At 39.8% G+C, this 67,449-nt stretch overlaps 3 protein-coding genes across 7 annotated transcripts; 1 reads left to right on the top strand and 2 right to left on the bottom strand.

Annotated features, from left to right (window-relative positions):
• On the bottom strand, positions 9,989-12,284 carry LOC109226926 (protein BASIC PENTACYSTEINE2-like). 2 transcript variants are annotated; one of them, XM_019391862.1, is made up of 2 exons: positions 12,185-12,284; positions 9,989-11,777 (listed from the first exon to the last, which is right to left on the bottom strand). In XM_019391862.1, exon 2 carries the CDS (start codon positions 11,642-11,644, stop codon positions 10,703-10,705), a length of 942 nt encoding a protein of 313 aa, XP_019247407.1. In that variant the 5' UTR covers positions 11,645-11,777; positions 12,185-12,284; the 3' UTR covers positions 9,989-10,702. The 2 variants fall into 2 exon arrangements, with proteins under 2 accessions (XP_019247407.1, XP_019247406.1); XM_019391861.1 differs by having other exon boundaries at positions 12,085-12,250.
• Positions 26,216-38,689, bottom strand: LOC109227809 (putative 3,4-dihydroxy-2-butanone kinase). The gene is made up of 21 exons (XM_019393003.1): positions 38,685-38,689; positions 38,415-38,500; positions 36,078-36,151; positions 35,903-35,966; positions 35,070-35,182; positions 34,934-34,981; positions 34,632-34,703; positions 34,383-34,472; positions 33,232-33,405; positions 32,764-32,847; positions 32,031-32,086; positions 30,127-30,257; positions 29,965-30,057; positions 29,588-29,652; positions 29,079-29,222; positions 28,949-28,992; positions 28,136-28,219; positions 27,966-28,039; positions 27,769-27,881; positions 27,588-27,683; positions 26,216-26,656 (listed from the first exon to the last, which is right to left on the bottom strand). The coding sequence occupies exons 1-21, from the start codon at positions 38,687-38,689 to the stop codon at positions 26,531-26,533; spliced, it is 1,836 nt and encodes a 611-aa protein (XP_019248548.1). The 3' UTR covers positions 26,216-26,530.
• LOC109226925 (E4 SUMO-protein ligase PIAL2-like) lies at positions 37,589-45,972 on the top strand. Of its 4 annotated transcripts, none has more exons than XM_019391860.1 (15): positions 37,589-37,685; positions 38,675-38,740; positions 39,792-39,857; positions 39,963-40,045; positions 40,643-40,694; positions 40,785-40,856; positions 41,099-41,166; positions 41,280-41,328; positions 41,424-41,508; positions 41,588-41,689; positions 41,906-41,957; positions 43,087-43,138; positions 43,489-43,605; positions 43,675-44,562; positions 45,119-45,972. In XM_019391860.1, exons 2-15 carry the CDS (start codon positions 38,702-38,704, stop codon positions 45,728-45,730), a joined length of 2,337 nt encoding a protein of 778 aa, XP_019247405.1. In that variant the 5' UTR covers positions 37,589-37,685; positions 38,675-38,701; the 3' UTR covers positions 45,731-45,972. The 4 variants fall into 4 exon arrangements, with proteins under 4 accessions (XP_019247405.1, XP_019247402.1, XP_019247404.1 ...); XM_019391857.1 differs by having other exon boundaries at positions 45,086-45,972; XM_019391859.1 differs by having other exon boundaries at positions 43,675-44,574.

Genomic DNA, 67,449 nt, shown 5'->3' with positions numbered 1-67,449 from the left:
AACCTAATCATTTCCCGCCCTTCCCCGCCGTCATCCGTTCCCTGACCCCTCCAAATGCTCTCTAACTCTAACCCTAATTCACCCTTGCCGTCACTCATCCACTGCCGTCCAGGGTAGTTTCTCACCACCCCAGGCCTCTAATGGCCTCTCCTATGTCGGGTACTTCCATATCTAAGGTCCTCAAGGGACCAGGGTTAGTCCGCTTACGCCTTTGGTTCTTTCTCGCCTATTTCAGGCCATTCTGGTTCGATTTCGAGTAAGGATTTCTTATTTTTCATCTTGAACCTATGCATTTCTAAGTCTATATTCTCATTTCAGAGTTACTTCTGAAAACCCTAATCTTTATTTGATCTTCTCGGATCTGTACAGATCTGAGATGAATCGAACCTATCTCACATGTTTCCTCGAAAGATTTCTAGTTTTTCATCTGATTTTCTATTTTTCTAAAGTTAGGGTTTACTGAAAGTCATCTTCTCAAAGGTTTCCTAATTTTTGAATGTTTAATCGTCTGTTCTTATGTGCTTTTAACCGATTCATGTTAAGTTTGCCTAAACCATAGTCGATTTATGCTAAAACCCTAATTTTCTTATATTTTTGCTTCAATTCTGGGGTTTTTCCGTGTTACTTGTTGCATTGTTTCGTTCTGTGCTTTGACTTTCATGATTTCCCCTTAGTCTAATTCAGTGCCTTGTGATTTTTACCCTAGTTCATCTCTATTAGATATTCTGAGCCAATTTTTTTGGTTAATTTCTGTGTGTTTATGAAATTTTATTTAGCCTATTTGTCTATTTGTGGAAACTGATATCTTCCTCCCCGTAAATCAGTACTACTTTGAATTGTGATTTACTGATCTGTTCTATTAAAACTTATGTGCATAATCCTTTGATTTATTCCCTTATTTGTGACTTTAATTGGTCTTCTTACCTTATTCTATCACATGTGATATTTACTGATTCTTCACGATTGTTTCCTTAATTAGACTCCTACTTATTTACCTCTTTACTTACATCTGGTTTGATTTTCTTTCTTTAAATATCCCATGTCCTTTACCATTGGGTAATTACCCTTAATTAAGGGAAGACTATGCTGATTTTGCGTGTAAATTGATTCTGTGATTTCCTTAATTGCTGAGTGTTGATTTCTTTTACCTTTATCTGCTCTGCTCCTAAACTACTATATAAACTCTCCTTTATTTCACTTCTAAGACAAAAAACATCAGTTCACAAACACACTTACACTCTAAAACTCTCTTTTCTTCTCTGCTACTTGTGATATTCACTGGTCTAGCCAGCTGTAAGCCAAGGCTAGATATTAAACTGCACCTGCTTTACATTCTTTGTTCTCTTTCTCACCTGGTATGTCGCAGTTTAATTTTTGAAATCTAAAACTTTGTGTGTTCCATTACTGTTTTAGTTCATCATTTATGAGTTCCATTCTTGTTCCTGTTTATTGTCTTGTTTAGCATGCCTAATTCTGACTTGCTCAATATGTAACTAGCATGTCTAAATGATAACTGCTTGTTTACTGCTTCATCTAGCATGTTTAAATCTTGTTTGTTCAATATGTAGTCAGCATGTCTAAACTATGAATGCTTATGTGATGCTTGTATAGCATGTTTAAATTCCTGTTTGCTCTTCTTTACTGATGAGATTATACCTGATCTCTTGGGGCTTCGTATTGATCCTAATTATGTGTATGATTCTGTCCAATACCCTCTGCTTTCAACATGGTTTTGCTATACCCCTGCTATGTGCCTCAACTACCTACTGTCATGACTAACCTATTAATTCTATAAAGCTCTGGAGAATTCTGTGCATTTTGCTGTTTATATGCTTCCCCATACACTGATGTGTATTCTATGTATCCCCAACCCCTTTATCCCTGTGTGGAATCTGTTTGCCAAGTGTTCCTGAATCTGGTTGTTCTGTGATTTGTGTTCTGATTTCAAAAGTGTTTTAATACTTTTCTCAAACTGTTTTACCACCAAACTAGTTCCTATTTCAGAAAACCTTTTCACTCCTCGAGTCATCTCTATACTATTTTTCCAAAACCCTTTCAAAACTACGTCAAGCACTCTCACTTCACTCTTAAGTCAATAGGTTCTGCCCCTCCAGTGTATGTACTGCCTTGGGGTCCTCTTGAGATTCCTTTAAACTCTGGCACACTGGGGCTGGCCCTTCTACACTGCACATATTTAGTCCCTATTGTAAAAAGTCTGGGTGTGAGCACTGCCCGGGATCCTTAAGGTCCTTAGGGAACTCTGACACACCTGGAAATAAATTGGCAATGAGAACTCTTGGCATTTGAGACTACTGAAGGCCTGGTACACCAGGATTATTTCAGGCTCCCTATAGCTTAATTTCTATTCTATTTATGTAATTTTTATTCAATTGGTCTGTAATAATTATTTGTAAACAGATAATGGGGTGACTAGTGAAAAGGGAGGGTAGTTATGTATACTGTGGGTTAAAAAATTGGGTAGATAACATGCCTATAGGATTACTTTGGTTCAAATGTGTTTTGTTAGATAACATGCCTATAGAGTTTTGTTTTGGTCCAAATAAGTTCTGCCTGCTTTACTTTACATGATTAGACACCATGCCTATAGGAAATAAAATAACTAAGGTTCAGCCCTCATTACGGTATATATTTAAATCTGTCTCTTTAGAGATCATGCCTATAGGATCTAAAATCAGTTTTAAATCATGCCTATAGGATCTAAAATCAGTTTTAATTAGAAATCATGCCTATAGGTGCTGAATCCGTTTAATTAATTGTCGTACTCGTTTCTTTAATAGTCTTCAACTTGTGTTAATTAATATCACTAGAAAGCATGCCTATAGGATAAAGGACTCAAAAATGTTTTTTCCAGAATCGTGACTGCATATACACACTTAGGCAAACCTTAGGCGTTAAAATTGTAACCAGTTCTGTTTATGTGTGAAATTACCCGGGCTTAACAGGCTATAAAACCAGTAGGCAAACTGGTTAGGAATTCTGCCGCTTTCCTTACATCCTGAATCTGTAACATTCATCTAGATACCATGTTTTCTTAGGATTTCTGAACTTTCTTCAAAACTTGTATTTTAGACGTACTGTTTGTTTGCCTATATACATGCGGAGGTAAATATGAGCCTTCTAAATGCTTGTCTTTATCTGCTTGTCCTATGTGTTATTTGTCTGTCGCCTAGATTTTTACCTTTTTATAAACCTTAGGCCGTCTAGAACTGTCCAGATTTAGAGGTCCCAAATTCCTCCGGGACAATAAGGAATGGACGGGTAGCAGCACGCTTAGAGGTTGTTAATTAAACTCGCTCATAACCACTAAGGGAAGGGTAATGGGTAGAAAAAGGATATGATGATTGCGCGCTAATGTCACGTGTAGCCCCTCATTGAGAAGTGATTACCGGGCATTGCATGGGTATGATCCTGTAGGCTAATCAACTTAGGACTTCCCTTTCCCAATTCCCGTATGTGTTTAAATTCTCTAAATTTCCTTTCTTTACTTATACATGCATAAGTTGTCCAAATCTCTTTACCCTCATTATTTGAACTTCTTTGATTATATATGCATTTAAATGGGGAAAGCTACTTTATTTGCAAATACTTGCTTACTTGTTATTTGACTAATTCGCATAGTGTATGTTCGGGCGGTACCCACCGTTGTGGACCGTGAGGGGTGCCTAACACCTTCCCCTCAAAGTTATTTCGAGCCCTTACCCTAATCTCTGGTAATGCAAACTAGTTACATGAGTTAATTACTCTAGGTGCCCTAGCGCACCGTAATCCGTTAGGTGGCGACTCTTCAAACACCCAATTCCCAAAAAGGAAACGAGTTTTTCCCCATGAATGTCGAAACCCGGACTTTCTCCGCGATGAGGAAAAAAGGGGGCGCGACAAGTACAATTCCTTCTCGTACCATAAAATGGCACTTCTCCCAGTTCAGCCCTAAGTTCGTCTCTTCACACCTAGCAAGCACCCTACTCAAATTCATTAAGCATTTATCAAAAGATTGCCCGAAGACCGAAAAATCATCCATAAATACTTCAACAAATTTATTTACCATATCAGTGAAGATTGCCATCATTCACCTTTGAAAAGTCATAGGTGCGTTGCACAATCCAAATGGCATTCGCTTAAAAGCATAAGTGCCATAAGGACAAGTGAATGTGGTCTTCTCTTGGTCCTCTAGTGCAATTGATATCTAGTTATAGCCGGAATATCCATCAAAGAAACAATAATAGTCTTGCCGGGGTAACCTATCTTACATCTGATCAATAAAGGAAAGGGGGAAGTGATCTTTTCTAGTAGTCTTATTCAGTTTCCGGTAGTCAATGCAAATTCTCCAACCGGTGATAGTCCTAGTTGGAATTAATTCATTATTATCAACTTTTTTTATCTACACACTGGACTGGACTTATCCACTTGCTATAAGAGATGGGAAAGACAATACCTGCATCGAGCCACTTTATGACTTCCTTTCTCACCACTTCCTTCATGACTGGATTCAAGCGGCGTTACTATTCCATACTCAGTTTGTGTCCATCCTCCATGAGAATGTTATGCATACAAAATGCTGGGATAATACCACGAATGTCATCCATGGTCTAACCAATCACCTGCTTGTGCTCTCCGGAAAGTTGCTTTTCTTCCTTCAAAGCAGATAACTCACAAGATACGACAACATGTAAAGTTTCATCAATACCCAAATATGCATAATGAAGATGAGAGGGTAAGGGCTTGAGTTCCAATTTAGGAGCTTCTTCGATATATGGTTTGGGAGTGGCCCAGTTGGTCTATCTAGAGGCTCGAAATCGATCATTCCTTTGATGTAAGCACATGCATCCAGATGATGCACCATCTCCTTCACCTCGTCATCCAAGTCAATGCTATCAAACAACATAAGTGCTTTCTCCAGAGTGTCATCCAGATATGCACCCACATCATTTTTTTCTTCTTCTTTCACTGATATCATAGCTAGATCCTCCGAGTGACTTGGCAGCTGAATTGCCTTGTACACATTAAAAATTGCTTCCACATTATCAACCCGGAGGATCATTTTTCCTTCACAAGCTTTTATCACAGCGTCAGCGGTGGCTAAGAGAGATCGTCTCAAGATGATGGGGACGTGTTCATTAGCTTTATAATCCAGTATAATAAAATCTTCTAGTAGAATAAATTGCCCAAATTGTAGTAGCACATCTTCTATCACCCCCACGGGATGGACAATAGATCTATCAGTAAGCTGCTACATGACTGTGGTTGGCCTTGGAGCCCCCAACCCCAATTGACTGAAAACTGGGAGGGGCATCAAATTTATGCTAGCCCCCAAATCACGAAGTGCTCATCCCACATCTACCTCACCAATTCGAACAGGTATGGTGAAGCTCCCCGAATCCTTCATCTTTTGTGGCAATCTTCTTTGAATTCTTGAGGTGCACTCTTCAGTAAGTGCCACTGTCTCAAACTCTGTCAACCTTCTTTGTTAGCCACAATATCTTTGATGTACTTAGAATATTTTAGGATTAGGTTAAATATATTTTAGCAAACTATTATTGATTTAAGAAGCATTAAAAATAAATTCGGGGAAATGAGGGTCAAAATTGATCATCAACATAAAAGTATATGATTTCATTGAGTGGTTGTTCCTTGAGCTAGTACTTGCAGGATTGAGCTTTCTAGAATAATTTGTTAGGAGGATTATGAGTTGTGTTATGACAGTATCTTGTTCCATCATTATAAATAGTAGTCCTACACCTCCTTTTGTTGCAAAGAGAGGGGTGAGACAACGTGATCTCATGTCCCATATTTGTTTGTCTTGACAATAGAATATTTAACAAGATTGTTGAGGATTCTAAAATACAAGCCTGACTTTAATTTTCATTCTAGATGTGAAAAGTTGAGCAACACCCAACTAGCATTACTGATGATCTACTACTATTTTGTAGAGGGGATGCAGTATCTATTCAGATGCTCTTTAACTGCTTCCAACAGTTTTTCAAAGCTTCAGGGTTGATTGCAAATCAAAGCAGAAGTTACACCTATTTTGGAGGGGTTCCAATAAGTATTCAAGAGGAAGTTATTCAGCAACTTGTTTTCTTAGTAGGAGTCCTAGCATTTAGATATCTCGGAGTACCTTTGAGCACAAAGAGATTATTAATTGGACAGTGACAACCTCTCCTTGATAAATTGATGAGAAGGGTGGCTAGCTGGACTGCCAAATTCTTATCATATGCAGGGAGGATACAATTAATCAAGAGTACTGATTATTGTGCAATCCTTCTGGTCACATATTTTTCCTCTTCCAAAAGAAGGTTATTCAAAAATTGAAATTCCCTTGACAGGTGCAACTGAAGCCAAAAAGAGGCTTTGGTGGCATGGAAAAAACTAGCTGGCTAAGCAGATGGTCTCAATATAACTGATAAATACACATGGAACAAAGCTGCAATCTTAAAGCACCTTTGACATATATGCAAAAAGAAGAACAAGCTATGAATCCAATAGTGCATTGTCTGCTACATAAAAGATAAAGAGCCATGGAGTGTAATCAGTAAGCAAGCTTCATGATTAATTCAGAAGGTTCTACAAGCTGCAAAGTATTTAACTGAATATGGTTTGAGGAGAAAGGACGTTCTGAACTCAGAAAGCTATTCTATAAGGGCTATATCTAATCAATTAAGAGGAAATTTCCCAAACTAGATTGGAGAAGGATCATATGCAACAATTAAGGGAGCCCTAAATGGTTATTCATACTTCATTTAGCAGTCCATGAAAGGTTATATAGAGGGGATAGACTAACCAAATGGGGTGTTTCAACTAGTCTAATATGCCCACTATGTGAAGTTTATCATTAATTGCCGGAGAGAAACTATTAAAAATTTCAACACAAGAAGAGGAGTTATGTAGACATATTTAGACTAATTGTTCAGGAAACGAATTACATGGGAAGCTTGAGGCCAAGATAAGAAGTAGCAGTTGTTTTACATTTGCAGTGCTGACATTTGGGGTCATATGACCAACTTCAGGGGTGATAGTTATACATGTAAATACTTTTCCTTGGTAACAAAAGTTTGTTAATTACCAAAAACAATCACGTGGACAGTTTGGGGCACAAATAAAAAGCTTTCGATTGCCAAATGTCTTTGGAAAATAAAAATCTGATGGTGGCCACCCGATCTACCTCTTTTTTTTTTTTTGGTTAATAATTGTGTTATGCGAAAGCTAGCAAAGCAAACCTTGAACGACGATAAATCAGATAACATAAAAGAGGTACAAATATTTAATATGATTCAGTCAATTGACATATGTTCACAGGCGGAGATGAGCAATCCACCATGTAAAAGAGAGTACAAAATATAGAAAGAACAACCTCACAAAGAGGCAAAAACACGTGGCAGACTAACACTTGTCTCGGAATTCTTCCCCTAAACAAGACTCTCAAACTTCTTAGGGACTACATTGCGGATGCTACTGGATGAGAAGGAATGATCCTCAATTTATAGAAGTCCAAACAATTTCCTCCAAATAAAAGGGGCTACCCAAATATGAGAGATTTATAATTTCCTTCTAAGAAAAGGAAAACTCATTTATGGAAAATAAATTGCCCTTTCTTTCAAGAGACAAGAAAACCAAATATGGTAAGAAAATTAGGACAAATACTTAACACCTTCCATCAGAGATACTGGGTAACCCTATTGACTAAGCTTGGATAGATGGGGAGAAATAACCTAATATTTTATACCTCTGCTGGGATTTGAACCTGAGACCTCATGATTCTCATCCACTTCATTGATCGCTAGCCCCTTGGGTGCTTTCCTCTTTAATCTTCTTGTTCTCATCTTTTCACCAGCCTCTACATATAGTTAGAGGTGTTCTTAAAAATCCGAAAAATCGAACCAAACCGACCAAAAAAACCGATACTTTTTAGGTTTGGTTTAGTTTTGGTTTTGAATTTTAAAAACCGATCAAATTTGGTTTGGTTTTGGTTTTAATCGGAAAATAACCGGAAAAAAAAACGAGCCAAATATATTATAAAAGTAGCTATTTAAATTTATTATTACACCTATATATATGTATATTTTTATATAAAGTTTCTAAAATTTTATAGTACATATTAGTCATTTGTATTTTTAGTCTAGTTCTTTGCTATTATAATATCTAATTCTTTGCCTTTACATTCTAGTTTGATTGGTAGTTTTCTTTTGCTAAATACAAGAATTTATTTCATGTTAAAAATAATCGATCTTTAATTGAGTACTTAAATTATTCGTCGCTATTTGATTCAATTATCATCAATATATTTTGGTAAATGATAGATTTCTCAAAGAGCAATTGATTTGATAGTCTTACGTTGAAAATGTAGTCGCCGGAATATGTGTTTGGTAGTATATGTCTCATATTTAAGAAAAAACTCAATAAATAACCGAAAAAACCGAAAAACCGACAAAAACTGACAAAAACCGAATCGATAAAAAACTGACTTAATTGGCTTGGTTTGGTTCCAATATTTGAAAAACCGACTTACTTGGTTTGGTTTCTTTTTAGAGAAAAACCGACCCAAACCGAACCATGAACACCCCTACGTATAGTGATTGAATAAATTAAAAAAATATATAAAGAAAGTTGTCGAGTCCCCTGATTTTCCTTTCTCAGTCCATACTTTTTAATGCTAAAATTGTGGGAATCGTCTTCACATTTTTTGGTTAGTTTTATATTAAATATTCAAAATCTTGTAAAATCTCAAAAACGCTTCTTATCCAACATTTAGGGACATGGTTGGCTCAGTGGCCCAAGAAACAGAGGGTTCACCTAAAAATAGTGGCTTCTACCAATTTCGACTCCATCTCCTAATTGCCAAAATACTTAGTTGAGCTCATGAGACTGAATACAACCATAATACTGTCATGTTGCTCTTCTTTTTCACGCTTGCCGTAAGCGTGTAATCTACACTACCAATTGTTGGAAACAGACAATCAACCCATTTAACAAAAGATAAAGAAAAAGAAGACATGGATAAGAGGAAATGAGAAGAGCACGAAACAATATAATCTTTGATTTATCCACTGGGTCAGTCTAGTCGGTTCTTTGCACCTTATTTTAGTCTAGAACCTATATTTTGATTCATCGTCTTTTCTCAAGGATTGCAGTACGGTTTCTTTCATGGGGAAATCTGTCAATCCTATTAAAAAGAGTGATAAAGAAATTCAAAATTTGATCGAGAGAGTAATGGAATTCTGCAATATGTATGCCAGCAAGGAGGAGCGAAGAAGCTCTTCATTTACCAGAAAGCAGCAAACTAGTTTTGCTCACGGGACATAAGCTGAGGTTGTCTAGAATCAGTGGGATCATCATATGTACATATTTTTAATTTGTTTTTCATATATATGCCTAGTTTGAGCCGAAAGCAATGCGTTAAGTGAACCAACAGAACTCACGTTAAATCTAGCTGACCTGCACGTTTTTATGATTCATGAAATTAAATTTATCTACATGATAAGAGGAATTCTCTAATTGAAAAGCCAAGGTTATGGTGGACAATTCAGTAACAATTCAACTGAAGAGCTGATTATGAGATCTCGCTTTTTTCATTTGTGGCAATAAGAACGTTAGAACATATATATCAATGTTCAAGGAAGAAACATTTATTGAGCATTGTGACTGCAAAGAGAGTTAAAGACTAGAGCTATTTCATTTACCATCTGGATATGCATATAAAAAGCACTTCTTCGAAGGAATTATAACTTTCATATAAGACGTACTTCTCGGAATTCGTATGTGCATCTTCTTACAATAGAGAGGCACCTAGGCTGAAGAAAACTTGTTGTTCAGACCATGTCATCGTTTCATAATATATCGTAAAATCCAATAACTGCTGGAAATAGGTCATGTATGTGATGAAAGGCCTTGAAAGAAGGTTAGGGCAAGTCTTTTATACCGGCAATACAGATGGTTATGAAATAATAAAACTGATATGGAAAGGCTTTGTAGGTGACTCAAAGTGCTAAACTTTATACCATTAAGACAGATTCATTCTTACAATAACAACTGCACCTCAATCCCAACCAAGTTAGGGTTGGTTAAGACAGATTCATTCTTACAATAACAACTGCACCTCAATCCCAAGCAAGCTATGGAATTTCCCATTTGGCTGTAATATTCAGTCCATTGATACATGATGTCGAATGGAATTTCCCATTTGGAAAGAAAATCACCCAATTAAGACAAAAATCCTAAAAATGACAGGTCAGAAACATGTTTTAATAAGTGTAGTGCAGGACATAGCCATTAGTTGATCAAATATAAGGAATCCCTCATAGGAAGACAAAAAAGATCTAACATGAAGCAACTGCTAGAAAGCCAATATCTGAACAAAAACAAATAAAAGAATGCAAAACTTCCTAATCAAAGATCATTAGTACTGAATAAATTAAGAAACCACCAATTGCATAACAAATGTACCTCCTTTGCAACTTCCATAACCTGCCACTACGGCTAGCCTGATATCTCCGTGAACTACAAAGGTAAACTGAAAGTAAAACCTTAGCCAAGAGGCCACAGGACAAAATCTGAACGGTTGCAACACCTGAATTTCACTGGTTAGAAACTACCTGACATGCCTCAGTCCCAACCATAGTCAACTATGTACACCAGAAACGCACCATGTCCCATTTTAGGGAAAACTGCTAGCATAACCACCATAAATCTATCTGATAGTGACAAACTTGTTTGTACCATGCTTTGCCCAGTAAGGCTTCAGATCAATTGCGTTAGAAAAGTTATATCCTTCCGAAGCAAGTTTCTCTAGTACCTTTGTAAACGCTCCCAAACTCATCTTCCGTCCTGCTATCCTTGAACCACGCCTTTTGGTATTCATAGGCAAGGGATATGAAGATAAATTAGTGGTACAGCAAGCCGATTGCCAACCACCACAGCCCCACCTATAACACTGCTGAGCAGCCCCAGTGCATGAGCAAACTGGTATGGGAATTACCGAAATATCCATAGTAATACCATTAATGACAACTTCTGCACTTTTTCTGGGAGCTCTTGCCCGTGGAACAGATGGGGTAGGCTCGACTTTAGGGACCCTAGTAGCTTTCTTTGCCTTCTTACTTTTAGGGGACTTCAGCAGTTGTGATTTACCAGCTCCCCTCTTCTTTGCAAGCCCACCAATATCCCTTTCTAGACAAACCTCTTCCAGCTGAGAATCAGGTTCAACTTTCACCAAGTTTGGCTGCTCGTGAATCTGCATGGACTGAGCAGAAGACGTCTCAGGCAAAAAACCATAACCCGTAAGATAGTGGTGGTTTCCGGATAGCACATTGAGATACTTATCTCTATAGTCTTTATGATTAACCCAAGAATCCCTCATGTACTCAATGGGCATGGGGGTCTCCGAGATCCCACAAACCCGATGGTGATGAAACGCACCACCATTAGTTGACTCCATAACTGTAGGATGGTGAGGCTGGTGGGTTTGGTGGTTGTGATGATGGTGATGGTGATGGTGATGGTCGCGAATGTTGCCAAAAAGGGGCTTCTCATCCATAGAGGACATGAGTTGCAGGCCTAAATGGCCCTTCAGGACTGTTGCAGCTGGCTCGAAAAAACCCCAATTTCGTATATTCATACCGTTTCCATCCATGGCTGCGTGAAACCAATATCAAGAGGGCTTAAACTTTCAACAAAGATCGTAGTTTGACAAACTCCAGCTGTAAATATTGCTTATATCAGTAAAAAATCAATGCCACAGCATGTAAGCATCATCCTTTTCAACCCTACAGAAGCCACAAAGGATATAATTCACTAAATCAAACCGTAAAAACCACAAGTAACAAAACTACAATCATCATGCTGAATTAACAAAAAAAAATGCAATACGTTCAATCAATAGCCACAAGGCACATAAACATGCATAAATATTAACCAAATCAAACCCTAGAAACAAGCAATAATACCACAAGTGCAGAGTGGAATTGAAAATGAGTCAATACATTCAATCAATTGCCACAAAATGCACAGAGGCACACAACGCTGACAACAAAAGTTTAAGATATATGTAAAATGAGTTATGTTTAAGCTTACTGATTTAGATCTTGGCATAAATAGAGAATGTAATAGCTCAAATATAGAAATGCGGAGTGAAATATCCGTAAATGTACTCAGAAAAGGAGAGAGTACTGACTGGAGGGAAGAGTCGGCTGGGTAGGGTTTGACACTGTAATCCCCTCTATTCGAAGGGACTCCCTTATTTACCTCTAAAGAATAGAAAATATGATCCGGTATGAATTAATAATTGTAGAAAAATAAAAGAAGATTAAATGAAATAATACTACAAAACAAAACAATAACATACCCACTATAATCCCACATAATGGAGGTAGAGAGGTTATTTCCAATAAACCTTATGCTCAAGCAAGCATAGGTACCACAATAATAACAAGAAAACAAGACGGGACAACACCGAAAAACCATATAAAAGCAGCATACACCACAAGATAGTAAGATGATCAAAATGTAAAAAAAAACGACAGGTATTCAAACAAGCCTACTACCAACCAAATGCGAGAGTACGTACTAACACTACCTGTATGAATAATCTAGACTACCTAACCTACTATCCTAATCGTCGACCTCTACACCTTCCTATCACGGGTCATGGCCCCGGTCAGCTGTAGCTACGCCATGTCATGCCTAATCACCTCAGCTCAACACCTTTTCGGCCTACCTCTACCTCTCATAAGGCCCTGCAATGTCAACCTCTCACACCTCCTTACCGGAGCGCCTATGCTTCTCCTCGTCACTTATCCAAACCATCTAAGCCGTACTTCCCGCGTCTTGTCCTCAATAGGGGCCACACCCACCTTGTCCCGAATAACTTCATTCTGAATCCTATCTAATCTGGTGTGCCCGCACATCCATCTCTGCTACCTTCATCTTCTGGACGTGGGAGCTCTTGACTGGACAATACTCAACCCCATACAACATAGCCGGTTTGACCACCGCTCTATAAAACATACCTTTAAGTTTTGGCGGTACCTTCTTGTCACACAAAACACCGGAAGCAAATCTCCATTCCATCCATCCCGCTCCAATACGATATGTGACATCTTGATCAATTTCCCCATCCCTCTGTATAATAGACCCAAGGTACTTAAAACTTCCCCTCTTAGGGATGGCTTGTGAATCCAGCCTCACCTCCCCTTCCACTCCCTGGGTATCACCACTAAACTTAGACTCTAAGTATTCTGTCTTGGTTCTGCTCAACTTGAAATTTTAGACTCCAGGGTTTGTCTCCACACCTCTAACCCCGTGTTAACTCTTGCATCTCGTCAATCAAAACGAGGTCGTCTGCAAATAACATACACCACGGCATCTCCCCTTGGATGTGGCGAGTCAGTACGTCCATCGCCAGGGCAAACAAAAAAAAGGGCTGAGTGTCGACCTCTGATGCAACCCCATCATGACCCAAAAATGGTCTGAGACCCCTCCCACTATCCTCACACAAGTCTTCGCTCCCTCATACATGTTTTTAATCACCCTAATGTAGGCCACAAGTATCACCCTCTAGCCTCCAAACATCTCCACACAACCTCCCCAGGACATTATCGTAAGTCTTTTCTAAATCGATGAACACCATATGAAAGTTCCTCTTCCTCTCCCTGTATTGTTCCATCAATTTCCTAACAAGGTGAATGGCTTCCGTAGTTGAACGCCCCGGCATAAACCCAAACTGGTTCTTGAAATAGACACCCTTCTCCCACCCTTAGCCCCACCACCCACTCTCACACCTTCATAGTATGACTAAGCAGCTTAATACCCCGATAGTTGTTACAATTTTGGATATCTCCCTTATTCTTGTACAAAGGAACCATCGTGCTCCATCTTCACTTTTTAGGCATCTTTTTCGTCCTAAAAATGATATTAAATAACCTAGTAAGCTACTCCAAGCCTGCCCTGTCACAATCTTCCAAAACTCCACTGGGATTTCATCTGGCCCGGTCACTCTGCCCCTGCTCATCTTACGCATAGCCCCCACAAGCTCCTCAACTCAAATTCGCCTGCAATACCCAAAGTCGCAACGACTCTGGAAGGATCCCAAATCACCCAGAACAATGTCTCTATTCCCATACTCGTTCAAGAGACTATGGATGTAAGACTGCCATCTCCGACAAATATGCGCCTCATCCAACAAAACTCTACCTTCTTCGTCATGGATGCACTTCACTTGGTCACGAGCCTTTCTCTCTCTCACCTTGGCTAGCCTAAGCAGCCTCTTATCCCCGCCTTTACCCTCAAGTTCTTCATATAAACGACTAAATATTGTAGTCCTAGTCGCCGTAACTGCTAACTTCGCCTCCTTCCTAGCCAACTTATACCGCTCCCTATTCGACCTCTTCTCCTCCTCTTCAATGCTTTCCACTAGCTTCAAATACGCCGCTTTCTTAGTATTCACCTTTCTTTGGACCTCTCCATTCCGCCACTACAAATATAATAATAATAATAATAATAATAATAATAATAATAATAATAATAATAATAATAATAATAATATCCTACATGGAAAATAGGAATAGCCCCGCCTAGATAGTTGGAGAAGTAGAGATTTGATTTTGGTAGAATTAAGGGGTGTGATTATATTTTTGATAGAAATTATTTTAATCCATCTCCCATTTTATCATCATGGCATAATTCATGCTAAACGCAGCAGGGCTTGGCTAGGTAGGTGGGTAGGGTAAAATTTTATTAAAAAAAAAAAATAAACTGACATGTCAGGGGAGGTTAAGACTCCCTCCCCCCCCCCCCCTCAAAATTACATCCCTAAGGTGATTCAAGGTTTATAATTACTTGTTCTTTCAAAGTCTAATGTCCTTTTTATTTGTTGTATGGAAAAATAAGTAATTTATATAGTATTATTGTCATCCGTTCGGTTAGATAGTTATATGTATATATATAATTAGTCTTAGTCCTGTATGTAATAGGAGTAGGTCATTATGTATACTTATAGGTAGGGCTCATTGTAACATAGTTAATTCATCAATAATAGATTTTCTCCCGTGTATTCTCACATGGCATCAGAGCAATCATGAGATATTTTATTGTTATGCATAAATTCCAACGACTCCGGGAATAACAAAAAAGAAAAAGAAAAAAATTAGTCAACCAGTCATTTTTTTTCCTGCAAATCAGGGCTATTCGTAGGAAAGTTCATATATGTCGGTGTTGTGCAAAAACCAATGCCACCATGAGGTAGATCAGCTTTCGACGACCAACCCGTAAAATTTCTTCGGCAGACCCCCTCCCACTCACCCTCACACGCCGCTGGAAGAATATTTTCCAGCGAAACTCCTACATCATGCGCCGACGCGTGAGGCTTCTTCCGGCCATTTTTTGGCGACGACTCTTTAGGACAGTTTGCTCCCCTTGCAATTCCGAGCCTACCCATCCAATTTAAGCTAAATTCCGACCACTTTTTATATTTTTGCGGTGTGAACAGTGACTTTCTCGGCGTGAACAGTAATTTTCAGGAAATTTTCTGATTTTTCTGACGTTAATATTATAATGTCATTCATATCAGAAGCCTTTGCTCACAATCTGTTGGATCAGATGTATTGAATCCAATCCAAATGGTTTTCTTGTCGGAATATATAGAGTTCCTTCAGTACAAAGCATGTTAACAAATATCTTCTGAGATTGCTATTGTTGTTCAAACATGTAATGGCGTTACTTGTGTCTCGAAGTCTTGTTCTCCCAGTAATTGGGTTATTGATTCAGGAGCGACTGATCATATTTTTGGTAATAAATCTACTTTCACTACTATTTTCTATTTTCAATCCTTCCCAACGGTCATAATGGCCAATGGGTCTCAAACCGTGGCAACTAAAGTAGGTCAAATTCCACATCCTTTTTTACCTTTGAATTTAGTTCTTTATGTTTTCGGTAGTCCTTTAATCTTATAGTCGTTGGTCGCTTACCCAAATCACTTAAATGTTCTGTTTTATTTCTTGATGACCTTGTTTTTATACAGTAACGCAGTATAGGATGGATTATTGGTACCGGACGTGAATCAGATGAACTTTATTACCTTATCCTTACTAAATCACATGAACCCACATCAACAGCTTGTTGAGTTACTGATTCACTAGATTTATTACATAAACGATTGGGACATCCCAATTTATTAAAACTTCATAAAATGGTACCTAGTTTGTCTCACTTGTCCACTCTAGAGTGTGAGTCATGTCAGCTTGGTAAGCATACTCGCTCTTATTTCCCTCGGCGTCCTGATAATTGAGTAATGTCACCTTTCACTTTAATCCATTCAGATGTTTGGGGTCCTAGTCGGGTCAGTTCTACCTCGGGATTCCACTACTTTTTTAGTTTCATTGATGATTATTCCAGATGTACTTGGATATTCTTGATGAAAAATCGATCTGAGTTGTTTTCTAATTTTCAGACTTGCCACGCTGAAATTCCAAATTAATTTGGGGTTTATATCCGCACATTTCATAGTGATAATGCCTCAGAGTATTTGTCTTCTCCATTTCAACAGATTATGAACTCTCATAGGATCATTCATCAGACATCTTATCCATACGCATCTCAACAAAATAGGGTAGCGGAAAGGAAGAATAGGCATCTCATTGAGACTACTTGTACCCTACTCATACAATCTCATGTTCCCTTACGTTTTTGGGGGATGTAGTTCTCACATCTTGTTATCTTATTAATCGTATGCCATCATCAGCTATCCAGAATCAAGTTCCATTATTTGTGCTATTTCCTTACTCACCCTTGTTCTCTCTTCCACCGCGTGTCTTTGGGAGCACATGTTTTGTTCATAGCCTTACTCCAGAAAAAGATTAGCTCTCCCTGCTCTTAAATGTGTATTTATAGGTTACTCGAGAACGCAAATGGGGTATCGATGCTACTCACTTCACCTCAAGCGGTGCCTTATTCTCAACTCTAGATCCAACTCCAGCACCCATAGCTTCTCCTACATTCTCAACCACTGAAGTCTTACCCATACCAACCATTGAGGAATATAGTGATGCTCCTCGTAGATCCCCAGCCACAGGAACACCACTCTTGACTTATCATCGTCGTCCACACCCAGCATCAGGCCCAACTGATTTACGTCTTGCTCCTACTACGGACTTGTCTCGTCTTAGTCAGCCGATTGCACTTCGGAAAGGTATACAAACCACACTAAATTGCAATCCCCACTATGTCAGTTTAAGTTATCATCGTCTATCTTCATCCCATTATGCTTTTGTATCTTCTTTGTCCTCTGTTTCCATCCCTAAGTCTATAGGTGAAGCACTATCTCATATAGGATGGCGATAGGCTATGATTGACGAGATGTCTGCTTTACATACGAGTGGTACTTGGGAGCTTGTTCCTCTTCCTTCAGGTAAATCTACTGTTGGTTATCATTGGGTATAGGCACTCAAAGTTAGTTCGGATGGCGAGGTTGATAGACTTAATTTTTGTCTTGTTACCAAAGGAAATACTCATGTATTTAGGCTCCACTACAGTGATACTTTCTCTTTCGTGGCTAAAATATCATCAGTCCGCATTTTCCTATCCATGGCTGTTGTTCGCCACTTGCCTCTCTATCAATTGGATATTAAGAATGTTTTTCTTCACAGTGACCTTGAGGATGAAGTTTATATAGAGAAACCACATGGTTTGTTACTCAGGGGAAGTCCAATGTCTTTGTATGTCGCTTGTGCCGGTCACTTTATGGTCTAAAGCAGTCTCTTCGAGCCTGGTTTGATAAGTTCGGCACAGTTATCCAGGAGTTTGTCATGACTCGTAGTGAAGTTGATCACTTTGTATTTTATCAGCATTCTGCTTCAAATCTCTGTATTTATCTGGTTCGTTTATGTTGACAATATTATTATTACCAGCAATGATTACGATGTTATTACTAAGCTGAAGCAACATCTCTTTCCACACTTTCAGTCTAAGGACCTGGGCAGATTAAAGTATTTTCTGGGTATTGAAGTTGCTCAGTCTAGCTCAGGTATTATGATCTCAGAACGAAAGTATGCATTAGACATTCTTGAAGAGACAGGAATGACAGGTTGTAGACCTATTGACACTCCGATGGATCCGAATTCTAAACTTCTGCCAAGACAGGGGAGCCATTCAGCGATCCCGCAAGATATAGACGGCTGGTTGGTGAATTAAATTAACTCACAATGACTAGACCTAACATTTTCTTTCCTATGAGTTTTGTGAGTCAGTTTATGGATTCTCCTTGTGATAGTCATTGGTACGCATTCTTCGGTACATAAATCATCTCCAGACAAAGGATTATTGTTTGAGGATCGAGGCTATGAGCAGATCATTGGATACTCAGATGCTGATTGGGCAGGATTACCTTTTGATAGACATTTTACGTCTGGATAATGTGTAGTAATGGCTATGGCAACATGTGAACTAATTTGGATCAAACAGTTGCTCAAGGAGTTAAATTTTGGTGAAATCAGCTAAATGGAACTTGTGTGTGATAATCAAGTTGTTATTCATATTGCATCGAATCTTGTGTTCCATGAGAGAACTAAACACATTGAGATTGACTGTCACTTTGTCAAAGAAAAGATACTCTCCGGAGATATTGCTACAATGTTTATGAAATTGAATGATCAGCTTGCAGACATTTTCACCAAATCCATCACTGGTCCTCGTATTAGTTACATATGTAACAAGCTTGGTACATATGATTTATATGCACCAGCTTGAGGGGGAGTGTTAGATAGTTGTATAAATATATATAATTAGTCTTAGTGCCGTATATATGTTACATCCCGCATTTTCGTATGTTAAAGTTTTATCGTAAATTAATCGACGTAAGTTTGGGAATGAGATTATTTTAAAATTATAAGTACTATGCTATTTCAAGCAAGTGATAAGTAAATTCGTGAAGGTGAGAGGGTAAGCAAATCAATGAGAATGAATTTCGTCGAAGTTTGGCATTTTGAGATAAAATACGGTCCGGACTATAAATACCCGGTATTTATGGACTAGTGTCATACAAGGTACCACATGACCATGATAGTAAGGTGTATAAGGTGTGTTAAAAGTGAGTAGTATTCTAAATAATTTGAGATAATTTTTAACTATGTGGGTAATTGATTAATTATTGGTTAGTGGGAGATTAACAAGTTAATCAAGAGATTAGTGGATAATTAATTAGAATTATGGATAAGGCTTCAACCTAAACATGGTAACTCGAAGGAGAAAAAAATGGTCATGTAAAAATAGTCTCACTACAACATTATATGCACGCTATAAAAAAGTGGTATCAGAGCAGTTCTGTCCTAGGGAGTTTACAAGCCGTGTCTAGTAGAGTCTTGTTTGTGGGTGTGTCGTGCACCACACTTATAAGCAGGAAGATACGGGGCATTTAGGACTGTCACTCTTTCTTCTTACTCTAGATCGTGTGGTAGAGCTCAGTTGTAAGAACTCAATTTCCTAAACTCTATCTTATTCATAATACGACGATGCCTACTTCCAGAAAGACAGGTGGTAAGAGATATAGTTGTGGAAGAGTTAAGTTAGAAGAACTCGATTTTTGCATCATGCTTATGATGGATAAATATGAAGTATTCAGCAGACCATGTGTATATTAAGATGTGTAAGTTTCTTGATAAGGATCCCTAAGGCAAGAATCCTTATCCACTTTTACGATAGGAAAAAAAAGGAAAAAAGAGAATTGAAAAATAGACATAAGTTCCAGCAAGTAACAGAAGCAAGGTGAAAAAGGGTATGAGGTACCCAGTTAATGAAGATTATCGGTATTTACAAATCAGGCAGAGAAATATAAGCATTTTGAGTTACCTTCAGTAAAGACAGAGGTATGTACAATTGGTCACATCCATTCCGCATATGCCATATAGGGGTTAACAGAAGTAGTATAAGAGGAGGACGGGATATCAGGATCTAGCTAGGGTTAGAGTAACCCAAAATGGTGAATGGAATGGTTGTGTTAGTTGACATTTTCGAAGGATATTGCAAATGTGCTAAAAGATCTCCTTGTGAGACATCTAGATGGTGTACTCTAGAATAGTACAGCTAGATATGAATACTAGGATGTTCAAAGACAGGCACTGGAATCCTGGAAGGAATAAATATTACCTTAGTATGGCTCCCGTCCCTAGTAGAGCGAGGATGCTAGGCAACCCGACGAGCCAATGGATGAAGCAAGGGGAGCTAAAAGCAAAAGAATATCTTGTTGAAGTTTTCAAAAGAAAGTGAGAGGCAGAAATATTAGCGGGAAGATAAGAAGAGAGTTAATAAAGCATTATGAGTAATATGTGATACATGGATGGCAATGATAGATAAAAAAAATGAATGAAAAAAAAAATAACAGTATTACAGAGTCTATCGACAAGGGAAGGAAAAGACAAGAGGAGACAGGCCTCGAGACAACAAAAGAGTATAGGCCATAAAGTCATATCCTCATTTCGAAAATAAGTTCGTGACTCTACCGTGATTAATAGAAGGAAAAGTTAGACCCCAGAGTAATAGAAATCAGTATGGACTTGTGAACAAGATAAACCAAACATGAATTAGGGACTGAGTAATTTGATATTAGTCGGCATCATGAGAACTTCAGATTTTGTTCTGGAAATAATAGAAGGCAATGGACAACAGAAGAAGATTCACGAGAAATTCGGAGAATGGTCATTCAGGCAGACGCTTCCCTAAAGCAAGCAATGTGAGTAAAGTTAAACTTAAAGGACTGTCTGTGCCAGTTATACTAAGTGTCACCCTCGCGAGTAAGGAATTTTGTTATCCTTGGTACAGAAGGATTACCACAAGGCAAGTAAGGGCCATCGATGATGTGAAAAGACGCCAAAGATGAAGAGGTAAAACATATATAGGTAGATCGTCGTAGCTCCAACTCTTAGCACTCCCCTAAAAGGGGGAATATGGAGTGATGTGGCGTGAAGTCAGAATTTAGTGGTTCTAGCAATCATGGAATGGTAAAGAAAAAATGCGAAAAAAAAATGAAAAAAAAATGAGATTGCTCTCATTCAAAGCTTACAGATATGCTGCGATTCCAGAATATTATATAAGCACGACGTCAAGAAAAGGAAGTAAGGGTTCCTACCCAGGATGTTATTGATAGATAAGGAGCCAGTGCCTGAGGTAAGTTAAGACAAAGGAATAACCCAATAAAGATTACACGGAATATGGATATGAGGATGGGCCAACGAGTAGTTAGTAGTTGATTCAGGAAGAGCCTATTCATGACTAGACAAGAGGTTACAGACAAATCAGCAGATCACGCAAGATAAATATAGTGAACCCTAACATGGAGAATTCAACCCGCAGTAATGTCATTATAATACTTGACATATATTCAGATAGGAGTCGGGGTAGTTAAAGGTACTGTATGAATGTTATAGGAATAAAAGAGAGTGCCACTGGGAAGACAGTCAAAATATCAGTTCAGAAGCAACCCTACAAGCACAAGGGCGTGGAGGTAAGAACTACGGATAATAATAGGCGAGTACGAACATCAAAAATTCCATCGGGTATGCGATGTAATAAGCTCGCGGCTTTACAAGAGTCAGAAGGTCTTCCCTAAGTACTACAACGAAAGACTAACTGAGGAAATAAGGAAGAAGGCCCGGTACAATCTTTCTCAAGAATATCATACGGATTTTTCTCTACTACTCCAGATATGTTAAGGCTATTCCTTCTTTCTTTTTGGCATGATCCATACGATACAAACAAAACGAGCAAATGCACAACTTCCATAAATGACTCTATTCATAGAAATACTAGAGATGCTTATGTTCTTGATTCCCCATGTGTCATATTATTCTATCATCTGTTCATGGGTCTCAAAAATATGTAAGTTGTAAAGTTTATTTCATAAAATTAATCAGAGGTATAATGGTCTTATGACGTACCGAGATATTTTATTTCATATGAATTTTATGCATTTATACATGCACATTGACCTATGACCAGATGGCATTATATACGCGCATATATTTGTATATGGGATATGGGAAAGGTTATGGCGTTATATACGCACCACCACCTGATCAGCTAGTATACGTTGATGATTTTGCCCACAGTGGCCGAGATGATATGATGGGATGCCCTCAGAGACCTGATGATGTTATGAAACATGTACCTATGCACGACATGACATTCATATGAATATGCATGACACTATAATTATTTCATGAATTACAGAATTATCCAGACTTACTGGTTGAGTCATTTATTCTACATTTCTTCTATGTCTGTTATGTACTTATTTATGTGCCATACATACTCGGTACATTATTTGTACTGATGTTCCTATTGCCTGGGGACGCTGCATTTCATGCCCGCAGGTCCCGATAAACAGGTCGAGAGCCCTCCGAGTAGGCTATCAGCTCAGCGGAAGATGTTGGTGCGCTCCATTTGCTTCGGAGTTGCTTGTTTGGTTAGTATGATTTAGACGTGTATTGTTTGGTATGGCGGGACTCTGTTCCGACCTTTATAAAAATTATGTATTCTTAGAGGCTTGTAGACAGATGTCATGTACGTAAAAGATTGTATGGCCTTGTCGGCCTATGTTCAGTATACGAGTGGTTATTTTGGCCTTATAGGCCCGTATGTCTTATGTATAAGTTGGTATCGCATGTTGTATTCTACTTATCTCACGGCAGCCTTCTGGCTCATTTATCTATGATAGTATGACATGAAAGGATACGTTATATTGGTACTCGGTTGAGTAAGGTACCGGGTGCCCGTCACGGCCCATCGGTTCGGGTCGTGACAATATAATAGGAGTAGGTCATTTATTATGTGTACTTATAAATAGGGCTCATTGAAACATAGTCAATTCATCAATAATGGATTTTTCTCCGTGCATTCTCACACGTTCATTACAACAACAACAACAACAACAACAAGTATAGTTTCACAAGTGGGGTTTTGGGATAGTAGATAGTACGAGGAAAAATGAGAAAAGAGCAGTAGCAACAAGCAATAACGAGAACAAGATAAAAGAAAACAAAGCGAAAGGAACAATAGAAGATAGAAATCTACAATATTAGAATACAAGACCGCCACTAATAACGCTGGAAATGTCGGGAAACCCGCATAACTACCTATTAACCTACAACATTAATCCTCAACTTCCACACCTTCCTATTAAGAGTCATGCCCTAGGTCAGCTGAAGCAAAGCTATATCTCGCCTAATCACCTTTCCCCAATACTTTTTTGGCCTACCTCTACCTCTTTTAAGACCCACTAAGGACAACCTCTAATAGCTCCTTACCGGCGCAAGCGCTTCTCCTCTTCACATGCCCAAATTATCTAAGTCTCACTTACCGCATTTTTTCCTCCATGGGGGCCACTCCTACCTTGGCCGGAATATCTTTATTTTTAATCTTATCAATCCCGGTATGCCCGCACATCCTGCTACTTTTATTTTCTAGACATGAGGATTTTTGACTACCCAACACTCTGCCCCATACAACATAGTCGGTCTAACTACTACTCTGTAAGAATTACCTTTAAGTTTAGGAGGTACATTCTTATCTCATATAACACCGTATACGAGCCTCCATTTTACCCACTCCACACCAATATGATGTGTAACATCCTCGTCAATCCCTCTATTACCTTGGATTATAGACCCTAGGTACTTGAAACTATCTTTCTTGGGGATGAGTTGTGTATCAAGCCTCACGTCCACATCCGCTTCACTTGTCCTGTCACCGAAGTTACACTCTAAATATTATGTCTAGGTCCTACTCAACTTGAAACCTTTAGACTCTAGGGTCTGTCTCCAAACTTCCAATCTCGCGTTAACACCACTTCTCATCTCGTTAATCAGTACAATATCATCCGCAAATAACATACACCAGGGCACCTCCTTTTGAATGGACGCGTTAGTGTATCCAATGGCAAAGCAAATAAAAATGGACAAAGAGCTGACATGTGGTGTAACCCCATCACAACTGAAAAGTGGTCTGGTTCCCTTCCCACTTTCCTCACCCGAGTTTTAACTCCTTTATACATGTGTGTAAACACCCTAGTATACGCTACAGGAACACCTCTAGCCTCCAAACATCTCCATAGAACCTCCATTGGGACTTTGTCATATATTTTCTCTAGATCAATGAACATGTGCAGGTCCCTCTTATATATTGTTCCACCAACCTCCTTACAAGATGAATGGCTTCCGTAATCGAATGACCCAGCATTAATCCAAACTGGTTTTCACAAATAGACATACTCTTCCTCACCCTTGCTTCCATCACCATCTCCCAAACTTTTATACTGTGGCTCAACAACTTGATACCCCTATAGTTGTTGCAATTTTGGATATCACCTTCGTTCTTGTATAACAGAATCATCGTACTCCACCTCCTTTTTTCGGGCATCTTCGTCGTCCTAAAAATGATGTTAAACAACCCAGTGAGCCGTTCCAATCCTGCCCATGCTCACAATCTTCCAAAATTCCACTGGAATTTTGTCTGGCCCGGTCACTCTCCTCCTGCTCATCTTATGCATAGTCCCCTCGGCATCCTCACTTTTAATACACCTACAATAACCAAAATCTCGACGACTTTCGAAGTGCTCCAAATCACCCAAAGTGATGCCCATGTCTCCCTTTTAATTTAGGAGTTTATGGAGGTAAGTCATGTGCCTCTCCCATCAATACTCTCATCTTCGTCTTTAATACACTTCACTTGGTCTAGGTCATGAGCCTTCCTTTCTATCACCTTGGCTAGCCTATACAGCTTCTTTTCCCCGCCTTTGTCCCTAAGTTCCTCATACAAACGTCCAAACACCGCAGTCTTAGCTGCCGTAACAGCTAACTTGCCTCCTTCTTGGTCTTCTTGTACCACTCCCTATTCGTCCTCTTCTCCTCCCCGTCCTTGCTCTTCACCAACTTCAGATACACCGCTTTCTTAACTTCTACTCTTTCTTGGACCTCTTTATTCCACCACCAGTCCCCCTTGTGCCCATCAGAGTAGTCCTTCGAGATCCCTAGCACCTCTCTAGCCGCTTCCCTGATAAAATTCGCTGTCGAGGTCCATATACTAATCGCGTCCCCTCTACTCCTCCAAGTCCCCATAGCCACCAATTTCTCGCCTAACTTCAAAGCTTTGTCCTTAGTCAAGACTCCCACTTGATCTCAGGTTGACCATGCACAGCTCTCCTCTTTCTCTTCCTCATAATCTCCAAGTCCATCACAAAGAACCTATGCTGCGTCGAGAGATTCTCACTCGGAATAACCTTGCAATCCGAGCAAAGACTTCTATCACACTTCCTAAGGAGCACGTAATAAATCTGTGTCTTGGCCACCGCACTCTAAAAGGTGACCACGTGTTCTTCTCTCTTCTTAAAACTGTCATCCGTTCATTGTGTCGGTTAAAGTTCGACATTGCGACTGTTTAATCAACAAACATTAAGTAACCTCTTTTCTCAATCTTAAATGCCAGGTTTTGATTATTATCCTAAGAACAAAAAGAGATATAACGTTCAATATTTAATACTGCGTCTATCCAACCTTTAATTGGTCTAAATTGATTTCAATGATTAAGCTGTACAATCACTATCGACTGATCTAATTTTCAGTTCCGCTTAACTATAAATTAAAAACATTCATTTGATAGCTAAACATTATTTTTAACCTCCATATTGGACTTACTGCAATTGATGAATTTTTAAGTTACTTGATAAGATTGTATCGGTTCCCCAAAATACAAACCGTGTTTGTTGGCTAACAATTCTACGAGACTGATGAATGGCATAATCATAACTAGGTCCATCACTTGAAGAAAAGTAGAATATATTCCATCAAACTGAGATGCTCCAGCACTCCTAGGGGAACGCTAAAAAAGGAAATCCAAGACCAACTACAAAAAGATTATATACAAATAGCCTTCCGACACCTTCAATGACAGATGACTAACACAGTAGTTCAAATTACACTCCAACTTGTTTCTGGACTTTTAGACAAGTTGAAAAAAACTTTCGACTCCACCAGATTAACAAATAGCCTTCCGACACCTTCAATGACAGATGACTAACACAGTAGTTCAAATTACACTCCAACTTGTTTCTGGACTTTTAGACAAGTTGAAAAAAACTTTCGACTCCACCAGATTATAATGCCGCAGGAATACGAAATTCGACAAGAGCAGAGACAAAAGGGAAGGGTAGCATACAAGCAAAAAGAGAATCAAAATAAGTTGTAAAATGAAAAGTTCATGGTGCTTAGTTGAAAAGTTCATTGTTAAAATGAAGATTACAATCACGTGCACCGATTTGAGTATGGCATTCTACATGGCATTGTATTTTCCTCACTGAGAACACTGTATACAAAGGACTGTAACATACATTTCTACACTCTCTCGGCTTTATGCAGCACTGCATAAGCGGAAAGCTAATTCGTCAAATTTTACGAGCAAAAAATTGTTGGATTAGTTTCTTCCTCGAGAAAAAGAAAAACCAATTCCTGCAGGAAGTATAGGTATGGCCAATTAAATGTGCTTATGATGTATTATACTTCTCCTTTATAGCTAAAGCAGCAGCTCTGTACCACGCAGCTGCAGCCATGGCACCAGGGTCAGGAATTGAAGCAAGAACATCTCCAGGTATGTAGGTTGAACGGCCAGCCTAGAAAACCAACTGATTAGGACCCTCACTGAACTAAGAAATTGACAGCCAAGTAACAGAAAGTAAGACAGAACATTACAAATAGACAATCTTTTCTATTATCAGTTTCCTCTTTCCTCTAAAATTTCAACGACCATTATCTCCATTCAGAGGAAGACAGGTAAAAAGAAAATTAATAATCAAAATTTTCAGTTAAGGATTCCAATAAAATAACGTTCTTTGAAATTTTCTTGACACAGCCTAGTCCAGATCTCCATCAAAATCTTCAATCTATTTGACATTAGATATGTTAGAAGTCTGGTAGTAATCAAATTATCTTTCAAGAAAGCACCAAATCATATGAATTTTCACCGATAAGAACAAAGACTTCAAACTTTAGTTCTGAATACCTAAAACAGTAAATGGCATCCCGAACTTACTTTAAACCCTTTAGAGGTATCATTTGAAAGCCCTTTGGACAAGTCATATTCTAAGAGTTTGGGTTTATCAGGCAAAGCAGGTTTTAATATGGAAATATAGAAAATGACTAAATTTCTTTATGGATCTGGAATTAGAAATCCAAGTAAACTTTAAATATCTTTGTAATATCTTTGTTTATGTCAGACCTATAAAGCCAGATTAAGTTTTTGAATAGATACGTTAATCATTTCCTCAAGTCTAATTCCATGTGGATTTGAGCCAATTAGAGAAGGATATTAACACATTTTTGTAGGGATGTGAAGGTGTTTAAGGTGTATAGTCATTAAAGAAGAAAAACGTGTATAAAGAACTTTACAGTCACTCCATTTCTAAAATATGTTTAAGCTTCACACATTTTTGTGCTGTTGTGTCTAACCACCATCACTGTGTAAAATATTTGGGAATTTAAACCACTGAAGCACCGTGTATGCAATTTCTTTCAACATATTTGAAGTAAATACAGTGATAATACCTGCGCTTGCATGTGCTTGGTTGACTCGGCTCCAGCGACTGCTGCCTCAGCAGAAATAATGAAAGCATCCACAGGGTTGTCCCCAGCACTCAACCTCTGTTCCCAATGCATAAAAATCTCTATGAATAAGGTTTGCAGGAAAAAACTGTAAACGACGTATCATCAAAGATATTATATTGACCTCTTTAAGAGCTGACAATGCTGGAATAAGAGCATCTAAAAGTGTGCGATAACCAGCACGAGCTCCTCCATATTTACTAACAGCAGCGATAGCAGCTTCAAGTGCATCAGCCCCTGAAAAAAAAAGAGCTGTTTGATACAGAAAGAAAGAGTTGAAGCAACAAACATCAAGTCTTCACAGTCTAGGAGTCAACTAACAGTGCAGAGCTGTGATAACCAACTCGGAATCTGCTTTCAACTTTGCATATGCTGCCTTGCAGAATATATCATATCTGTTATAAAGATAGATCTTTAGTGACGCTGTTAATATGAAAGAAAAACTAGGCTGAAAGAAAGAAGAGTATAGTTATCAAGAGAAAATGCATTACAAGATACCGCTTGTTCCCCCCATTACTCTTCTAATAGAAGATCCAATTTCATTGACTGTTTCTGCAGGGTCATTCAGCGGATAGCTGCACAAAAAATAGTTCAGAAAGGACAAGAGGAAAATCTTCTATACACCTCAATTACAGAGTTGTTATGCAACTATCTCAAATTTGAACAGCAAACTTGCTAAAACCAATTGGAAGGTCTTTTATCACCTTTTACAGTGAAAAGAGAGGGCAATGACCATATAAGACACAAAGATAATATAGAAGGTAATAACACAGAAGAAAAGATAAAAATAAAAATAACCAAAGGAAAAGCACATAAAAGCAGCTAATTTGTCATATCATATCAAAACAATTGACTATTAAGCAAATTGAACAGAACTTCAGTTGGCATATCAAGCCGTCTCTCACAAATCTAACGTGTTTTAGCTCATACAGAAATTTCTACCTCCCTGTTTCAAAAATGAAATCTATTTATACCCAACGATTAACTATAAGGATATCCTAGGAGCAGCAGAACTAAGATTCTAAAAATGCTGCAAGTAGATATGTGCAAGCTGAAACTAATAACCACCCACAGCTGGTGCAAGCAGGAAAACATGGAAAAACAATTGGAAAAGTAACTAAACTTTGCTTTTAAGCAATCTTTCAAGAGATTTTAAAAACCTAGAAAAAGGGGGAGGCAGATGCCTTGCTTTTTTGCTCTAGGAGTGAGGGTATGTGGCAATAATCTCGGGAAGAAGAATCTGCCCCCTTTTTTACTTTCTTGGAGACACTACACGAGGAAATAATCTAGGGAAGAAGACTCACTACTTCTTCATGTCTTCAAGTATAGCCACTGCACCTCTGAACATCTGCAGTTTCACAACGAAGGAGCTTATTAAATGCAGATAACCGTGAAACAAATTGAGGGAAACAAATATGCTATCCAAAAACCTACAGTTGAACCACAATCACCATCACCAACTTTGCTATCCCACTCATTCAAATTATCCCTGAGATTTACAAGTTCAGTTGCTGCAGCTTCAATAGCTGCCTCAAGGATATGACCCAGAGAGCTCAGTTTTTCAGGCCGACTCAATGTCTGATAAAAGAAAAAAAAAGACATAAGAATAATTTTATGAATATGTAAAACAGTTAATAGTACTTAAAAAGTAACAGTTAGAAGAGTTGGAATTATAGCGTTATTTATAAACAGTATTGATCTGCAACAGTACATAAAATATGCTATTCTGTCTCTCCCATCCTCAAAATCTGTAGAAGATTTGCAAGTGGGAGTTACACTTGACATTTGGGACAGGGACTGTTCAATCGCATACTTACTATCAGTGACACTAGGCCCTTATTTGGAGGTATGTGCTTAGATCAGTGCCTTCAAAGCAAATAATATGTAGATATAAAGTACATATAGTATAAGAAATGCAATTACCTTCCATATATTTGGCATACCTTGTCACTCTGGATAGAATGTGGTGGAGGAAGCGGAACAGGTATCTTTGCAGGAGGTCGGTTACCTGGAAAACAAAAATTAACTTCCAGTAAGTAAAGCAGATTTATTAGCTTAGACAGGTAAATCTACAAAAGGTGCAGGCATTATAAGGTAGTTAGATCGCCCACAGATACAAGAGGATACTAGCGAAAAATCCAATATGAATTTTTCTCTCTGTTACTCTAGTTCTTTTTCCAAGACAAATACAAGTGAGGGAGTATTCAACCAGGGAACACCAGGTTCATTCTTTCCTTGTATAGAGATAAAAATACTGTAAAGGGAAACCACGAGCCACCCATACATAGTGAAGAGCAATAATAGACATATAGAAACTGACCGGCAGCACCAACAGGCCAATTTGGAGCTTTAGTGGGAGCATCTAAACGGTCTAAAATTGCTTGATCAGCCTTCATTACAGAAATTGAAAATCCTGCATATAACTGAAGTAAGAACATGAATGTTGTTCGGCAAATAAAAAGGACTTATAAACCTGACATACCTGCCATATCAAGTGAAGTCATAAGTGATCCTGTATAGACTCTATCAACAGCTAGACCATGTTCAAGCTGCAATCCTGGGACAGCCTTGCCAGCTATAATCATCAATTCCATCAATGGTGTTGCTCCTAATCTGCAGTAGATAAGTGTGAAAAAAAACAAAAACAAAAATGAGAAACTCGAAGTTTCTTGCCTTCTATAATAAGTAATTCCAAGAGAAGGTGATTAAATAATTAGAAAAATGGATTAGATGACATAGTGATAGTCGCCAACATCCTTTTCCCAAAACATATATGAAAATCTATCATTTAATCAATGAGTACAGTGAATTCTCCCAAATAAAAAAGAACTGAAATAAATCAATCTTCAAAAGCTTCAAGCACAAAGCCTAGCTCCAGTACTGCTTTTAAATTGGTTATCATCCAAAGCAAAGTTCAAGTCTCCATGAATGCAACGATATCCATTTGAACATTTTCAGCTTTATGAAACTTTTCAGATTCAAACATATTTCTGCTTGCATTGATTTGAAAAATAAGTCAAGCAATAAATGAACCCGATCAACCCAGAGACTAATGTAAAGCTTATGAAGCATAGTTCATTATTTCAAGAGACATTTGGATGATAATGGCAGAGCAGAGGAAGTAATGGCCAGAGAGACTAATATAAAGCTTGTGAAGCATAGTTCATTATTTCAAGAAACATTTGGATGATAATGGCAGAGCAGCGGAAGTAATGGCCAGAGTACATGAACATCCTGTTGTGCAATTCACGAACACCAAATGGTCATAGCAAGTCAATGATGCGCCATAATGCAAAGTCAATCCATCCATTTACTATTTCTAGAGTATATATAGATTTCACATACTCATATTCATAAAACATTTAGGCATTGATGGTCAACAATTCAGAGTTTCCAGTACTTTCCAATGCTTTACAAGAATTGTTGGATTGATATAGATCCAAATCGAACTCAGCGAAACTAGACAAAGAAAGACCTTAATCAACCTTCATTTCATAGTAATAATTCCGGGAACAATTAACTAGAATTCGCAGAGGAACGATAGTATGTCAATAACATGTTACACCTCTCTCAGCCTTTAGACTAAAACCAAGTAAAATACCTGCTGTGATTGTCATAACAAACATGTTTAACAGTATGAATCGAGCAAAATAGTGATATAAAAAAAAGATGCCAGTTTCATGCAACTTGAATAAATGTTTCTATGTAAACTTTCACAAAAAAGACCAACTAAAATATTTAACAAAACAGTTTTGAAACATTAATTTAATATTACATTGTTATTAGCTTAAGTTTCTCCGTCTTCTCAAAGACCTAGACAGTAAGGCTGGAATTTTGGCTTAAATGTGAGGTAAACCCTGAGTATTTTGTCTATGATATTAAGGTACCATCAGTGGTAGAAAACCTGCTGCTTTTATCACGAAAAGAATTAAACAGAAAGTTTAAGCAAAAATCTTGAAACTTGCCAGCATTTCTAGATCACTGCAGCAGATTAAAGAATACACTTCAAAAAGATATAGCATAAAATGACTGATTTAAAAAAGAAGATATGTTGTAAAATGATTTCACTTCTCAATTTCATGAGGTTAACTGAGTATTCCAAAAATACCAAATGGAGCATTCAAGGGAAAAATATAGAAACACAAGGGACAAAATACATGGAAATAATGAAGTTCCTGCAACAATCCCTGAATAAGCATGCTACCATAATATACTTCTAAACACTATACCACCAAGTCTGCCTCGTCAACCAAAAATGTTAAGAGACGGAAAGGATGAGCAGGGCAAAACAAAACAGAAACAGAAAGGAATAACTAACCAGCTCCAAATACTTGGAGGATGGTGTTGACAGAGGCATGTATAGACAGGAATAAGGCTCAAACTTACCCATTAATGAGGAGCACAACTCTACTCCCACGTGTGATTGGAACGTAGTTGGTCTCCTACAAAGAGTGTGACAGTGAAACTTCCTTCTGCATAATTAGTGTCATTAACTAAGCTAAATGACACCAGGTTGTTAGGAGGAAGGGGGTGCATTAAAGAAATTGCCATATAATATCACCCCACTACCTCCACTGAAAGAATGCAAACATGAAAAAAGATAGACTGATCGCATAAAAGCTCCCGAACTAAAACCGGTGTTCTTTTTTCTTTGTTCCTTCCTTTCACTACTTCTTTTGATTGGATTCTTTTTATTTTTCACTAATAATCGATCTAACTGCAGAATGATTCTTTTTAATGTGTTTCATAACAATATAACTTCAAACATTGTTTCTACTTCCGTCTTCATTATTACAAGAATCTTCATCATTTAATCAAAATTTTATCCAACCTAACTTATTTCAAGAAAATGTAAGGAAAAACATATTACGAACCTTCATCATTTGATCCATGGGGTTTTATAGTGTACATTAATGTGCAAAGATCATAACCCTACATGGTTGTAGCTTTTTACACTCACTTTTAGAGTTTGTCTTAGCACAAAAATTTATCTCATCAAAATTAAAACTGATTTCACTTCATCCTTTCCAGTCCAGGGTGATGATTCAAGCAATCAGAAAACTTTTACTGCATCAAGTACTAGTGTATATCAAGTCAAAATTTCACACTCGTCACATACCGATGACAAAATCTCCTTCAAAACATGTGAAACCACCACATCTACTGGTTGTAGGTCAGCTACAGCAGCTCCTGGTTCCCCGTGCTGGAAAAGAGAAAACAGTGCACACAATTTGATAATGCAGAAGTAAAGATCACTGAATTCTAATAGTCTGTCAGCACTTAACCGCTCCCGCACAAAAGATCTTGGAAGCTTCAACCGTAGCACAGAGGTTGCAAATTTTGACACACATTTCAAAAGACCCAACTGCTCTTACCATTGAAAAAAGCAACACCGAATAACCAAGTGTTATAGACAGAGAAGATATGAACGACATGCATGGCATCCAAGGTAATTCACATGATTATCACGTCTCCCCGAAACATCAATGTAACATCATATGTTTCATTTAGTAAAGCATGATTTAGTCAACTTCTTCCCATTCCTAATATATAGATGAATACACCTGTGCCTATGAAGAGAACTTACTATTCCAAGACCAAGCTCCATCTTTCCTGGGCCTAAACGGTCTGATGTCACCTGTCCTGGCAATGTGCAAACAGATAATGCAACACCCATTGTCCCAACCATTTCTGATGCACGTTTTGCTTCAGCTGCAACGTCAGCAAGAGGAAGACCACAAGCTGCTGCAGCTCCGGCAACCTGAGATAAGTGAAACTTAGAAAAGATCAGCAGAAAAGCAACTGAAACCAATTACATTTGCATTGACTTGACCAAACTTCAATACTGCGAGACGTATAGGTAAAATGATTGCTGCCCACAAATAAGCCACTCTCACATGAAATTAAATTCAACAAAGAAATAGAAAAGACCAGTTTGGTCTTTTTCTTAGTATGTATAGTTATGAAAGAAGCACAAAATCAATTCACATACCCTCTATAACAAAGCATTGAAGAAGCAACTTGTCAAAAGACCACGACAATTTGGCAAATGAAAATTTGGTGCTCTCTAGATTATTTTGGTAATTGGCCCCCCACACCCCACCACCCAAAATAACCCCAAAGCACACACATAGATACACCCAAAAGAGAAAAAAGAGAAATGTGCAAAAACATAGGATGATAGACATACACCTAGAATCACCTTAGTAAGAAATTTTCGTTGCTGTATCTTCTTTTTTACCAAATCAAGTTGGCATTATGTTTCGCTACTCCAAAAGAGTTAAAGGCCACCATGGATGGAAATTTGCAAGTAGGTGTGAAGATTAGTATACATGAGCAAATATCTGTATACGTTATTTTAGTCTTTAATAGGCTCTTTTAGCTTTTAGGAGTTGGAGGTCTTAGTAAAGATCTATCACTCTCAAATGTTTATTATCAGTAACTATCTGTCTCAGATAGAATACCAAGAAAGAAAATGGAGATGGAAAAGGAAAGTAACAAGTTTTGATTTTTCAGAAACCACCAAGAGGTAAACTATGTCCTAACTAATGTCTTTTTAAAGGGGAGACACACACAAAAGAAGAACTCCTGTATATTTTATAGGTGGTATCATTAGGAGAAGTTTGATTTGAACTGTGGAATATCGTACCAGCTTCAATCAGTCAATAACTTAAGTCAAATATCTGAGCCCTCTAAAATGAAATCTAAAAGACATGCACAAAGATAGAAATTGTGAACCTTGTGAACAAGAATCGTCCCTGCCAAACCTCTTCGGCCAGCAATGCCTCTTGGAGGTGGTAAAGCACAGTCATCACCAACAATTACCATCTGGTGACAAAGAGAGATATATATACATGTGAAATCAGTGTGAACCCCATCTTCCAGTTTTTGAATGATTAATTAGCTACTCCAATCATCATCATCATCAATAATAATATAACAACAATATCAAGAAAACAATTCTAGAAATTAATATCACAATGATACCTCTACTTTGTAACCTTCAGATTTAGCTTGTTCAGCAGCCAAACCAAAATTCAATCGATCACCAGTATAGTTCTGTAAGGGACCATAATACATTTTAATCATTATATCACTTCATTACGACAAAAAGTGAAGAATGTAATAGTGATCCACGACAAATTTCTCGTCACAGTAAACATTCCAGTTTAATCAAAAGTAGGATGATGATTGGTGATCTTTTACGTGAATTATTCACACAATTTAAACCTAAAAGCCAGAGTTAGACAACAAGAGAGTAATTAATTAACAACAAGGATTCGTGCTACCTTGACAATCAGAAGGCACCCCATGGGACCTGTGACAGCTCGTATGCCCTACATTGAATCAGGTTAGTTGGCAGACATCATCAAGGAAGAACATATGTAGACCATGTGCTAATCAAGGGGTAATATTATATCATACAGCAACAATTGAGTCAACATTTGGAGAGGTAAAAACGTCCCCACAGATGGCTGCAGTCAGCATCCCTTCTCCAACAAATCCAGCATGGGCAGGTTCATGGCCACTTCCACCACCTAATCATAGAAGTACCAAGGTACCTGATTAAACTGCACTTCGCCATACTGAAGTTCCAACAATACATCCCAAGTTTGAGTTTGAGATTCTTAAGAACACTATTTAGTCATTAATATTCCTATATATTAGTAGTAAATGACGGCTATAGGCAAGGCTGTGACGTACATCTGGGTTTTCAGAAGTTAAAGAAGATACAAAGATGGGATGTAGTTCCTTTGACTATTATGTGGGTAATCTGAAAAGAAAGGAAAGAGAGCCTTGAAGGTGTGGAAAATAATTTGTGCAGATGAGGGCGTGTCTATTGTTTCTAGTAAACCTTTGGTGAATCCATGAGGTTTCTGTTAGTATATGTTTGGGTGTTATTTGTAAAGAACCATGTCTTTTTTAGGTCCTATACTCTTGCATGCCACTTTTATACCGGGAATTTTTTACCACATTGACAAAACTGTTGCTCTATCAAATAAAAATGATTATAAGAATCTCATAAACAACTGCTATTTTCTTTCAGAAGAGGTGAGCACGCAATGCATAAGAGACCTGTAGTATAACTCATTATAAGAAGCTTTATAATTTCATAATTATACAATTAGATTAGTTTGTCAAGCTTCATCTATTTCCAACTCATGTATGGAGCTCTGAATGCAAAAATACCAATGCTACTAATAAAAAGCAAGTTCCAGTATTGAAATAGAGACAGAAGCATAGCTCAAATTCAATACCTGATATGACCGCAACTTTGTCATATTTTTCCCCAGAAACATCAGCACGCAAGACAACCTTAACCTGGATTTCAGAACAGAAGATAAACATGTTAGACCAACTTGGAACACTTATCATCTTAGTATAGCAACATGTAAACAAAAAGAGTGAACAAAGTAACAAAAGCCGGATCACCTCAGGAAAACCATCCAGATATTGCAACCCAGGATAGGTCTCAATAAGTCCCTCAATGAACTCTATCACAACATCTGCAAATCATTTCACTTCAGTATCTACAGAAAATAAACATTTAGGCTTTTTGTATACCATATATGACCAATAACACCTATAATAATTTTCACCAGAACCATATAGCATTTAATTATGCCAATATAGATCATACACATAACAGTACCTACATACACATTGAAACAGAACAGGATATCACTCAACTATGCTTCAATTCAAAATTGGTTGTCATCAGCTATATGAACCTTATATATGCATTCTGCACTATTCAGGTCCCTTTCAATACAATACTATTCATTTGTCTTTAATGTAAATTAAGCACAACAACAGGTAGCCCAGCTAAAATATACTAGGGGAAAACAAAACATTTCATTTTCTTTTAATTCCCCTACGACCACGTATGGTCTGTATACAGGTTCTATGTCAACTTATTTTGTTTGTTGTGATAACTATTAGAAATTAGTAATTCTTTGAATACCTACAAGTGTCTTATTACTATACTCAGTTGCTTTCATTTCCAAGCAGATTGTTCGGGCATTCAAAAAAGAATTTCTTCTGCTTAATATCTAGTTTTTTTTTGTTGGAATTTTTAACTCGTGCCTTTATTTTGGGCAAATAGTTGCATTTTATGGTACTCTGCTTGATGTCTAGTTTTTCCTCATTTTTCATTGAAATTTTAGCCTCCCTGTGTAGTTTTTTGGGGTTTTAATGCATTTTTAGTGTACTCTGTTTAATATCTAGGTTTTCTGCTTCTTTCTTTTTCAAAATTTTAGTTGCTCTCTCAGGGAAAATGCTTTTAGTGCTTAAAATTTGAACTTATTGAATTTTAGTCATGCTTTTAGGGAACATATGCTATGTGAGTGGCATGTGTTAGGCTAGATCCCTGCTTGGGCAACGACGTCCTAGCCCGCATGCCATCTCAGTCATGGCACAAGTTCAAGTTAGGCTCGTTCGGGGGTCGGTTTCTTGTGTTGCATACCTAATGCCAATTATCATGTACCCAAAGAATATATTTGGGGGTTTAATAAATTTCCTTTATATCTTTAGAGCTCGTGCATAAATTGTTTTTTGGGGATATTAGCGCATCTTTTCGATTTTTGGATTTTATCTAGATTCTTTTGCTCATATATGTTTGAATATTTAGCTCTCACGTTAATTTTTCTTTTGTGCTTAATATGTAGGTGCTTACTCATTTTTTCTTTGAATTTTTTGCCATTGCATGTTAAAAGTATGTAAATTTGGATGTTGATGCATTTTACAGAGTGTATTGTGCTTAATTGTGATTAACAAAACACGATTATTCCGAGAAGAATGTGGAGTCTAATCTGTGGCTACTTATTCAGTTTGAGAGTTTTAGTTGTTTAGAAGCAGATAGATGAAATTATAAAGCTGTTTTATTTGCCTAGATGGTTTTCTAAGACTTCAATAGTAGTGGTTGATGTAAGCTGTTTATAGTAGTGACTGATCTTTGATGAATGCAGAGGCATTGATTTTGCCATTGCAAACCAGGAGGTTCCAAATAAAGCTCAAGATTTACCTCTACTGGTGAAACAGGTACTCTTGTAACATGATGCCGATTTCATCATATTGCAATAACTTCATTGATCTGATTATGAGTTGTGTAGCATAAAGCGCTAATGTTAAATCAGGATACATGTTGTATTGGTTTCGATAATATACCTTCAAGTGCCAATCAACTAGCTCATGATCACCTCATCTAATCTGGTACTCTTTGATCGAAAAAGCATTTTTCATTCTTAGTTCTTATAATGTTAACTTGGGTTATGGAGCAGTAATTTTCTAAAGATTAGTTCATGGGTAATTTGTAAGTATGTTTTCTTAATTCTGCTGATGGTACAACAACTAGAATAGTTAACACCAAAAGACCGGCCATTCTTGTTCATAAATGGTTGAGAGAGTCCTCTTCATGCCACTAGGTCAAGAGTTCGAGGCTGGTAGGCTGCCAAACAAAAATAGAATAGTTAACACCAAAAGTGAAGCGAGTTCATTGGTTGGCAGATTATGACTTCAGTGAAAATCCCAGTCTTCTTGGCTGTCAAACACTTGGGTTTTGGCCAAGGAGGATTGGATGTATTTGTGATGCTGGGAGTTGCTGGCTATGGTGCGACATATATGGTTATATGCTAGGGTAGTATGAAGCCTTCTTCTTGTGCTTTTGGTGTGGGTACCCAAAGTATGGTACTCTTTTGTTAATCACATTGTTTTCAATTTACTATAGAACTATAGAAGACTTGTAAAATCGTTTAGAGTAAGTTAATTTACATGCAGTATCGCCCTTCCCATCATGTTTTAGCTCTAAATCTATTGATGTTGCTCTAATTGAGCTGTGAATTGCTGCAATCCGTTGGCTGATTGCAAACAATGTGATCTGTATAATCCAGTTTGCAAAGATTATGTACTCTTCAATCCAAATGTATAAATTTTCTTATAGCCATAGTTTCCTATCTGTAACAGTTTACCTATTTATCAGATCAATAACCGAAGTTTATTTCTTCTTTTGCTAAATTCATTGCTCGATGTAGGTATGCAGACGCCATTGTGATTCCTCAATGCTAGCACATGTCATGGTCCTTATGATTTCTGTTAAGGTAATTTTGAAACTAGTCAACTTTTATGGGATAATTTTGAAAGAATGTGTGTTTTGCTAGCTTCCTCAATCACCTACATGCAAGTGATGGTTCAGCTTTCATTTCTTCAAAATAGACTACCGTCAAGTTATTTGGTTGTTCTACTGGTATTATATGCAGTTGATGTCAAATTAAGCTTAATTTAGTTAAAAGATTCGACTAGAAATGACCACATTAGGGACAAAGGGTGGAAGTAGCACACATAGAGGTAAAATGAGAAGTCGCTTGAGATGGTTTAACCATGTCCTATGTGGATTTCCAAATACATAAATCCATTGGTATGATACCATGAGGATTGAATGGCTAAAAAGGGATGTACACCTAAAATTTCATGAAAGAAATTCGTACCAAAAGACTGCAATCTCTACGAGGATTCAACGTGGATTTAGCTAAACATAGAAAACAATGGAGGTAAAAGATCATATCAGCAATACTAACCTATGGGATTAAGGCTTATTTGTTTTTCTTGGATTAAGGTTTATTTGTTGTTCTTACACTTATATTATGTCCGGGTAGGGATAAGTGTAGTTGTAGAGAACTTTTTTTTCTTCTTAATAACGGCGTTGTCCAGGCAGAGAAACTCTAGTTCTAGAGAACCCTAATCTGCCATAAAAGACAAATTACTTATTATGTTGGAAGGAAGTGGGTCCAAATAGAAGAATTATAGAGGAGGGATATAAGCTTATAGTGGTGGCCCAAGTGCCAAGAAGCTTCGATTCATATTGCCGAACCCAATTAGTGTTGAGGCTTAGTAGATTTATTGGATGGATAAAGATTTCCTCCTATGAAATTTTCCTGTGAATTGGGTCGAGTGGTTCTATCTTCCACTATTGTGAATGAAATATGCTGCAAAGCTCTAAGCCTAGGTTGGTGCTTTGTTTGTTTATGAAAGTAATATGGTATTTTCCAGGACATACTTTAGCTTGTTGATAACCACGTTTAACTGCCTTAAAAATGCATGTTCTTGGCATTTTCTGCAATTTCTTCATTGACCAGGTTCTTTGTTTGATAGAATGCTTGTCTCAGCGGGTGGTTTACGGAGAAAGATACTGAAGAACTTCGTAATCTTGCAAACGAGGTTGATAAGCTTCCTGATTTGCTATGTGCTTGGTGCTTACCTATCTCTGCTACTTGAAATTGATGTTACATTGATTTTGTTTTCTTTTTTTGTTTGCATATTTAGCTTTCTAGCAGCTTCTGCAGTACATTAGATTTTAAAACTGAACCAAGCAGTTCTCTGACAATTATCTCAACGATAATGTCAAGGTAAGCATCTTGTCCTTGAATGACATCTTCTGAATCTTTTCATGCTATGCTCAACTTATCTCACATGAATAATCTTCCTTATAGATCAAAGTTTAATTTTCATAAAAAATATTTGTGGTTTTACTTGGGGGTTTATTTGATGCTACACTTCTCTAACTTAAAAGTTCATATAAGAGGGATTATCCTAAAATCTTCTACTTGTTGGATAATCTCCAAGCCTTCGTTGTTAAAATACTTCAGTTGCTGTTATGGTACCAGACTGCATAGGAGAGTGATGATAAGGATGCCTGCTTATGTCAAATATCCTATGAGCTACTGACAGTGTAATGAACTAGAAAGCTTGGGTTTGAAATAGGACATAATCTTTTTTTTCAGGAATTAGTTGTGACAGTATATCCATGTCGGAAGGGTAGGAAAACAGAAAGAGGAGAGGAGAGACCTAGAGGTGTTTAAATCAATTTTATCATATTACTAAGAGCCTGAATAGAGTGTATAAATTCAAAACTCATTCAACTTACATAATGTCATGTGCCTTATGGTATAGCCCTTAGTTTTGGGTTTCTTTTTCTTACAAAATCACTTGCTTCGAATTGGCAGATTTTATCCACGGATGAAAATGGGTCAGATAATTTGTTTCCTGGAAGCCAAGGTAAAAACACATCCCCTTGGACGTGTCCAGTGAGCTAGTGTAATTGTATTGCTGGTGATACTGATGCCATATTTTTTTGTCATCTTGTAGCCTGGATTTGGTGCCTACGTGAATGATTTCCAAATAACGAAGAATACGAATCTTTCCAAAGGAGAGAAAGTAGTAAGAAAACTTCTATATATTACAATAAATTACATTTATGTATCTTTTTTCCTTTGCAGCAGGCACATAAGAGTCTCAGTTTTTATTGAGGACATTGTGTGTGCTTTCATTACCAGTATTTTGTTATTCATATGTTCATTGCTCTTGACTTCTTATTTTGCATTCCAGCAACTCGTCAAAGTTGGAGACCCTGGTTAGCTCTGGAAAATATTGCTCATTTTTATGTTTACTTTATTCTGCAGAGATTATTTGTTGCACAAATAGATAATCTGGAGAACTCACTATGTCTTATAACGCCTCCTCAAGTGAAGTATGAAAATCTTTTATCTTTTACTGAGTGTAACGATGTAGGCTTATTGACTCCATATTTGACATGTTAAATTCCTCTGACAATTCTGATTGCCATTCATCTCACTTGTGCAGCTTTCTCCTAAATGGGACGGCAGTGGGGTGGAGGAGTAATGTGTTAATGGTTTGTTACCGCTATAACTTTAGGGATGTGTTTGTATAGGGATGTCTAATGTTTTACTGGGGCTCAAATTACTTAAATTATGTTTCTTTTGCTAGGGCTCTGGACCTCAGCTTCCAACTCCTGTACCTCAAATGCTTAAATTTGGAACAAATCTTCTTCAAGCTGTGGGCCAATTTAATGGTATGTTTGAAGATACATTCCCCGTTTTTTTTTTTCCAAAACTGTATAGTACTAACTCTTCTCTGTGTTCATTGTGCAGGAAATTATATCATAGCTGTTGCCTTCATGAGTGAGATCTCTACCCCTGTTGAGGCCACACTCCCTGATTATGAGCAGCCTCCTGTTTCTTCCGTCGATCCAGGTTTGCTCTTATTCAATTTTTCACAAGAAGAGATATTACTGAGATCTTTTTTGTCAAAGTTTTTGGTGTTTCTGTATTGAGTTTGTTACATGTTCTTGTTAGCCCATTTCGCTAGATGTATTGTTCAAGTTCTATATTCCCACCATTCCCAAATGGGAAGTCTGAAGAGAACTCCTTATAAGGAGAAACGATTAATACACTACTTTGTTGATGCAGATTCTGAGATTATTGAGGGGCCATCAAGAATTTCTTTGAATTGCCCCATAAGGTATGCTTCTAATCTTTGTTACTTTGGAAATTGATATGGCTGTCATTATGAAGTGGCTTCCATTCTCTTGACATGTGTGCAACTTTTCTTTTTCTCTCTGTCCTTCTTTGCTATGTGATGATGATTAATAAAAGAAATTTGATATGCATGATTAGCTTCATCGTTGATGGTGATAGTAAAAGACGCAAATCTCCGTGTTCCCGTTTGTCTCTCTTTCTACCCCCTTATTACCTCAAACTCAAAGTGACACTGCTCTTTGTGCTTTCTTCTACGATGACATGGCTGCCATCTTGGTACCCTCAGTTATTAGAGGTTGGTAAGACCCCCCCCCCACCCCCCCCCCCCAACCACCACCACCAAAAAAAACAAAAAAATGTATGCAAGAAAAAGAAACCTAGTGGGTCTTATTCTGCCATTCTAGTAAGTTGATGGCCTATGTTATGTATTTCTAAACCTATTTTGATCATAAAATATCAATGATAAAAAGTTAGCTCTCATCTAGAAAGAAAGAGAGAATCACCTTAGCTGTGAATTTGATTAGAGTCACTTTAATATATGTACCTTAAGATTTTTGTTGTTTCAGGATGATTGTCTTCATTTATCTGATCTTTAAGACTTTCTAAACGAATAAGGACTCCTGGAGTTATCATAATCCTCTTCCCCATCCATTTAGGAACATGCTTACATTTATGAAAGTTTTGGTGTGTGAATTGGGGTTGATGGCAAAGAAATGACTGAGATAAAGTACTTCCTTGCATAATTTATAATCATATTTCTTATCCTTACCGGTGGGGGTAGCAGGTACCCGGTAGAATAGCCGAGGTGTGCGAAAGCTGGCACGAACACCAATGTCATAAAAGAGCGTGTGTTGTTTTGCGTCAACATAATTTACTTTTGATAAATAATGGTGCATTGGTCATTTCATAAGATTGTTGGCCGTCAACTTAAGAGGTGATATATCTCTAATTTTTCAAAACAGAGAGCCCTTATGGTTGTAATTTACCTTGGGAAGTCCAAGTGCAATTACCTCTTTTACTAGCCCCTACGCATCTTTCTTTACCTTTCAATTTTTCCTGATGCCGGCTGTGGTGTGTTAAATTTACTGATTACTTTTTCTTTGCCTTTACAGCTTCAAACGTATTAAAACTCCAGTTAAAGGACATTCTTGCAAACATCTTCAGGTGCATGTCCTTTTGTATGATCCATAATAAATTATTATTCGATCTCTCATGCTAGAGTAATTTATAGCTGGCATGCATGTTGAAAGGTCGCCTCTGCTTTTCGTCTTTCATTAGCTTTTATTTAAGTTCTTTAATCTGTTAGGATTATGGACATGGCTGATCCTCCAAAAGACATCTGATATATATGGGTTCATATTAGCTTTGATGGATGTTTTAAATTAAGAATATCCTAGCGAGAAGCTTCATGGGCGTAGCTTGTGCGGAATTTATGTGATATTTGTTTTGGTCATTATTTCTTCCCCACTTCTCCTACTCTTACTGGTTTGCTCTCTTTGTGTTTTTCTTGGCAGTGTTTTGATTTTGACAACTATGTCGACATAAATTCAAGGAGACCATCGTGGCGTTGTCCTCATTGTAATCAGCATGTGTGTTTCACTGATATTCGTATCGATCAAGATATGGACAAGGCAAGTTAGCATTCTGTATTATGCTTTACACAAATTACCTGTTGAAGTAACATTGATTTTGTTTTAAAGGTTTTGAAAGAGGTCGGCGAGGATGTCACCGACGTCATGATCAGCTCAGATGGTTCATGGAAGGCAATCATGGAAAGTGATGACCATTCTGAGAAACCCAGGGATAAAATTCCTGACTTTACTCAAGATAGCCCACAGCGAGGTTCTGATAGCTTTTCAAATACCCCCGCTGATGTTATGGATCTTACTGCTATAGATGATGAAATAAATCCAATGGCTACCTCTGAAACTGAAGACAGTAAAAATTTCCCATCGATCCCTAATATTCACTCTAATGTTCAGAACACAACTGTTGTGAATAATCCAAGTGAAATCGATCATACAGGTGGTTCTGATATGGCAGACGATTTCTGGTCAAGAATGTATATGTCCTCGTGTGGAATAGGGACATCAGGTTCTTTGTCCAGTTTGCAGAATGGCAGTGCTTCTGAGCCTTCTAGAACCAACTTGTTGCAACCACCTGTTTTGACAGATGCAATATCTCCCGCTTTCAATCCTGAAGGAAATGCTCTTATTCCAACCTCTATACTTGAGAGTGGACTATCTTCTTCTGATATGATGCAGTTACAACAGTTCCAATTTGGAAACTCTGCAATCAGCAACGAATATGGAAGGTTTCCATCTGCAGCGAGGCATGCAAACAGAACTCCTGTTGCAGTTCAGGCTCTTTCAGCGCTTCCAGCCCAGGTGCAGACTCCTGTTCCTCAGAGACAACAAAGCGCAATGAATCCCTTGCTCCATACTGGTCCTTCAGTAGCTACTCAGGGTTTGCCGACTGTTTCATTGGATGGTTCCAATGTAAGAAGTGACTTGGAGAGACAGCAGTGTTCCGTTCCTGACTTGGATCTGCTTCAGGCACGCATGACTTCGTCAGCATTACCACAGAAGGTGAGTGCACAGGTGAATAATTTTTCAGCTATATCTTTTAAGTTGTGATTAAACTGTAAGTCTTTCTTTGCTGGTTTTGGTCTGTGAGATTTTTCCTTCAGGTGTGATCGCTGAAACATTGCATGTGCTCTGGTTGAGAAGATCATCACCTGTCTGTATAGGGCGTGTTTGCTTGAACTTTCTAGGAGTTCCTTGACCGCCTAATTTTGCTTGTTTTGCTTACTATCACAGATTTTCTTCTTTTGAGGCTGCTTATAATATATCCAACTTCCTTTGTCTCTGCATATATCTTTATTCTGTCTACTGTCTATGGCTTCTAATATCCTCTCCTTTTGTCTTCTTTTTATTATCTTGAGCAGAGAGTCTTTCGGAAACAGCCTCTCTACCCCTTCGGGGTAGGGGTAAGGTCTGCGTACACACTACCCTCCACAGACCCCACTCGTGGGATTTTACTGGGTGGTTGTTGTTGTTGTTGTTGTTGTTGTTGTCTATGGCTTCTAATTATCCTTTTTCCTTATGCTAGCGTTCTCTTGCTCCTCTTCAACCATCTCAACAGGTTGTTGGCCGTCAAACTCCGAACCTGAGAACACCCTACCCGATGAGCCAGTCTGAAGGCCTGACCCGACAAGCTACTTTGGATAGATGGGAAGCACTGAAGAAAGGAAGTTCACAAGGTGTTACTCGGGCAACAGGTCTTGCTGGCGGACAACACACCCGAGTTGTCGCTACTCAGCAAACCACACAGGTGGTGAGGCCTGTTCAGACTCCTAGAACTGCATCTCCAGTACTCCCTGGGAATTCTGACGGATTTAGGACACCATTGGCCCGGGACCAGAGGGGGAGTACAGGAGGCACAACACCAGTCACAAGGACAGATAGTTCCGGGGATGTCCAGCTAGATCCTAACTGGCGCCCTACAGGCCGTATGCGTGGAAGCCTCTCTGGACGAGCTTATTCTGAAGCACTGAATCAGTACATACTTCAGCCAACACAGCAAACTCAAGCTCCCAGACCATCTGTCCCACCTAATCTTTCGCCCCAACTGCAAGTCTTTTTGGCTAATAGAGGCGCTCATAGTACCCAGCCTGTGAATCATCCATCCACAACACCAGCCAATGCACCAGATGTCTCAGGCGTTTTACCTGATCGTTCTTCGGGAATGCAGTAGAACTAGGACAGGCATGTAGGTAACAGTGTATATAACGCAACTGATTTTGCTTCCATGGTCACCTTACAGTACAGACACCTAGTTTGGTGTTATAGTTCAGTTATGGGGGAAATGTGGTGTATTTATTTTGTAAAATTAAAGTCCAGAAACCGCTCTCTCCTAGCTCATGCACTACATTTTGACTTTAATGTTATGGCGAGTATAGTTTGGTTAATATGACGTGGCAAAAAACAGTTTTATGACTTTACTATTATGCTAGGTAAAGCTTAGTGGCCATATGTGAAATTAACCCGATTTTTGATTTGTATAAAAAACTACGCTCTATCTTCCCTGAAAGCGATTTAACTAAGAAAATCTAAGAAAGATGAAAAATTCCAAATAACCTTATCAAAAAAAAAAATTTAATGAAAAATTCCAAATATGGATGACTGACTTATAGTAACAAAAATAGAACGTCACCTTCATATAAATAAAAAGATGCTATCTCTCCTAATATGGACCGTGTCATTACATAAGTGATATCATAAATCCAATTACAACTATTACATAAATGACATCATTGGATAGGTCTAACGACCGATATTGAACGAGGTCATCACGATGTAGCGGCCCATGGTCGTTATATAAGGCAGCGACCAAAAGTGGTTAACGAATGTACGGCGTCTACCGTAGTGTAAGCGTAGTGGAAGAAAGCATAGTGGGAGACAGTAGGAATATGCTTTTCGAATATTCTTGATGTTGTACATTTTTAGGGTTTAAAAGGGGATTGTCCCTTATAAATAGAGGGAGAACACTTTGTAAAAGGGGATCAAAAAAGGTGAATACAAAAGAGTACACTGATTACAGATCTGAAGTTTGGCATCTCTGTCCGATATTAAGAAGGATCCTACAATCATCTAAACATCATCTTCTATCTAGGTCACTCGCATTCATCACAACTGATTCCTGCATTTAAAGTTATCGCATTTATGAGCAATCATTCGATTCCGACATACTAGGAAGTATCATTCATCTGTTTATCTCTTGCACCACTTAATCTAGATTTTATTATACTTGGCTGAGATTATCCTCTTCATCTTCATTAATTGATTTAATCAAAAAGGTTTCGATATCTTTTGGTCAAACAATTTGGCGCCGTCTGTGGGGATTTCTTTAGCTAAGATTTTAGTTTCATCTAGATCATAAAAAGGGATAGTCACCTCTTCCTAGTTTTGCATAAACTAACAATGGCAGAAAAAGGAGATGCAAGGTTAAAAGCAATAGCAAGTGTCACAACCAACATCCTGGATTCCATCAACGAAGACGGTAGGGAAGATAGCGAAAACGTGACACCAAGCGCTACACCTAGGGGAGATACTTCACCTCCCCCGCATGAAAGCGTGACTGCTTCGCGCGAGAAGGAAGCCTCCACGTCTGCAACAAGAGAGGCACCACCGACGGTAAAAAGACTATTGGAAGAGTGGCTGACAAACACTCTGAACAACATACTTGATAAACCCGTTCAAAGGGATAATAGAGGCATTACACATATAGCTGCCGCAACAATCGCCGGCGAACTGGATACCCCACGCACAGGTAACATTCATACTATTGTTGATACAGGTAATGACGCACTCGCAGCCATCCTAAAGAAAATGGAAGAAATGGAAAATGAGAACAAGGCGCTCCGCGACTAGATGAAGGAGCATCAAGAAAGGGTCGATAAAATACCAGGCGCCCCGAAGTTGTTACCGAAACGGGACGTTGATCGATTTATCGAACAACCATACAATGAAGAGGCAGCCCCCCACGCCATTCCAAATACCTTCAAAATGCCACTGTACCTGAAGATATACGATGGTGCTACAGGCCAGGAAGATCATATCATCCACTACGTCACAGCCGTAAAAGGCAACGATCTGTCGAAAGAACAAGTACCATCGGTGCTGCTGAAAAAGTTCGGCGAAACCCTAACAGGGGGAGCCCTGACTTGGTACTCGCAATTACCAGCACGGTCAATATCAACATTCGAAGAAATGGCGGACACATTCATCACCGCTCATGCATGAGCGAAAAAGGCGGAGGCCAGGGTAAACGACATATTCTCCATTAGATAGACGACGGGTGAAGGACTTAGGGACTTCCTATCCCGATTCAACAGGGTGAGAATGATCCTACCAAATATGTCAGAGGGGATGGCGGTAGCAGCCTTCCAGAACGAGTTAAGCTGGAGTAGGTCGAGAGCGACCAAAAAACTGTTAAATAGGCTCATGAAATACCCTCCCACCACTTGGGAAGAAATCCACAACGGCTATTGCGCCGAAGTAAGGGCAGGTGAGGAAGACCTCAATGGTCCGATCCAACGGCTGACGTCAGTAAAAATTAAAGCAAGGAAAGATCGTCGCAATGATGGTCGAAGGGATCAACTACCCCATCTCAGCCGAGAAAGGCATCAGCCTTACATCAGGACATCCATCCCACCTCCTCCACGACATACCGCGCCACATCGAAACGAAAGAGGTATGCCTCCACTCTTATCTGCTCATAACTTTTGTGTTTCTCCTTTAGAAATAGTGTATGCACTAGAGAAGCTCGGCCCAAAGGTGCACTGGCCGCAAAAGATGAAGTCCGACCCGAGCACCCGAAAGGACACCTGAAAGAACTGTTGAGCGACCGAGGACGGGCTAACTTCGCTCGCGGACGTGATCAACCCCAGGGACCCCCAAAACCGCCTTCGCCCGCCTGTACCATACAAATGATCATCGGTGGAGTCAATGATACGACAATCAATCACGTAAATTTTACCACTACGCACAAACTCAAACGGTCGATCACTCATGAACGGTACGATGACCTCGAAGATAGTATCGTCTTCAATAAATCAGATACCGACGGTTTGTTTTTCCCTCACTATGATGCTCTTGTTATCACTCTACGTGTTGCGGATACTGATGTAAAAAGAATAATGGTAGATGACGGAAACGGCACGTGTATTATCCATCATCGAGTCCTCGTACAGAGGAGACTCGAAGATAAAATAATACCGCATTGCATAACACTAACGGGTTTTAACAATGCAGTTGAACGAACTTCTGGAGAGATAGTGCTGAAGGAGTCACTCTGAAACAACATTTCATGTCTTGGATCAAGATACAGCCTACAACGCTATCATAGGGCGCCCATGGATACACGCCATGCGAGCCATCCCGTCGAGTCTCTATCAAGTAATCAAGTTTCCCACTCCATGGGGAATATTCAGCATCCGGGGCGAACAACGCACCGCACAAGAGTGTTACCGTATCGCCCAGGATTGCGCACATACCCAGCAACTAAAAGGAGCAAGCGCGGAAGCATAGCAATCAACAATGTCGGGAACCAAACTCGACGTACAAATAGAGGCTATCAAAGACCCCGACATCGTAGAAGCCTACGAGTCGACCGTTGAGAACCTCGATCCCGTCTAACTGGACAACAATGATAGCACAAAAAAGGCTGATATCGGGCACAACCTCTCGGAACCAGGTAAGTTTCGTAAATTCTTAACTGACAATGCCGATCTATTTGCCTTCTCCCATGCAGATATGCCAGGTATCCCGAAAGACATCGCCACGCATAAACTGAATGTTGACCCCCTCTACCCGCCAATGCGGCAAATAAGGAGGAAGTTCAACGCCGCAATCAACGAAGCCGTCAGCGAAGAAGTCGATAAGTTGCTCGCAAATGGATCCATCCGAGAGTCAAAATATCCCCAGTGGGTCGCCAATGTGGTCATGGTAAAGAAGCAAAACGGAAAGTGGCGGATGTGTGTAGATTTCACAGACCTAAACAAGGCATGCCCAAAAGACTCATTTCTATTGCCACACATCGACCAGCTCATCGACGCAACAGCAGCGCCTGAGTTGCTAAGCTTCTTAGATGCCTACTCGGGTTACAACCAGATCCTCATGGAGGAAGAAGACCAGGAGAAAACCACTTTCATCAGTCATCGAGGAACGTACTGCTATAAGGTCATGCCATTCGGACTAAAGAATGCAGTGGCGACGTACCAGAGATTGGTCACCAGGATGTTCAAAGACCAACTCGGCAAAACAATGGAAGTCTACATCGACGACATGCTGGTTAAGTTGAAAAGGAAAGAAGATCATACCGATCATCTGAAGGAAGCCTTCGACATATTAAGGTAGTACGGCATGAAACTAAACCCCGAAAAATGCACCTTCGGCGGAACCTCGAGCAAATTCCTCGGTTTCCCGGTATCGCAAAGAGGCATCGAGGTCAACCCAGATTAGATTAAGGCCATCGAAGGAATACCGAATATATTAACCAGCAAAAAATAGGTACAAAAACTGACAGGTCAGATAGCCGCCCTGTCGAGGTTCATCTCACGGTCGTCAGATAGGTGTCATAAATTATTCAGTGTGCTGAAGAAAGATAACAGGCTCCGGTGGAATTCGGAGTGCGTCTACGCCCTGAGAAAACTGAAAACCTACATGTCCTCAGCGTCGTTACTCGCCAAGGCAGATCTAGGCGAATGCCTCGTTGTCTACTTAGCCGTCTCCGAAGTCGCGGTGAGCGCGATTTTGGTCCATGAAAACAAAGGTACGCAATCTTCGATTTACTATATCAGCAAAACGTGAGTCGATGTCGAAACGAGGTATCCCCACCTCGAAAAATTGGCTCTGGCATTGGTCGTAGCTTCACGTAAGCTCAGACCATATTTTCAGTGTTACCCCATAAAGGTGGTGACGTCCTTTCCCCTCAGGAACATCCTGCACAAACCCGAGCTGTCGGGTAGGTTGGCCAAATGGGCCATAGAATTGAGCGAGCACGATATAACATATCAACCGCGAACTGCGATAAAATCACAAGTACTCGCTGACTTCATCGCTGACTTCAGTGCGGAAATACTATCTGAGGTCGAGCAAGAAGCTCTTCGCGCCTCCCCTAGGCGACCCGACCTCTGGGTCCTCTACTCCGATGGCGCATCTAACGCGTTAGGATCTGGATTGGGACTCGTACTCGAAGTCCCAACGGGCGAAGTGATTCGCCAATCCATACGGTGCCCTGAAATGACTAACAATAAGTCCGAGTATGAGGTTGTAATTACAGGATTGAAATTGGCCCTCAAATATGGTGCATGACGAGTTATCCTCCGCTACGACTCTCAGCTTTTCATAAACTAAGTTACTGGAACTTTCCATATCAAGGAGCAGAGGCTACAGAAATACCAGACCAAAATCCACAAGCTGCTACCAGAATTCGACAAATGCCGACTCGACCAGATACCATGGGCGCAAAACATCGAAGCAGACGATCTCGCCAAGCTGGCATCAGTAACTAAAAATATCACCAAGGAGAACATGGTCACCCTTCTCCACTCATCAATAGACCAAGTTGAGGTACATTCTGTAAATTTAACTTGAGACTGGCGCAACCGCATCATATCATATTTGCAGGAGGGGACACTCCCGCAAGATAAAAAAGAAGCCAAAAAGCTTCGAATGCAAGCGGCCAGGTACAGCCTCATAAACCACGACCTTTACAAAAGGACGTTTGGCGTCCTTTGGCCAAATGCCTTGGACCAAATCAAACAAGGCGTGTGCTCGAAGAGGTACACGAGAGCCACTGCGGTGCCCAAAAGGCAACCGGGCGCTCGTCAGATGTCTTATTCATGCAGGATATACTGGCCTACTATGAAGAAAGAGGCCGCAGATTACGTCAAGAAATGTGAGCAATGCCAGAAATACGCCCCTATCATACACCAGGCGGGCGAACTCCTGCACTCCGTCACTTGTCCATGGTCGCTTATAAAATGAGGGATGGATATCATCGGACCCTCCCAGCAGGGTGAGGTAAGATACGCTTCCTTTTGGTTTTAACTGATTACTTTTCCAAATGGGTAAAAGAAGGTGCGTTCGCTCAAATACGCGAACAGGAAGTCATCGCGTTCGTCTGGAAAAACATCATATGCCGCTTCGGCATCCCCAACGAAATCAGTTGCGACAATGGACCTCAATTCATCGGGAAAAAGACGACTGGGTTCTTCAAAAAATGGCACGTCAAGCCGATACTCTCCATGCCATATCACCTCGCCGGCAACGGTCGAGCAGAATCCTCCAACAAAACGATATTGAATATATTAAAGAAAAAGCTCGAGGACGCCAAAGGACTATGGCTGGAACTGCTACTAGAGGTGTTATGGGCCTACCACACAACGCCAAAAACCAGCACAGGTGAGACGCCATATTCATTGGTCTACGGTACCGACGCAGTTATACCCGTTAAGGTCGGAGAACCCAGCCTGAGGTACTCCAATGAGAGTGGACCGAGCAACGACGAAAATAGAATACAAGACCTGGATGAGGTATAAGAACGAAGGGACATGGCTCACATAAGAATGATAGCCCAAAAACAACAAGCAGAAAAGTACTACAACAAGAAGGCCAAGGTACGACCGCTCAGAGTCGGGGACTACGTCCTCAGGACCAAAACACAGGCAGCAAAAGACCCAAATGAAGGAAAATTAGGAACAAACTGGGATGGGCCATATAAAATCACAGCAGCAGCAAGCAAAGGAGCATTCCAATTGGAAACAATGGAAGGAAAACTACTACAAAACAACTGGAATGTCGCCCACCTCAAATATTTTCACTTCTGAGAAATGACGCCACCTAAGTCGCACTCTTTTTCCCTCACCCGGGTTTTGTCCCAATCGGGTTTTCTGGGGGAGGTTTTTAATGAGGCGACGAGGGTGACGTCTCGAAGTTCAAAGTATAGTTCATTTCCCCGCCTGTTGATGGCATCTCCAGGTCAAACAATGAAGGGACTAGACACAAAGAATCTCTATTGTATGTATGAAATCGACATGTATCTCGAACATATGAATGAAATTACTCCATTATGTGTACGAAATCACATGCATCACCAACGTATGAATGAAATTACTCCAACGAATATATAGAATCGACACGTATCTCCAATATATGAATAAAACTGACATATACGACACTCCAGCAAATAAAATAAAACATGTCACCCTCACGATGGGATAATACTTCGGCCCCAGCTCGAAAGTAACATCCCAATGGCTAAGGCCATCGCCATAGAAGAGTTCGACACCATTCGAACCACGACAGGTTAACATTTCAAAATTAAGTCGAAATAACACTCCACGGCTAAGGCCATCGCCACGAAAGAGTCCGACATCACTCGAACTATGACACGATACTACTTCGGCACCAGCTCTAAAGTAACATCCCAATGGCTAAAGCCATCATCAAAGAAAAGAGTCCGATATCATACGAACCACGACGGGATACTACTTCGGCACCAGCTCGAAAGTAACATCCCAATGGCAATGGCCATTATCAAAGAAAGGAGTTCGACATCACTCGAAGTACGACGGGATAATACTTCAGCCCAGCTCGAAAGTAACATCCCAATGGCTAAGGCCATCGCCATAGAAGAGTTCAACACCATTCGAACCACTACGGGTTAACATTTCAAAATTAAGTCGAAATAACACCCCACGACTAAGGCCATCGCCACGAAAGAGTCCGACATCACTCGAACTATGACGGGATACTACTTCGGCACCAGCTTGAAAGTAACATCCCAATGGCTAAGGCCATCATCGAAGAAAAGAGTTCGATATCACTCGAACCACGATGGGATACTACTTCGGCACCAGCTTGAAAGTAACATCCCAATGGCCAAGGCCATTATCAAAGAAAGGAGTTCGACATCACTCGAACTACGACGGGATAATACTTCGACACTAACTCGAAAGTAACATCCCTACGACCAACGCAGTTGCTAACAAAAAGAGCCCGACTTCACTCAAAACACAATGGATTAACATTTCAAGACTCAGAATAGCATGACTGCGGCAAAGGTCATCATCGAATAAACGAACAAAAAAGGAAACAACAATTCGGAGGTACACGGCCAAAATAATTTCCATTACAGCAAATACATTACAAATTCTTCTTACAAAGGGCTCAAGGATGCCCTCACAAAAAATGGCAAAATAAAAATAAATACAACCAAATACTACGCCACATCATTCACTGTGGCATACGCCTCCTTGTACCAAGAATCAGAGGCGAGTTTGTCCGCATCATCAGAATTAATATCATCCCCACCAGGCGAGATGAGGTCATACCCGCATGCCTCATGAGTTGCACGGGCTTTGGCACGCACATTCCGAAGTTCCGCCTCGGACGCCCTCCCGTCAGCATGAAGAGACTTATACCCATCAAGCTGGGCTTCAGCATGAACCCACATCTCATACAAATGCCGAGGCACAACAGGATCAGCCGAAGCATGGGATGTAGAGGGATGCAACTGTCGTCGCACGTCCTCCGCTTTCACAGTAGCCACCTGTTCATTTAACGCGGACAATTCCGCCTTCAAATCTTGAATACGCCCCTCAAATCTCGCTACCTCAAGCTTACATGCCTCCACCTCCTTGTCCGACCCAATCTACAAACATGGAGGGCGTCTTCTAGAGCCGCTGCCTCAGATACGGCAGTTGCCCTATCCCTTTCGGCGTGAGCCAACCCTTCAGCATTAGCACTCAACTCACCCTTAAGGTCGATGACCTCCGCCCCCTTTTTATCAAGCTCAGTAGTTAAATTGACCACCTTTACCTGGAGGTCGGCATTTTCGGCCATCATTCCCTTACTCGGCTCAAGCTCTTTTTCCCTGACCTTAAGGGCCGCCTCGAGTTCACTACAACGAGCAATGGCCTTCATAAGGTCCTCATCTCGTTCTTTCAGTTCTTCGACCTTATGCGCCAATTGATCCTACCTTTGCTTAAGCCCGTCGCGGAACAACTGAAAGTCGTGATCTTGAGTGAAGATGTTGGCCATCGCGCGATGCTTGGTACGGTATTCTTGATACTTAGAGGATATCTTCCCAAAGACGGTCGTCCTCTGCCTTTCCCGACGTTCACGCTCGATCTCTATAATGAGGGTCTAATACGAAAAGCAAAGTTAAAACAAAAGGATAGGATAAGGATAGTAAAACAGATCCAACGACGAAAAGAAAAGAGAAGCATTTACTCGTAGAGCCATGCCGGATACGATCCGTGACAACTCTGCATCACTCATCGCTTTAAGTGTCGCGCTCTCAGGAGCAGCGCATAAAGGGGCAAACATGGATGCCACCTGATCGCAGTTCGACAGCAAGTCGTAGTCCCAGGAATGACTATGTGCCGATCAGAACCCTCCATTCTAACCTCTACACGAGTGTAACGCTCCAAGAATTCTTGTACATCCCCTGGGTCGACGTCCGAACCCGAGCCGTCGCCACCGGCGCGCACGCCCCCTCCAACAGTAGATGATGCGCCCCCCTCAGCGGAGCGCACAGACCCCCCCTCCTTGGTATACTCCTACTGTCCGGGGAGACCTCCCTGCCAAGATGGCATCCGCCATAAACGCGATCACAGGTGCCGTCTCCAACGCACCAGTTCTACTCTTACCAACATCAATGGCCACGTCCTTCCCGAGGTCTACCCTTCTCTTTTTTCTCGACGGGGACTCGTCCCCATTAGAGGACTCATCCACGAGGTGATAAACTGGTCGAGAGGAGATTTCTGTGAGCACGTGATTTTTGCCCTATACGAATTATTCCCAGAAACTCAAACAAAATGATTTCTTTCATTATTTTACAATTTTGTGAATTTCGTGTTATTCGCATTTTATTTGTGCATTTTAAGTCATATGAAAAATATAAAAAAAAAAGTACATTTGGCATATGCATTTGGGGTTTAATTTTACATTTTAGGATTAATTAGTAGTTAAATTGCGTTTAACCCAAAGTATAAAGAAAATAACAAAAATAGTCCATTTTTGCATTTTTAATTGTTAATTGGAGAATTCGTCATGAGTTTACTTTTAAATAGGACTTAATCACTTTTTAGGAGTCAATTAGCTTAATTTTGGAAATATATTAGGTCTTTATTTTTATCTTAATAAATCAGAAAATATAAAATACAAAATGAAATAAAAAGGAAGAGGAAATTACAATAAAAGAGGGAAATAAAGAAAAAGCAATTAAAAGAAGGCTTTTAATAATTGGGCTCATTTCAATCAAGCATCCCTAGCCCAATTCGTTTTACCCAGTCCAAGCCCAAACCCTAAGCCACCCGGCCTGCCCTTTGGATAGGCAAAACGACGCCGTCTGGCGTCGATTAGATCCATGCCGTCCATTGCCCATAATCTAACGGCCCAGATTCGCTCAGGGGATTTAAATAAAAGTGCAATAAAATACTTTATACAATCAGAGACCAAAGTCATCCTCCTCGTACCCCCCTACCCCTCTCCGTCTCCGTCGCCGGCTCCACCCTAGCTCCGCCGCCGAAAATCGCCCACGGCAGCGGAGAACAACCAAACCTGCTTAAATTTACACCACAACCTCATCGTCGTCTCCCCATTCCGAATCCAGCCATGGTTTCTTTCAAATCCCAACCAAATGCCTCAAACACTTGAAACCCTAGGCGCCGCCACCACCGTGCACGGCGGCGCCGCCACCCGAACCTTACCAAATTCACACCCCATACTCCCCTCACTCTCCTCTACCTAAACCCCAAGCTATTGTTTCCAAATCCGACCAAAACTGTAGGAAATTTTTGGATCTAGGGTTCCAGCCAAGTCGGAATTGCAATTCACGAGGGTCAGTGTCCAATGGTCCTAAAAATGATATTATGTACTTATTTTGACATGAAATAAACACATAATATTATTTTTGGGGTTAGATTCAAGTTAATGCGAGGAAGGGCCATTTATTTTTAAAAATCAGTAAGTTCGTTAAATTTTCTGATCTTGATTTTATTTTTGTTCTGTTAGTTCAAATGTCTAAGTGTTAGTTCAATTTTGATTAGTTCGGGCGTTTAATTGTTAATTTAGTCGTATCTTCTGTTAGTTTCGCTTTGATTTTGATGTGTCTGTTTCTCTTTTGATAGTAACAATTTGTTCGTTTAGTTGTAATTTGAATTCGTTGAAATTAGGGTTAGTTAGGATTTTAATAGTTTGATTTTGTGTTTCGAATCCGTGGTTGTTCAGTAATTAGTTTGTTCAGTAGCTGTTCGAATTAGTTTAAGTTCTTTTGATACACGATTGTGATTAGTAATAATTCTTTAGTTCACTGTTTGAGTCATTATTAGGCTTGGGTTGGTTGATTTGGTTATAGCTGACAATATCCAGTCCTTTATGCTTGTTTAACCATGGTCATCAGACCAAGATTTAGGAGGGTTAGGTTAGTTGAAATAGAGTTGGTAATTTCAGATTGAATTCAGGGTTATTTTGGGTACTTAGGGCTGGGCAGAAATGCTGTAGGTTATACTAGAATTACCTAGAACCTTCTAGAATAGGACTTTAGTTCTAAATTCAGAAAATAGGTGCACTAACTTGAGAAAGTCAATAAATGGAGGATTAAACTGAAAATAAGTGAGAGATTAATATGTGAAACTAAAATCTGAAGCTGCACCTGATATGTGCCTATAAAAGGGCAATGCCCTTGCCTTGAATCAGAGGTTGGACACATCTGAAAATTCCCCAAAAAAATTCCAGCCTCTAGCCCCCCCCCCCCCCCCAAAACCATTTCTGCAGCTCTAAGCCTCCAAATTTCCCACACAAAAAAAAACAGTTTCAGCAAGTTGTAGCCTTAGGAATTCGAAATTCAAATTCAAAACACAAAGAATCTGAACTTCTAGAGTCCAAAACACTTGATCCTAGATCTAAATTCCAGAAAAACCAAAAAAAAAAATCTAGTAAAACTCCAAAAAATTCCAAAAACACTGTTACATTGCATTTTCTAGGTTAATTTTGAATTCTAGGCATTGCTTCTCATCTCTTCTAGTTGCTGAAGTTTTCAAAGGGTTCCTAGTTCAATTTCGAGTAAATTTGAGGTCAAACAAGTGTGTTTTGGTTGATTTGTTGCTGATGATTCCCTGTTACTCCTTCCTGGGTTTGGTTTCGATTTGATTTGGGCTGAATCAAGCCTGTTTGGGTTATTCCATTAGTTGCTGTTCATCTGTCCTTATTCCTGGGTCATAGTGATACAATTTGGCTTTCAATTGATCCTATGGTTGTGCTGCTGCTGGTTTATCACTGCTGATCCCGTTTACTATTGCTGACTCTACCTTCTTCTCTTGTTTTGCTCCAATTCCAGGTACACTTCCTGTCGATCTCGAATGTTGGAAATAAAATGAGATATGGCTATTTGTTCTCCTTGTCGAAAGTCATTGCTGTATTTTTAATTGGATTCATAATTCTATTGTGTTTAATATACAACTAAGGACTGTAAATGAGATGTGTAATTGTTAGGTTAGAAATCAGTGTGTTGGTACATTCTCATTGTCTATAATTGGACTGTTCCTTTTCCAGAAATTATACAAGTATGATGTCTAACAATGTTAGCTTAGTATAGTTGATTCTGACCTGGTGTTATGTCATTTAAATTTTAGATGAGATATTAGTTCAGATTTTCATAAGAATGGTTATAAGTGCATTATGCCTGGACCAGTGTTAGTGACCTTAAACCTTCATCTTGCTAAAAAAAACAAAACGAACATTTCCTATTTCTACAATGTTGCTGTTGCATGCCTGTTGTTTGAGCATCTGAAATTAAAGTGCTGATGTTATCCATTAAAATTATTTACCTCGGACAGAATTCTATACGCCTACCATGATCATCCGTTTGATTTATTTTCAGTTTCCTCAGTCTTTAAAGAGGTATAGCAAATTGCTTACTACTAGAACTTTTGGAATGGCAAGAACTGGGCCTGATATTGGCCTCATCGCATAATAAGGTTCCAAAACAATCAGGCCCAATGTTTAATTTGTTCAAAATCGTTGAGTTCAGACCCCATATACGAGATTCCTTGGTCTGTAGGCCTTTCAAATCAGGCTCCTTGTGAACCAATGCTAGGCCCAACACGAGACAGTCTCTTAAGACGCTAACTTGCTTATTGCCTGGATCCATTTTTAAATGCTTAAGGGCTGGATCGTCACAATATTAATTGGGTGATTTGGGTTCAGGGCTCGCTAGTTAAGTAGCATGTTCGAACTATAAGGGTTCTCCTCTTGTTCGGGTGGTGGACTTGGACTGGAGGCCCAAAATCCTTGCATACTTTAATATATAGAAATTGATAATGTTTAATTAATTAGGGCTCTTTAGGACAAAATTAAATAGAAAATTATAGATTGCTTTAGGATTGGGCTTTTAATAAAAAATGAGATGAGCCTCGCCAAACCGAAACGCATAACTTGCGGGGCCCTCTTCAAATGTCATGTTAAAATACCTAGACTTCGGGACGGGCCGTTTAGCGAATTTCACGGCCTTCCCCAAAGAGAATAACGCGATAGTCGCTTTAGGCACGTATTTTAATAATTTACCTTCCTAAACTCGGGTGCGCATTTATGTGACCCAAATCCTGATCTCAACGGAGTCGAAATGTGTCAACAACCACGGGTGCACTTATGTGACGTGGTTCGAGACACGTTTTCACGACGTTGTAATTCTCTTAAAATAATAATAATAAAAACGGTTCAAAGTTAAAAAGCACATAGGTTAAAACATGTACTAAAATCAAATAAATAACTGAAATATGACAGTTGAGCGACCGTGCTAGAACCACGGAGCCTGGGAATGCCTAACACCTTCTCCCAGGTTAACAGAATTCCTTACTAGGATTTCTGGTTCGCAGACTGTTAACAGAGTCATAATTTCCTCGGTTCGGGATTCAACCAGTGACTTGGGACACCATTAATCTCCCAAGTGGCGACTCTGAACTCTTAATAGTAAATCCCGTTTCGATTGTCCTTTAAGTGGAAAAACTCCTTTATGCCCTTGCTGGTGTAAGAAAAAGGAGGTGTGATAGCTCTGGCAACTTTGCTGGGGATACAAACCCAGAACTTCGGTTCAGGGTTTAAGAATTCGAGCTTAGAATAATTGTTATGTTTGGCTTTATCTGATTTTCCTACATGTTCCAAGCCTAATGTGCAAAATGTGCTTTTTACCGCTTTGATATTGTTTGAACTGTATATATAAACTGTGCCGAAACCCTTTTCATCTCACCTCTGAGGATGTGCTTACTGGTTGAGACTCCCTATTCTGTTAGTGTCAACACCCTGAAATAAGAAAGAGTCCGGACAAGTTACTAGGCCGGACGATCCCGCGGGTCCCCGGTACGTAGCCCCCTCCTCGACTCGAATTGTCCGCTCGGGTACACAGTCTAGAACACATACTCAGGTTTTGAACCTTAGAATAACTTGACTCCATGCCGAATCCCTAATAGGAGCGCTTATTTGCAACACGTGCATATGACTTAGGGGACTCAACACAGGGGTTGGGTCCGTCTAGGACAGGTAACCGGATATAAAAAGATCATCCTGATGCATCTTACGTGTTGCGTGAGCATTTATTTGTCTCGGACTCACATGCTGACCGGCTTGAATATTTGAAAAAATTGAAAAGAAAAAGAAAGAGAGAACTAGCAGTGTAGAGAGTTAATTCCCTATTCTAGAAAAACGACTAATGTCAAAATAGAGTCGAAACTCTGCCGAATTTTGAGAAAAATGGAAAAGAAGAAAAGAGAAAAAGGAAAATTTGTTCTTACAAAAATGGTTTGTTTTATTTGTCAATAATTAAAAAAAAAACAACAAAAGAGTTTTATTTTCAAATGGCTTGTCGAAAAGAAAATGTAAAAAGAGTCCTGTTTTTCGAAATAGTGTATTTGTCAAAAAGAGTCTTGTTTTCGAAAATAGTTAGTTTATTTGCCTGAACTACGCAGGTTTGATTCTCACCGGATGTGTGATACGTAGGCAACCCTCATCGGGTCCAACCTCCCCTTTTCAAAAATAGCCAAAAATGACAAAAAAATTTAATTTCGTCATGAATAAGTCGGGTGTCGTCATTCTTGTTTAAAATAAGCCGAATGTCCCCAAAAAGGGCGCCGGAAGGCTGCTTTTGCAAGAACAGCCACCCTGAGTCAGTTTCAACGGTTAAGAGGCACAGCCTTAAAATCTCCCTTTCGGAAGTGCTGAAAGGCCGTATTTGCAAAACTGAGTCTTTGTTACAATTTTTGAAAAATAGCCACTTTGCTTTTTAAGTCAAAATAAGCCAGTACATGGCCAATTTTCTTCAAATAGCCTACAGGTGACATTGAAACCTTCTCAGTCTTGCGCAAGCCCATGGCGATGCCGAATGATAGTCAAAATCACAGCGGGGCTGCTTTGGAATGGTACACGCGGCAAGATCATGTGCGGTGGTACACCTGGGATGATTTGGCCCAAGCGTTTGCAGGTCATTTTCAATATAATCTCAAAATTGTCCCCGATCGTCTCTCATTGACCAAAATTGAGAAGAAGCCGGGGGAGAGCTTCAGAGAGTACGGATTTCGGTTGAGGGAACAGGCTGCAAGGGTTGATCCTCCACTGAAGGAAGGCAAAATGGTTGATTATTTCCTGCAGGCTTTGGAGCCTACCTACTATGGTCACCTGGTGTCAGCAGTGGGAAAGTCTTTTAACGAGGTGGTGAAAATGGGAAGTATGGTTGAAGAGGGGCTCAAATCCGACAAAATCATGAGCTATTCGGCAATCAAGGCAACTACCCAGGCTATCCAGAGCGGAGGGGTATTGGGAAAGAAAAAGAAAGAAGATGTGGCGGTAGTTGACTCGGGAACTTGGTCCGGGGGCCATCACCCTATTACCCTCAACCTCGACCCTGTCCCCAAATCTACTCCCACACTCCACAGCATTATTATCCACCCCGTGATCCTCACTTCTCTGTCCATCATGCCCACACATACCCCCAACATCCTACCCATGCGCAATGGCGCGCGCCCATCCCACAAAATACTTACCCAATTCAAAACACCTACCCACCTCCAAGAGCCTACAAGAATCCCCCTAGAGCAGGTTTGCGAGCCAATCAAAATTTCAAGCAAGAGAGGGCACAGAAGCAGGAAACTTTCACCCCCATCGGAGAGTCATATGCAGAATTGTTTGAGAAACTAAAGCATTATAACTTGATTGTACCAATCCCTCTGAATCAGGTGGACAAGCGTGCGAGAAGCTTTGACCCTTCTAAAAGGTGTGAATACCATTCCACTGCCCAGGGGCACGATGTCGAAAGTTGCCGGGATTTGAAAAGAGAAATAGAAAGAATGATTCAGGAAGGGTAATGGCGGTCCAGGACAGTGCCACCCAGAACATTACACAGAATCCGTTACCTGCACATGATGGTGCACATTTTGTGGGGAAGATCCATGGCGACAGGGAGTATGAGAATCCTCTCGGAAACTCGTTGAATGAAGTCAATGATATTGAAATTGGTGAAGGCCCCAACAATTTTGATGGGCAATCCAGTGGCTAAGATGTCGAGTTTGGTGATTGGAAAGACGCTCCATCTCCTGGTTAGCTAGAGCGGAATCTTGGTGGTTTATGTTGTTGTCATTTCTGTTGTCCGGGTTAGTTTCAGGGTTGTAATCCGGACATTGTCTTGTGACTCAAACCCTTCTATCTTTTCACTTTGCTTTGTTTAGTCATAATAGCTTGTTTAGTGCCGTCTAGGTTTGTAACTCTAGTCTAGTTTGCTTGTTTTGTTGTTTAAACCCTTTCACCGTCAGTCTAATGCGATTCTCTGTTTCCCGCCATTTCTGGTCATTTTTTAGTTCCCTTCTCCTTGTACAATTCTTTTCATGCTGGTTCTAGTGACACGACGTNCAGTCTTTAAAGAGGTATAGCAAATTGCTTACTACTAGAACTTTTGGAATGGCAAGAACTGGGCCTGATATTGGCCTCATCGCATAATAAGGTTCCAAAACAATCAGGCCAAGTTAATTGCTCAAATCCGTTGAGTTCAGACCCATATACGAGATTCCTTGGTCTGTAGGGCCTTTCAAATCAGGCTCCTTGTGAACCAATGCTAGGCCCAACACGAGACAGTCTCTTAAGACGCTAACTTGCTTATTGCCTGGATCCATTTTTAAATGCTAAGGGCTGGACGTCACAATATTAATTGGGTGATTTGGGGTTCAGGGCTCGCTAGTTAAGTAGCATGTTCGAACTAAAAGGTTCTCCTCTTGTTCGGGTGTGGACTTGGACTGGAGGCCCAAAACCCTTGCATACTTTAAATAATAGCAATTGATAATGTTAATTAATTAGGGCTCTTTAGAGACAAAATTAAATAGAAAATTATAGATTGCTTTAGGATTGGCTTTTAAATAAAAATGAGACGAGCCTCGCCAAACGAAACGCATAACTTGCGGGGCCCTCTTTAAATGTTCATGTTAAAATACCTAGACTTCGGGACGGGCCGTTTAGCGAATTTCACGGCCTTCCCCAAAGAGAATAACGCGATAGTCGCTTTAGGCACGTATTTTAATAATTTGCCTTCCTAAACTCGGGTGCGCATTTATGTGACCCAAATCCAGATCTCAACGGAGTCGAAATGTGTCAACAACCACGGGTGCATTTATGTGACGTGGTTCGAGACACGTTTTCACGACGTTGTAATTCTCTTAAAATAATAATAATAAAAGCGGTTCAAAGTTAAAAAGCACATAGGTTAAAACATGTACTAAAATCAAATAAATAAGCCAAATATGACAGTTGAGCGACCGTGCTAGAACCACGGAGCCTGGGAATGCCTAACACCTTCTCCCAGGTTAACAGAATTCCTTACTCGGATTTCTGGTTCGCAGACTGTTAACAGAGTCATAATTTCCTCGGTTCGGGATTCAACCGGTGACTTGGGACACCATTAATCTCCCAAGTGGCGACTCTGAACTCTTAACAGTAAATCCCGTTCCGATTGTCCTTTAAGTGGAAAAACTCCTTTATGCCCTTGCGGGTGTAAGAAAAAGGAGGTGTGACAGCTCTGGCAACTCTGCTGGGGATACAAACCCAGAACTTCGGTTCAGGGTTTAAGAATTCTAGCTTAGAATAATTGTTATGTTTGGCTTTATCTGATTTTCCTACATGTTCCAAGCCTAATGTGCAAAATGTGCTTTTTACCGCTTTGATATTATTTGAACTGTATATATAAACTGTGCCGAAACCCTTCTCTTCTCACCTCCGGGGATGTGCTTACTGGTTGAGACTCCCTATTCTATTAGTGTCATCACCCTGAAATAAGAAAGAGGCCGGACAAGTTACTAAGCCGGACGATCCCGCGGGTCCCCAGTACGTAGCCCCCTCCTCGACTCGAGTTGTCCGCTCGGGTACACAGTCTAGAACACATACTCAGGTTTTGAACCTTAGAATAACTTGACTCCATGCCGGATCCCTAATAGGAGCGCTTATTTGCATCACGTGCATATGACTTAGGGGACTCAACACAGGGGTTGGGTCCGTCTAGGACAGGTAACCGGATATAAAAAGACCTTCTTGATGCATCTTACGTGTTGCGTGAGCATTTATTGTCTCGGACTCACATGCTGACCGGCTTGAATATTTTGAAAAATTGAAAAGAAAAAGAAAGAGAGAACTAGCAGTGTAGAGAGTTAATTCCCTATTCTAGAAAAACGAGTAATGTCAAAATAGAGTCGAAACTCTGCCGAATTTTGAGAAAAATGGAAAAGAAGAAAAGAGAAAAAGGAAAATTTGTTCTTACAAAAATGGTTTGTTTTATTTGTCAATAATAAAAAAAAACAACAAAAGAGTTTTATTTTCAACTGGCTTGTCGAAAAGAAAATGTAAAAAGAGTCCTGTTTTTCGAAATAGTGTATTTGTCAAAAAGAGTCTTGTTTTCGAAAATAGTTAGTTTATTTGCCCGAACTACGCAGGTTTGATTCTCACCGGATGTGAGATACGTAGGCAACCCTCATCGGGTCCAACCTCCCCTTTTCAAAAATAGCCAAAAATGACAAAAAATTTTAATTTTGACATGAATAAGTCGGGTGTCGTCATTCTTGTTTAAAATAAGCCGAATGTCCCCAAAAAGGGCGCCGGAAGGCTGCTTTTGCAAGAACAGCCACCCTGAGTCAGTTTCAACGGTTAGCAGGCACAGTCTTATAATCTCCCTTTCGGAAGTGCTGAAAGGCCGTATTTGCAAAACTGAATCTTTGTTACAATTTTTGAAAAATAGCCACTTTGCTTTATAAGTCAAAATAAGCCAGTACATGGCCAATTTTCTTCAAATAGCCTACAGGTGACATTGAAACCTTCTCAGTCTTGCGTAAGCCCATGGCGATGCCGAATGATGTCTCGTGGGCCCCAGGATGTGAAGCTTTGATGTACACTTGATTTAGTTTTTATCATCGAGTCTGTATTTTGTTATTTTGAGTCTGCTTTTCTAGTTTCCCTTCAAGATAAACAATTTGCAAAACCCTTCAAAACAAAAAAGAAAAAACAAAAACAACAAAATTTTGCATTCAATTTGTAAGAACTACGCTTGGTCTGATTCATGCGGGGTCATAATACGTAGCCAATCTCCATAGGATTCCACCATAACCAAAAGAAATACAGAAAAAGGGAAAGAAGAGAGAGGAAAAACCACAAAAAGGCAATAGCGGAAAAACAAGAAAGAAAGAAAAGAAAAATCAAGAAAAGGAAGGGAATAGGAACAAGAGAAGACAAAGGCAAGAGTGAAAAGAAGAAATAAATAGGGAAAAGAATAAAAAACAGAGGAAGAGAAAGTTTGCAATTGGAAATAAGGAAAGGCCGGGATGACGCATGCGACCGATCAAAAGCATAATAGGAACTGTTAACTGCTTAGGTGCATTCATTCCCAAATGTGCGGGTCCCAATATGTTAAATGCCCTAACGCTAACGTAATGGTTTCATTTTGTCATGCCATTCCAGAAAGGTGGTTGGTTTGTGGTTTTAAAGTGGTAACTCCTCTTCACAACATGAGGACAAAAGGCAGTCGGCATCCTGGCAACCCATCCCTGCAACACCCGGTCAAAAACAAACTGAACATGGCAGGCCAAGAATCAGATACCAGCATCATGGACCCGTCAAAAGAGGTGGAAGTGGTAGATGTCAAAGCAATGAAGGAAGAGATGTATAAGTTGAGGCAACAGATGGCCGAGATGCATCAGGCCTGGGCTAAGGGTCAGTCGGCGCCAGTTTATCCTGCCAATCCAGCATATATCCCACCTTTGGCTCAGTCTCAGGAGCCTCCTACTGTGAATTCATCTCCAGCTTTCCCTTTCTACCAACAGAATCATAGCACCACCTCCTATCCTCCCCAAGCTCCACCACCCAAACAAAACCCTCCCCCACCAATCACCCCTTTCTTTGTGGCGCCTCCACCTGCCACACCTGCAAAGATCTTCCAGTGAGCCCCTGTTTCAAGCTCACGACAGTCAGTACTATCCTACTGAGCCTACCTTTAAAGTTCCTGAGCCATATTCTTACACCCCTCACTTCGAGCTCCCGATGGAAACTGAAAAGCCGCTTAAATACCCGGAGCAGGAAGAGATGATTCGAAAAGTAAAAAGCCTAGAGCAGCCCTTCAGGAACATGAAAGGGTTGGGTGGCCAAGTCAGTGTGGCCTATTAAGATTTGTGTCTATTCCCGGATGTTCAGTTACCCGTAGGGTTCAAAATGCCAAAATTCGATCTGTATGACGGGCATGGTGACCCGGTGGCCCACCTGAGGGGATTCTGCAGTAAGATGAGAGGAGCCGGAGGAAGGGATGAGTTGTTAATGGCGTACTTTAGTCAAAATCTCAGCGGTGCTGCTTTGGAATGGTACACGCGGCAAGATCATGCGCGGTGGTACACCTGGGATGATTTGGCCCAAGCGTTTGCAGGTCATTTTCAATATAATCTCAAAATTGTCCCCGATCGTCTCTCATTGACCAAAATTGAGAAGAAGCCGGGGGAGAGCTTCAGAGAGTACGGATTTCGGTTGAGGGAACAGGCTGCAAGGGTCGATCCTCCACTGAAGGAAGGCGAAATGGTTGATTATTTCCTGCAGGCTTTGGAGCCTACCTACTATGGTCACCTGGTGTCAGCAGTGGGAAAGTCTTTTAACGAGGTAGTGAAAATGGGAAGTATGGTTGAAGAGGGGCTCAAATCCGACAAAATCATGAGCTATTCGGCAATCAAGGCAACTACCCAGGCTATCCAGAGCGGAGGGGTACTGGGAAAGAAAAAGAAAGAAGATGTGGCGGTAGTTGACTCGGGAACTTGGTCCAGGGGCCATCACCCTATTACCCTCAACCTCGACCCTGTCCCCAAATCTACTCCCACACTCCACAGCATTATTATCCACCCCGTGATCCTCACTTCTCTGTCCATCATGCCCACACATACCCCCAATATCCTACCCATGCGCAATGGCGCGCGCCCATCCCACAAAATACTTACCCAATTCAAAACACCTACCCACCTCCAAGAGCCTACAAGAATCCCCCTGGAGCAGGTTTGGAGCCAATCAAAATTTCAAGTAAGAAAGGGCACAGAAGCAGGAAACATTCACTCCCATCGGAGAGTCATATGCAGAATTGTTTGAGAAACTAAAGCATTATAACTTGATTGCACCAATCCCTCCGAATCAGGTGGACAAGCGTGCAATAAGCTTTGACCCTTCTAAAAGGTGTGAATACCATTCCAATGCCCAGGGGCACGATGTCGAAAGTTGCCGGGATTTGAAAAGAGAGATAGAAAGAATGATTCAGGAAGGGGTAATGGCGGTCCAGGACAGTGCCACCCAGAACATTACACAGAATCCGTTACCTGCACATGATGGTGCACATTTTGTGGGGAAGATCCATGGCGACAG

The sequence above is a fragment of the Nicotiana attenuata genome, chromosome 6 (genome assembly GCF_001879085.1).
Source record: "Nicotiana attenuata strain UT chromosome 6, NIATTr2, whole genome shotgun sequence".
Taxonomy (NCBI): Eukaryota; Viridiplantae; Streptophyta; class Magnoliopsida; order Solanales; family Solanaceae; genus Nicotiana; species Nicotiana attenuata.
This window is presented reverse-complemented; position numbering and strand designations above follow the sequence as displayed.

Bases quoted from the DNA above. Each gene is read 5' to 3' on its own strand.
- LOC109226926 (XM_019391862.1), bottom strand. From the start codon at position 11,644: ATGGATGGAAACGGTATGAATATACGAAATTGGGGTTTTTTCGAGCCA.
- LOC109227809 (XM_019393003.1), bottom strand. The intron at 30,058-30,126 runs GTATGTCAGGTT...AGTTATATGCAG, and splicing joins GACTTCACTTGATATGGCAG to GATTTTCAATTTCTGTAATG. The intron at 29,223-29,587 runs GTATGCCAAATA...TTCTTTTATCAG, and splicing joins ATTCTATCCAGAGTGACAAG to ACATTGAGTCGGCCTGAAAA.
- LOC109226925 (XM_019391856.1), top strand. From the start codon at position 38,702: ATGCTAGCACATGTCATGGTCCTTATGATTTCTGTTAAG. The intron at 41,329-41,423 runs GTTTGTTACCGC...TTCTTTTGCTAG, and splicing joins GGAGGAGTAATGTGTTAATG to GGCTCTGGACCTCAGCTTCC. The intron at 41,690-41,905 runs GTTTGCTCTTAT...TTGTTGATGCAG, and splicing joins TGTTTCTTCCGTCGATCCAG to ATTCTGAGATTATTGAGGGG.